The sequence below is a fragment of the Embiotoca jacksoni genome, unplaced genomic scaffold (assembly GCF_022577435.1).
Source record: "Embiotoca jacksoni isolate LCO1_2020_lvr unplaced genomic scaffold, fEmbJac1.0.p SCAF_23, whole genome shotgun sequence".
Classification (NCBI taxonomy): domain Eukaryota; kingdom Metazoa; phylum Chordata; class Actinopteri; family Embiotocidae; genus Embiotoca; species Embiotoca jacksoni.
Genome location: NW_027185374.1, coordinates 3,502,795 through 3,560,000, shown reverse-complemented (window position 1 = coordinate 3,560,000; position 57,206 = coordinate 3,502,795). Strand labels below are relative to the sequence as shown.

At 40.2% G+C, this 57,206-nt stretch overlaps 3 protein-coding genes across 5 annotated transcripts; all 3 read left to right on the top strand.

Moving 5' to 3' along the window:
* Positions 1-4,842: 4,842 nt before the first annotated feature.
* Positions 4,843-13,956, top strand: gata4 (GATA binding protein 4). Of its 2 annotated transcripts, none has more exons than XM_069158281.1 (6): positions 4,843-5,583; positions 10,086-10,252; positions 10,393-10,518; positions 11,459-11,540; positions 11,961-12,097; positions 12,310-13,956. In XM_069158281.1, the coding sequence occupies exons 1-6, from the start codon at positions 5,061-5,063 to the stop codon at positions 12,433-12,435; spliced, it is 1,161 nt and encodes a 386-aa protein (XP_069014382.1). In that variant the 5' UTR covers positions 4,843-5,060; the 3' UTR covers positions 12,436-13,956. The 2 variants fall into 2 exon arrangements, with proteins under 2 accessions (XP_069014382.1, XP_069014383.1); XM_069158282.1 differs by having other exon boundaries at positions 11,939-12,097.
* Positions 13,957-20,218: 6,262 nt separating this feature from the next.
* Positions 20,219-27,370, top strand: fdft1 (farnesyl-diphosphate farnesyltransferase 1). 2 transcript variants are annotated; one of them, XM_069158280.1, is made up of 8 exons: positions 20,219-20,448; positions 21,804-21,901; positions 23,117-23,300; positions 23,444-23,572; positions 24,229-24,420; positions 24,857-25,033; positions 25,532-25,684; positions 26,174-27,370. In XM_069158280.1, exons 1-8 carry the CDS (start codon positions 20,350-20,352, stop codon positions 26,399-26,401), a joined length of 1,260 nt encoding a protein of 419 aa, XP_069014381.1. In that variant the 5' UTR covers positions 20,219-20,349; the 3' UTR covers positions 26,402-27,370. The 2 variants fall into 2 exon arrangements, with proteins under 2 accessions (XP_069014381.1, XP_069014380.1); XM_069158279.1 differs by lacking the exon at positions 20,219-20,448 and having other exon boundaries at positions 21,393-21,901.
* LOC138203757 (uncharacterized) lies at positions 27,208-50,711 on the top strand. The gene is given in 42 exon segments (XM_069158766.1): positions 27,208-27,251; positions 28,367-28,490; positions 28,611-28,696; positions 28,812-28,926; positions 29,046-29,161; positions 29,421-29,506; positions 29,599-29,742; positions 29,822-29,938; positions 30,662-30,790; positions 30,926-30,994; positions 32,843-33,081; positions 34,048-34,208; positions 34,310-34,492; positions 34,631-34,676; positions 34,974-35,086; positions 35,207-35,380; positions 35,460-35,508; positions 35,605-35,770; positions 36,599-36,801; positions 36,986-37,053; positions 39,182-39,261; positions 41,587-41,676; positions 42,894-42,970; positions 43,046-43,176; positions 43,346-43,512; positions 43,671-43,784; positions 44,218-44,323; positions 44,530-44,593; positions 44,810-44,887; positions 45,164-45,252; positions 45,899-45,964; positions 46,171-46,218; positions 46,352-46,393; positions 46,495-46,615; positions 47,116-47,252; positions 47,353-47,442; positions 47,844-47,985; positions 48,166-48,329; positions 48,648-48,764; positions 49,024-49,086; positions 49,587-49,662; positions 50,046-50,711. Coding segments are annotated over 42 exon segments (4,581 nt in total). The 3' UTR covers positions 50,133-50,711.
* Positions 50,712-57,206: the final 6,495 nt, after the last annotated feature.

The window sequence follows — 57,206 nt, the reverse complement described above, 5'->3', positions numbered from 1 at the left end:
CTAATTTGCCCTTCACGTCCAAACAAACAGCTTTCCCTCTCCCTGCCACATCAAACTAAGCCCCATGTATGAGAATATTAAACACTGGCTCTCCATTTGTGTGTGTGTGTGTGTGTGTGTGTGTGTGTGTGTGTGTTCCCTATTTGCTCTTTAGGCCTTTGCCAGCCAGCGGACTTTGGCCATTGCTTATCACAGGGAGAGGTCCTGGGATCCCTTGGTCTTCACTGCTAAAAATACACTCGCTATTGCAAGCACACACACGCACACACTCTGAGTGTCATGGGGCACCTAACCATGACTGGTATTAACAGGCTGTCAGTCAAATACCTGGCCAGTGTGATTGGTCAATGTGAAGAAAGTCAAATACTCGCTTGATCATAAAAAGTCACTCACAGAACTTCATTAGGGTTTTCCTCAATTTTATAGCTGATATTTAAGCCAGCAACGCCCGGCAGTGGAATTTCAAATATTAGCATACAAGCGTCAAAGAAACACTCAAACATTTGCGTAAGTGAGTTGGTTAAGTAGCTCTACAAACAGCAGACACCGTCGGGACAAAAGAGGTTTTGATAATTGAATTGTTATCATGTGTAATTGAGTGTTTAGTGATTTGTTTGCGCTGCTCTTCAAACTGTGAGAATCTGGAGTCCAATTCTGCAACTTGAGCCCGTCACATTTGAGAAGCTGCAACTGAGGAGTTAATAATTTATTCAAAAACACACTCCTGGTTAATGCTGCGTGTGTGTGCGTGTGTGTGTGTGTGTGTGTGTGTTTTATTCTGAGAGAGAGAGAGAGAGAGAGAGAGAGAGAGACGTGCTGCTGAAGCCCAGGTGTCTTGCTGTGAAAACCTGTGTCTCCCCAGCGTGACTCTCTGACCTTACCTGGGCAAACACACTAAATCCACAAGCATAACATTCAGATACCTTAGAATAACACACAAATCCAGAGATTTGCACATTTACATACACACAGGCACGATGCCACGAGAAAGTTGTTCCAATTTATCGAAAATGGAAAAAATGGGGGAGTAAATTAAAGTATTTGATTAATTGGAAAAACATAAATAAATACAATTCCTAAAATTAAACCTTCCTAAAGTAAAACTGGGATGTTATATTTGCATAGGACAAAATTACATTACATTTCATTTAGCTGACGCTTTTATCCAAAGCGACTTACAATAAGTGCATTTCAACCATGAGGGTACAAAACCCAGAACAACAGGAATCAAGAAACTACAATTTCTCCAAGAAAGCCAAACTACAAAGATCTATCAGTAAGTGTCATTTTAAGCGCTACTAAAGTTCTACTGTTCAAGGTAAAGTCTGAAGAGGTGTGTTTTCAGTTTGCGGCGGAAGATGTACAGAGTTTCCTCTGTCCTGATGTCGGTGGGGAGCTCATTCCACCATTTAGGAGCCGGGACAGCAAACAGTCGTGATTTTGTAGAGTGTTTAGGGCAAAATAGAGGAACAAATTGGGTTTCTTTTGTAGTAAATAGTATGAAATGTTCTGAAGTGAGCGACAAGGAAAAAGACTACAGACGCACAAAGAATCAGGTTTTGAACTTTTCAGTGTAAACTGAGAGCAGAGAGAGACCAAGGCTTTGTGTCGAGTGCTACGATTAAAGCTTTAATGTCTGTTTGGCAGTTTGGTTTGCAGACAGCAGTCAAATAAATGATACTGTAATTACAAAAATGTATGGTCTCAAATATAAATGGCCAGAGAAACAAAGACGGTTAATGCCAAAGTCATTCGTTGTCCAAAAGTGATTGCGTCAAGCAGTGAGCGGGTTTAACCACTTCAACTGATAACAGGGCAAATTAATCAAATTAATCTTGTTTTTGTTTTTTTTGTTGTAAAAAAATGAAATCAGTTATGTGCACATACCGATTTTCTTGCTGCAAACTTTTGGAACATGTAAAATTTAAAGGTGAGTTGAGGGCTGTCAGATAATGAAGAAACCTGGATAAATTAAACAGTAAAGACAAAATTTGAAAGTCGTCAGATGAGATCTGAAGTCTTTACGAACCCATTTGAGTTCACATTGATTTGCACTGTTTCATTGCTATCACTGATCAGATAAAACAAGATGATAAAAGAATGAATACTCTCTGCTTACACTGCAACGCCATACGCCAATGAAGAATACCAAGGAGTACAACTGAGTGTGTGTGTGTGTGTGTGTGTGTGTGTGTGTGTGTGTGTGTGTGTGTGTGTCAGCGTTTCACGAGCCTCCTATCATTCCACCTTCTGTGTTTTCCTGCTTCTCCATTTGAAGTGTTCTTCCTGGAGCCAGGAGTCTACGAGTTGCGTGTGTGTGTGTGTGTGTGTTTGTTTACATGCGTGTGTGTGTGTGTGTGTGTGTGTGTGTGTGTGTGTGTGTGTGTAAGGAAGAAGGGCAAAAGTAAGTCACCGACCCCAAATGATTGAATCTTTGCCCCAGTCAAGGCGGGGAACGTTTTCCTGGTGCCTGGACACAGACACACATAAACACATAAACACATAAACACACACACACACACACACACACACACACACACACACACACACACACACACACACACTTTCCTCAGCAACAGTCTGCTGTCGAACACATACCAGCATCTCTATCTTGTCCCTCACACAACACCTCCTCATTCATATACACTGACAGCAAACACACACTACGGGTGCACAGCATCATTGTTAGAAACACACATAGAAACACACATAGAAACACACACACACACACACACACACACAGTTTAAGACGGGCTCTGGCCTCTGTCACTGTCAGAGCTACAGCCTGGCATGTGCAAACACACAAATCAAAACACGCACTGTACTGCACAATAACAGAAAAGAGGATGAGTCCTGGTTGATTTTTGTTGGTATTTCTGTAAACTTTTAACCCTACATTCTGTCACTTTAGAGGGTGGATAGCAGCAGCTTATAGAAATAGCTTTAAAGAAAAATAATATCAATTGCTGGCTGGTTTCACCACCAAATTGCAGAAACTTCCCACTTTGTCATTGTCTCCCTCTCATGCTCAAAACATGAGAGCAAAAAACTCATATTGAACTTCTATACATTAACTGGAGCCATAAACTCATAAATCATCTTTATGCCTTCTCAGGCACACAGAACCACACCTTGATATTATTAGCCAGCAATTGGTGGCTGCCTTATCAGCTTGCAGTTACACATTGATAACAGTTCCCCATTTCCACTGAGGCAATATTGCACTGTTTGTCTTGACTTCTATGAGGGCGAATAGATTCAGAATTAAAATACTAAGGTTATAGATTATTATTCATCTTTCATAGATAGATAGATAGATAGATAGATAGATAGATAGATAGATAGATAGATAGATAGATAGATAGATAGATAGATAGATAGATAGATATTATTTTTCCTGTTATGTCTCATAAACACAACAGTAGGCTATAATTTATATTTTAGTATATTTACTGCAATAAATTCTGTTAAAAAGTGCACATTTGTCAGTTGTCATCAATTTGCATCACACTGAAAATTAAATGAAATAGATTATTGGTAGTTATTATCCTTCACATTGTAAAACTTAACCTTCATTCAGTAGAGTATTAATTGATGTCCCTGCACCCCCCCCCCGTCCCCCCCCCCAACACATACACACACGCACTCTGCGGGCTTTATTGGCCTGTGCAGAACTACATAATTCAATGAGCGGCTGTCTTTAGGAAGTGGCTGCACAATGACATGACCTGGTGTTTACTGTTGCTGGTGTCGATGACAGATATAAATCTGTCCTCATGAGGACAACAGCCGCCGGACATTTCCGACTAAAGCAACACTATTCTTCATTTTGTCATGTTAAAAAAAAACAAAAAAACTCAGTATGGACGTCAAGACGTCATGTGACAACAAATTGAAACTAATAAATCATCAGTTCGACCTTCCAGGTCACTGCACATAGGATTTTTGACATCACTGTTCCCTTAACATGGCCCAATTCAGGACTTTTCTAAGTCGTTAATAACGAACATAATAATTAAAAAAAAAAAAAAAGATTTAGATCGCGTTTGGCACCACTCTGCATCACCGATATTTTCAACCTTTTCAGTGATTTATTTCAATGCAGCTTCAACAAAAGAGGACAAACAGCCTATTATAAAACACGTTTTCAAAAAAAATGATGTTTATCATGCACCTGATTGCACCTATTTATAACTTTGAATATCACCGGTAAAAGAGATATAGGCTGCAGCATTCATAGATCGTTTTAAAAACGAAAAAGTGGGGCAAACATTTGACTTCTCTACCTGATCATTTCAGATTAACCAAAATGTTTTGACGAATGGGCGCAGTGTTCAGTGAATTCTTGTAATGTCAAGTAACCCTTGTATCCTTTATCATCTATTCATAAAATTAAGGATTTTTTAGGATTTTATGAAGACATTTTATAATCTTTCAAATAGAAGACAAATAGAAACGTCTCCGCTTCATTTTGAAGGTCTAAGAATAAATAAATCAGTAAATCTTCTGCAAACATTTTTGTTCATTGATTTAATTCTCAAATGAAAAATAAAACTTAATAAACATTAAAAACAAAGAAACAAAACCGTATTTTATCGACCGGTATATAATCAGTAAGAACATAAAGACATTTAGCCAAATACATGGGATATCTAAAATTGGGTGTTACATTTTTTTTGTAAACTGATCAAATTTAAATCTTCACGTTTTTATTTCCCATAGAGAGAGAGAGAGAGAGAGAGAGAGAGAGAGAGAGAGAGAGAAGGACAGAAAGAGAGAAATAAAGAGAGAGAGAGAGCGAGAGAGAGCTAGAGGATAACAGCTGCATCTTGATCACAAGGAATCACTCCTCCTCCTCCTCTCTTACATTTATTTTTATTTTGTGGATGTTTCGCTTGCTTCTTTGCAGACCTTCACAGCGGGTCTGATTTCAGGGGGCTTGCCGGGTTGTTTTAAAGTGCATGTTTTTACGGTAATATGCAGTAACCCTGTGCGTCGCTGCATCCACACTATTACTTATCTCGTCTATCAACACGGATGTTAAACTCCAAGGAGTGGATATGTACCAGGGCATAATGACAACCAACCACGGACCCCCTTCCTATGAGGCCGGATTTCTGCACAACACCTCGGCGGGCACCTCTCCGGTTTATGTGCCCACCACCCGGGTCGTCACCCCCATGATTCCCGCGCTGCCTTACCTCCAGACGCCCGGTGCATCTCAGCAGAGCAGTCCCGTGTCGAGTCACTCTGCTTGGGCGCAGCCGGGCGCAGACTCGGTGCCCTCATACAACCACTCCCCGGTGTCTTCGCGCTTCACCTTCTCCACCAGCCCACCTCTGTCCTCCGGGGTGGCCACGGCCCGGGAGACGGCAGTTTCTTACACCAGCCCTCTAAACATCTCTACTAACGGTAGGGAGCACTACGGCGCCCGAGGCCTCAGCGGGTCCTATCACAGCCCCTATTCGGCCTACATGAGCCCAAACGTGGGGGCAACATGGCCGGCGCCCCCCTTCGACAGCCCTGTTCTCCACGGTCTCCAAACTGGCGCTCCTCCCGGCACAACACGGCACCCAAACATAGGTGAGCACCAGGAAATAAAATACTCCTATTTCTTTATTTTAACATTCAAAAATGTGTGCAAAAGTCATTCTGTCTTTTCAAATAAAATATGTTTAAATTTCTGAAATTCGAGGTCATCCAGACAGAAATGAGAGGAATGTCAAACTCAGCTTCAACAAGGAGAAAGACGACATTAATTGTATTAAAAAAAAAAAAAAGAAACACGTTTTCGTTCTTCATCTAGGCTACTTATGTTTGGGCTTAATTTTATGAATCAAAAACGACAAAAGGTAATGGCAGTAACATTTCAAACAAACGAGGAGAAATGTTTTAAAATTGTTATTTAATGACGGTCAACAAACTGCAGCGGACCAATCGAGCAATAATATAGTCTATAATATAAACGGCCCGAAATATGATTTTAAAATAGCAAGTAAATTATAGCTAACAATGCAATAGCCTATAACAATATTACATGTGTGATTTATTACACAACTACTGGTATAAATCAAATCCATTACACTCCTCATATTTTGGCCTGTTTTTTATTTTAAAAAATAGCAGATCAGGCTACATAATTGAATTTCTATGAAAGAGAATTAACGTCAAAAGAACAAGGTTGTTATGTTCATCACATCTAATTTTGAACATTATTAACAACAACACACCAATTAAAAAAATTACCCCACTTGGATACAGTCATGTAATGCAACACAATTTAAGCCTTAATATGACTTTATATAATTTATACATAGGCCATATAACTTAATATTGTATCTCCTGAAGCAATTTAATGACATTAATAATGACTAATAACGTATTTTATTTTGTAGCTGCCGTTAAAATATGTATTCCTGTTGTAAAACAAATGAATGTGGAGACTAAATATATTAGAAGTATAAAAAGACATTCTGAGTGCATGACAGTCAGTTAACTGTCTCATCAAAACTCACATGTTTAATGCACCCACCCCAAGTCAGACTTCAGACTGTATGTTTCCTTTACATTGGGAATCAAATAAACATTATTGGTTTGATACAAATTCATATTTAACAGCCGCTGAATTGATAACACAGTTTATGGGGATTATTGTGGTTTATGAGTTGTGTTTGACTGCGGCCTCCTGGATCAGATTAGATCAGATTTAATTTGAAGGGAATCACATCCCTGGAAACTTAACAGGAGAGTCTTTTCTGTGAATCCTCTCTGATTAAATAAAACATTTATGTTAGGAGTAGCTGTGACCTGCCCAGCCTCCAGCCTGAGCAAAAGTCTGACTGATGGGTCCTTCGTGTCCCTGCACTGGACCTGAATTTGGCCTATAGCTGCAGGCTGCAGTGTACTCTGGACCATATGGATGACAGAGGTTTCACAACACATTTGTTTTGCGTAGGTTGTCAGGTTTTCAATGGCTGCGACTTGCACCTTGTGTAGTCTATGCTACTAATCAGCGTTGAGTTTGTTTGACCCGTGTTTCTCACATTATCTACAGTTTGTGCACGGCTGCAGGCTGATGAGGGACGGACTCGTTTCGTTAATCTTTTTATGCAGTTGAATATATGAGCATGTTTCGATTCAGTGTCATGTAACTTTACACAGTTGCTACGGGCCATTTTAAGATATATCACTAAAAGTAGCAGCTGATTACACCGTCATTTTTAAACACCAGGTACTCGTACTGTACCAGTTAATTGCAAGTGACCTGTGTGGTGCTTATTTAAGTTTAAATGGCCATCGCCTGAACTGTTTGATGAAGACAGAAAAAAGATCAATTGTGCAGCAGTGTGAGAGATAACAGCATTGATCCAGTCTGACCTCTTCATCTCATTACAGTCATACTCTTGTTCAGTCACTGCTTTTGTTTGCAAAAGTTTAGTCTGATGAAGTGGCATTCAGCCATAAAAGCATATTATTCTGTCAGCGAATAAGAGATGGGGAACTCCCTCATCTGTTAACTAAAAAATGAAAGAGAAAACTCATCATCACACAGATCATCACATATATTCTTGCTATATTCAACAGATGGTTTGCATGAGGAAACAAAACCAAAAACATTTGCACAAACCGTTTTGATTATCAAATGAAATGCCCAACTTCAGTTTTTGTGTTATTTGACCATGAGATCACAATTACTTTCATCTTAAAATAGCTGATAAACATGTTATCATCTAAAGAACTTAGATATATTGTTACTGATTAGAAAAAAAAGACAAATCATTATTTATGGGACATAATTTGTGCATTTATTTATATCCTATTATAATCGTTCTTTTGCAAAATCAGATTAAGATGGAAATTTATTGGCTAAACCATTCATCCAATTACAGAATCTTTTAAATCATTACTTGTTGGATAATGTCATTGTTATAGTTTCTGAAAAAAATATGTTGTCTGTTTTATATAGTCCAATATGTCCCTGGAAGTCATGATAATAAAAAGCATATTTCACATAAGGAGCAGCATTTCTTAGCTGTGGAATTTAGAATACAAAAACAAATGATAACTTGATAATGACTTTAAAAAGTCATTTAAAAAAAAAAAGAAGGCATTTGCAGTTTGTTTGGCATTTGGGTAAACAGTGGGGGAAATAACCTTTTAGTAAAATACAATTTAAAAAGCAATTAACGTCAAATCTAATTAAAAACTCAACGCAAAACAGAAAAATACATTCTATTCTGAAGAGCAGCTGGTGGTGTAGAATATATTTAGATATTTTACTTATCCAAAAGGGATGCCAAGAAAATATTATCCACAAATCATGTGATTACTTAAAGTATTAAAAGTAAATGCAGAAAAATGACCCAACATCATTATAGATTTTATTATTGTTTCTATTTTATCATTTAATTATTACTGATGTACTCAAGTAGAATTTGACTCTTGCAGATGAAGCTAGTTAACCTGCTTTAATCACTATATTGTTGGGTAAACTGTAAAAATGACTCATATGCTCATTTTCTTTTTGTCAGTAAAAATTAAAGTAAAAGGAAAATGTGGAGAAAACGTTTAAAGTAGAATTGAAATTGAAATACTTAAATATAGTTTTTGAGTAAATGTTCTCAAGACTTACTTTCATCCACTAAAAATTAGGTTGAATAGGTTGAAATGTTAAAAAGTATGCAATATATGAATGTACAAAATTGGATTTGCATTTAGTTATGTTATATAGTGACTGACAATAAACTGTATGCATCACATTTTGATATTTTGATCATACGAAGTCTCCACACAGATGGATGTAAGTAAAAGCCTAATATTCCAACCTGAAATGTAACAGAGTCAAAGTATATTGTCCAAACAAAGTAAATATTCAGCAATTGTTGAAGTACCCAAAATTTGTACTTAAAATAATAAACTCTTCATCTGTGACAACAGAAATAGACTCTGTACAGATAGTAGTCCTCACGTCACATGTGAATGAGCCTTTTATTTCCATTGTCCCCTTTGGCCTCCTAACGCGTTTGTCTGGGTGTTTTTTTTTTTTTTTTAACTGCACCCTGATAAAGACACACACTGACATTTAAACAGTTGGAAAAAAAGCAAACTTTCATTTAGATAGAGGTGGGCGCTGCAGTGTTTCTTTTGTGTATTGTCTCGTATTGCTGCGTTGTGTTGGCTACAATGACTGCTTAGCTCAAGGTTAGCTTGCCCTGCCATCTCTGTTTGGCTCTCAGCCTTGAGGAGGCCTGCATGTGTATGAGTGCCGTTCTAGTTGCAGTGTGCCGCAAGGGAGGACCAGATGCTAGGCCAGGTTCATACTATCTGAAGAAGAGTAATTATGCGTAGCAAAGTGTGTGATTAAAAACACATTATGATGTGGTTTCAGTGTAAATCCATCAAGACATTGAGTCTACACGTCAGATAACTGCTGCAACTTGTGCTGATGGTATGACAGCTGTATGAAGAAAAAAGAAAGCCAAACTATCACCTCCACCCCACAGATTGATGTCTTGAATCGTGAAGGGCTAAGTGGTTCTTGGGAAATACTCCGTTATGTGCCAAAATAGAGAGCGAAGATTGCATTTATCAGATGTCGTGAGATGTGATAGACATGGAGTCGGTATTTTAATATGATGGAGCTCTATTCCATCTCTATTTCCAGGCGGCTTTTATCTCAGGGGAGTTGTGAGATAAGGAGGGATTCCAGGCTGCTGTTGTGAGGGACCTCACGGCAGCAGCCTGCCCCTCCTGCTGGCGTATGAATGCCAATGCACGTCATAATTAATCTATCAGGGTTTGGACTGTGCAGGAAATAATTATGGAAATATTTTTTTGTGGCATAAACCCTGTGGAATATATTTTTTTCTAAGAACCACAGACTTAGTTCCACCAAAGTTTTGAATGTGTTTCAAAGTCTAAGTGTTGAATAACTTATTTCAGCTCATATGGGAGACCCTTATGATGTTTAAAGATGAAACTACTACTATCAGAATAGAGAGTAACAGCGGGACTATCTCGACCAAAAGAACATTTCTGTCAAGTAACTTGATTTATTATTTATTTCATATTTGTTATGAAAATAGATTTGTTTGATGACTTCGCTGAGGGACGAGAGTGTGTGAACTGTGGGGCGATGTCAACCCCCCTCTGGAGGCGGGATGGTACTGGCCACTACCTGTGTAATGCTTGTGGACTGTACCACAAGATGAATGGCATCAACAGACCTCTTATCAAACCCCAAAGACGGCTGGTAGGTGATAGCAGATCACGTGAGCAGCATCTTCTCCTCATCAACTCCTATTAAAGAGATCATTTTTGCCCTGTGTGATGAAAAATGATTTCTCCACCTCTTTCTCTTCACTGATGATTGACTTGTTTTATCTGCCTCAGTCTGCCTCGAGGAGGGTGGGCCTGTGCTGCACCAACTGTCACACCACCACCACAACCCTGTGGCGACGAAATGCAGAGGGAGAGCCGGTCTGCAACGCCTGTGGGCTCTACATGAAACTCCACGGGGTGAGAGAGAGAGAGCGAGAGGAGGGACACTCACTTTAGGAAATAATTTGTATTTGCATCTTCTAAATATGTTCAGAAAATCTAAATGAATTGACATGGAGGACGCAGGTCCACATTTGAGCATAGTACAGATCAAGCACAGTGATAGTTTAACTTTCGTAATGAAAGTCTAATCTAATGCTTCGGTAAGAAATTTGTAATTTATTGAAATCAGCTGAAACCAATAGCTGCATGGATGGTAAGAAATGAAATTCAATTGTATTCATATTGTGTCAAATCATAACACAAGTCATTTCAAGGCACTTCACGTAGTAAAGGCTTTGCATCAGAACCTTACTACATCCACAAAAAAAACAAATGTCCACATAGGACACACGTGATCACATCTATGACACATGTTTACCACATGTTGGCACATATGGTAATAGGGGGGAAATATGTGGAAAAGCTTTCACATGGGAATCTGCATGGGCTTCACACATTACATCATGAAAATGTTCCGAAACCACATTTCCGATGAGCAAAATGCACATGTGCACTATCTCATGTATCTGGTCCCATGTGATCACATGGGTTTTTGCACATGTGAAATTCCATTGGCTTTTCTGTAATGGCAGACTCAGAGGTGGGCGGCCTTCTGCCTTGACCTCTTGGGGTGATGGAGAGCAGAGAGAGAAAATAAGTTTAAAAAATACAGGAGACAATAAGCGATCAATCAATCAACGCTGATACATAAAGGTGATAAAACCAATGACCTCTCCCAGTTTGTGGGAAATAAATGTTTTAGTTTTACAGATATCCAAATATATGTTGTATATTTTTTTGCCATAATCTAGCTTAAATCTTGATTTTGGGAGATTTTGGCTCCAGCCTTTATGGATGTTGCACATATAACATCTGAATTCAGTTGGACTCTTTCTTTGCCTTGCTGTCTCCACAGGTTGCCCGACCTCTGGCAATGAAGAAAGAGGGGATCCAGACCCGCAAACGCAAACCCAAGAACCTCAACAAGTCCCAAACTGGTGAGTCTCAAAAAGGCTTGTCATTATAGTTGTGTGCAGACTAGATGTAGATCTAGATATGACATTAACAGGGGCAAAGCTATAGGTCTCTCTTCCCTGAGACCTGTGACCATCATTATTTATCTGAACAAACAAAACATCAATAAGTGAAAAAACAAAAAAACAAATTCGAATTATCTAATAAGAAAAAGCATCCGGTGCCCATGTTTATATTTTGTGGAGTTTTATAAACTGTGTTTCAAACCCAGAGCAATAATTTGCAGTGCTAATGCATCACGCCTGGTTCCCCACTAACTTTTGCACCAAAGATTAAAAGTATGTTTTTGTAGATTTGTTCGCGTAAATGTCATGCGTTTATGCAGCAAGACCCATTCGCATATGTTTCTATACATGTCCAGTAACCCTCCGTGTCCCCTGCAGGGACTCCAGGCAGCGAGGGGACTCCAGTTACACCCAGCAGCACTCCTCGCGCCTCCACCACCACGGAAGAGTCTCGCCAGATAAAGACAGAGCCGGAAAATCACAGCTTGTACACACACCACAGCACACACGCACAGGTGAGACCAAAAAAAAAAAAAAAAGTTATATAATGACAAAAGCAGCTTTTCAGTTCACAAAAAAAATTAAAAGTAACAAACATTTCGTATTTCTATGTATAATTATCATGTAAAAAGAGGGTGAAAAACCAGAGGGGCCCTCATATATAAAAACAACCAGACATGATGCATGAAAAGATTCCTGCTCATCATCTTCTCTTGCATCTTTTCAGATTTCAGCCCCACCAGCCTACATGGCAGCTCAGGGAGGCGCCATTCCTCTCAAGATGCCCCCTGGGGCACATAACGGGTCTTCTGGCTCCAAAGCTGAGCCCTGGAACAACCTAATCCTGGCTTAGAGGACCTACAGCCCAGCGCAGAGACCTACCTATCGACAGTATGTCAGTTAAACCCTCCTGAGGTTTCTGTAGCAGACTGCTGCCCTCGCTCCAGCTAATCCCACTGTGTCCTACACACTGTCCACTGCGGTCAGTACTGGGACAGAAATGCGAAAGCAATGAAGGACTGAATGGAGTTTGTGTCAGACATTTGAAAACTGAGCAGTGATTAGATTCACACAATAACTCTTGAACAAGGGAAATTTATGCTATTCTCATCGTTTCCACAACATCGTTGCAGAGGCATTAACTGCTTTACAAATGCGGTAACATAATACAATAACAAACAACAGTGATATTTTTATATAGACATGTTTTCTTCATTGTGATGATTTGCGTAATATTATTGTGAATTGATAAGACATACAAAACATGTAAAAACGTTGCACCACCGAGGAGTCCTGAGTGTAATTAAAAGGTCAGTTCACAAACAAATGAAAAGTAACAAATACAGTTTCACACTTATCCCTCGTGGTCTCTAGAAGAATGCAGTTACACTACCACAATGCAGTATAGATAAATGGAGTTTTGTTTATGGTGCTAAAAGCTTTAAAATATTGTCTTAAAATTTCAACAATTTTTCTGTATTTTATCCGGAGAAACCGGCATATTGCTTCTGGTAAAGCACACTGCTATCGAGTTCTTCAGATGTCATATTTTAAGTATTTGAGCTCGCTACAGCAGTTAAAGCACAAACAAAACAACTCTCATTTACAATAGCTCGGTTTCTTTAGGTGTCCCAATAAGCCATGACAGGACACCAGGACCATGAATCCACCTTATGCAAATGAGATGCAGCCCATTTTAGACTTCTTAATTACACCTGTGCTTTTCCTGCCATGGCAAAAATAAACGTCTCCTGCGACAAAGGTCTATTGCCACTGAATACAACCAGCTATGACGTTTCGCAGCGTGTCTTATCCTCCAAAACACAACCTGATCAAAAGCATTCCTCATAAAATTACTACAACATGACATCTATCACTCCTCAGCAACAGTCCAATAATCTTCAGTAAAACAGAGGAGTGAATGTGGGTGGATGGCAGCGCCGGTGCGTAACTCCCTCTGCTGGCACAAGCACAGACATGCATCCATTAGACTTTCTTTTAATACTTTAAGGCCTGACCAAAATATCCCAATAAGTATTTATTACTATAAGCTCAACCCCAAACCACATTATCATCTAATTATGTTCTGTTTCATTAGGGTTGTTTGAAGGACTACTGTGTCAAGACTGTACAGTATGTTATCAAGACTTAATACTTTAATTTTCTTGTGACGAGCTCGGAGGCAACCGGTGTAAATGTTGGATATTGCCACATGTAATTACAATAATATATGATCTTATACGTTAAAATCTCCACTCCAGTATAATTGTGTACTACGCCATTTGTGATATATTGTAGGTAAAGACACAGACTAATAAAGACAAAGCATTTTGACATGATTCAAATGGTATGTAAAGGTGGTGTCATTCATTCTGCTTCAAGAACATGGCAAACATTTGCCAAATATTTAGTCTTATCGTCTTTTCATCATTCTGTCAAATTGTCCATTTAAGTAACAGCTTTTCAATCTTCCTCTGTAAACTGTAATTTCCCAATTTGTAAGTATTGTTCCGTGACCCTCAGAATATCTTTGATAAAAAGCTGGATGGTACATCGATTGAAGCATTCAGTCAGCCTCTCCCTGATGAACTCTGCATACCTGCCCTGTGCCATCTCCCTCCAACACTGTCGAAACACGAGTCTCATTTGATCCTGCTGAGCATCACGTACTTGTGAGCTAAAGGTGTAGTCGAGTGCCCACGTCTGTCCTCTTTTTAAATATTCCTCAAAACTCTCGGCTTTCCCTGAAAGCAGAACCTCTGCAGCCTCAATCATCGTGTTCGTCTCCTGTGTCATGACTCGTTTCTCATCTTCTGCTTGGCTTTCAAAAATAGTGTGCATACTTTTGAAGTAACTCTTCCAGTCCTGCCTGTGCATGGCGGCAATCAAAGGAAAGTTCACTCGTCCAGATCTCGGCAGATTTTTAGCAACAGCAAACACAGTTTCACACAGAGGATTAAATTCAGTGCTCCTTTCAACTGCTTTAACATAGCTCTCATAGCACACACTTTGATTGATACATTCCACTTGTCTGAAGTCAATGTCCTTGAACAGAGTTTCTTTGGATCCTTTAAAGCCCCAGCATCTCGCATAGCCTATATGAGTCCTGATTCCATACACACCCCACCACTCCCGAGCCTTATGAACCAGGTTTAGCATGCATGGTTCAGTGTTTCTCGACAAACATGGGCTGTTTATGGTAAAAATGTACACCTTCCAGTCTTCAGACGGCCCCTCTGACTCAAGCACTTCCTGGGTTTGTTTAACAATGATGTCCTCGCTGTGTTCTCCTTTGTTGTAGTTTGGATAGTATGGCCCATACATGATGACCTCCTCCAGTTTCTCAATAACTGCCCAGGAGTGTTGTTTATCCTCCGCGCCACATTCCTCGGTGATGTCACGGTGAAACTCCAAAAATCTATTGTTCACCGAGTCGCTGAGGAAAAAGTCCTCTGTGGCTTGTTTGAATCTGAGATGCTCTAAAACTTTCTTCACTGAGTACTGCGTGTCTGTCCAGGATGATGTCTGCTCTGAGAGGCCTCTAGTGTCGATTAGATTGGTCTGTCCATTTGCACACGTTTCACATTTGCAGGGGTGACCATGGCTTTTCCTGTGATGCAAAAATTTCAAATCTTAGTAAAATATGCCAAACAAGGTCATTATTTAACATGCTACATCTCGTCTGTTTCATCTGTACAACAACTGAAATATAAAAAGAGCAGTTAATGGTTTTGTGAGGGGTCATGTGTGGAACTATATGCCGACACCAATAACTTGCTGGACTTGTTGTTGCCTTCAGAGCCATGCTTTCTCCCTGCCTCCAGTCCTTCTGCTACGGTGAGCAAGTCTGCTACCGACTTCAGCCACATATTTACCCCGAAGACGTGAGTAGTATCACAAACGTTACATCTAATTTGTGTTTTCGCCTCTAAAAAAAAAATCTTCTCTACAAAGAAAGCTTCTAAATATATTTTAAAAGGCTCTTTTCAGGGTCAACAATAAACCATGATGCTCAAAATTGTGAATTTAAATCATCGCTGACTAGACTAGATTAATCCAAAATGTATTTTTCACCATAGAATTAAATACTTCTTTGCAATTAAAAAAAAATTGTTTCAGAAAATATGTCTTAAAAAAATATTTCCAGATACAGACAGCTGATTGTAGCTCAAATTTTCATAAATCACAAAACAGTTTAGATAAGATCTTGAAATTTAGTAATCAGAAATATTGAATGTGACGTAAATACAAATTACTGATGTTAACTGTGTGTTCTATATGCATATTTCTAGGGGGGGGGGGGGGGGGTGTTTGCAGACGTATTGTGTACGAGACCAAACTGACTTCGTGCCATGTGGAAGTGAAAGTTACCCGAAATACCCTGATCTAAAATAACATCTGTAATCAACTTCACACCACGCAGTATGAAAATAAACTGTATTTCTTAGTCAGTCAGTACTTACTTGAGCCTGTCGGTCTCGTATCGATCCGGCTGAGTTTTCAGTGTGGCCAAACATTTCCTCTTACAGAGAGGAGGCTGCTTTTCATATCCATCGAACAGACTCCGTTTACGACTAAACCTGGATGAAAATGCACAGACTGATTTACATATAGAATCGGAGAGTAGTGTATGGGAAGAACCTGTTCAACTATACTGGAGGACACTAATCACCATGATAGACCTATAAGACTGAGAGAGGTGACATAAGTCTAAAAGTTGAAAAGAGTATTTTTCTAAATGTAAAAAGTGAGATTACTTACGTGGGTAAATCCATTCAGTCTCCCCACGTCTAGTAGCTCACGAAATGTCCAACCAAAATGATTCTCTTGCTCTCTCTGTGTCTGAGAAGTCAACTGTTGCACTCTCTATTTGTTCACTCAGGTAGATAATTGCGAGTTTTGTGACTAATAGCATTCAGCCCCCCCCCCCCTCCTCCTCCTCTTGGCAATGCCGGCAGCCACACAGATACGACCTAACCTGCACTGTTAATGTATCTCCTCTTTTGTGTGAGTGTGTCATCAACTGTCATATGATATCCTCAGTGGTCCTTTTTCCCAGTTTGGCAAGTATACATTAGAAATAGTTTCAAGTTTCACCTCACAAAGGACACAGTTAAAGATAATATAAAGAGTGAAAAACAAAGTAGTTAAAAAAAGAAGAAAAGGGAGGCTTTTTGTTCACGTTTTATTTCAGAGAGTCGGAAAGATTTAAGCTTGAGGTTGGCTAAGTTTAACAGCACTTGGCCCTTGAGCAAAATCCATTACACATTATGCATGTTGGCCTGGGTTCACATCCAACATTTCACAAAAGTCTTTTCATCAAAATGTAAGACATTTTGCTTGCTATTATTTTCACACATATACCATATAGGCCAATGATCTGCTATCTGGAGATACAGCAAATCTATTTGCATTCATAATAAATAGCTATAACAGTATATTACTTTCAACCTAATCATATAATTTTAAAGATGTTTTCCAATTTATTTGCAACATGTAATCACTCTCTTTTATGTTTCCTTGAAATGTTATATGTTACTCAAATTAAGCATGTTTAGCTTGTGTCAAATGAAGGCCTGTTATGAGAAGACTCCTACTATGAGCAGAGTAACATGTTAGACTGGTTCTGGATCTTACTTTGTATGAACTGGCAACAAGTGTGTTTTGTCAGCACTTTTATGTTGTGGTTGTTGCGACAGTGAAATACGACAGTGTTTCATTCCACAATGTCGACTGTGTGAGATGATTTCATTAGAAAGTCATAGTTGAGACAGAGAGGAATTGTGAGGCAATCGAGCAGGGGAATGACTTGTAGCAGAGGGCTGCCTGCTCATCGAACCAGACTCACTGCTGATGGATTCCGCACCCATGTGGTTCGTGTCCCGAATGTTGACTTTTTAATGTCAGGTTGTTGTTTTTTAACTTCAGAGGAAAAGTAGAAAGAGAGTTAGAGAGAGGGAGGGACAGACAGAGGGAGAGTTAGAGAGAGGAAAGCTTCTTGGCTCATCCAGTCAAGGATCTTGGAGGAGGCCCATACGCTTACTGATGGGATTGTTGCAGTGCAGTCTGTTACACAGAGAGCTGCCAGGCAGGAGTTTTCGCTCCCTTCTCCGAGTTCCTCATCTGGGAGCCTTCAAGGCCCTCATTCCTTTCACACAATGCCCTGTGGTAATTGCTGCAGATACAACGGACTCATTCTCCTCTCTAGACATTTGGACTAAGGCAGGAAAGCAGGCACAAAAACTTGTGTTCTCACTTCTCTTGCTTAATCAGAGCTCTTCTCAGGACTGTAAAAACAGGCTTGATTGAGTCTAATGTTAGTTTTGTTGCACTTTACAGGGCGAGACATTTCAACCTGTTCTCGTTCCTATTGATCCATCGAGTTTTGTGAGCAGAGTTCTGACCAGCCAGGTAACAAGAGAACACCAGTTTGCATGTGCAGGGCCTTGAAAATCAGGCTGATCAGCAAAAAAGCTCAATAGCTGGGCTATGCAACTGCCACACCTAACTGCAAAACTAGGTGAAGCACTTATGTTAAAAGAAATAATGATGAATTCATTTTATTTAAGCTCATTCTGTTCTATGATCCTTGTTTTGCTTCTTGAGTTTCCTGTATATACAGTAATTGAGGAACAGGGATGGATATAAAGATGTTAATGACACTGCTGCTCTTACTTGAACCGTTAAATGATCCAATGCTATAATGAATCTGTAATTGGTTCTTTTGGATTTTTTTTTTTTAAGAGAAAGAAAAAAACACCACTGTATATACGTGTGTGTGTGTGTGTGTGTGTGTGTGTGTGTGTGTGTGTTCATGGCAGGCCCAGAAGCAGACGCACATCAGGATGTTAATTGGAAACAAGGAAGTTATTTATTGAAAACAGTTAGTTGTGATGGCCTGAATCCTTGCAGGCTATGTTCAGAGTCTGAGTGAAAGTGACTAGAGTCCAAGAGTCCAGGCAGCTTTGACGACTACCGATGATCTCCGTGGACTGTTGCAGGTACTGAGGGCAGGGTCAACTGTGACCTCCCGAGGTCCGACACAGGAATGCCAAGGCGAGTGCCTTCAGGTGGTCTCCGTGGACCGACGCTGGACTTACAGGTGATTTTAGGCCGGTGACCTTCGTGGATCGGTGCAGGACTCCCAGGGTTCCTCAGCCGGTGATCTTATTTAAAATTATTTCCAGAACAGCCCCAGAATTTAGCTTCAGAGCAATGTTTTTGATCACAAGAGTAAGGGTGATTACAGAACATGCCAGTCATGCCACGGTATGTCGTCCAAAACGTTAAAAAAACATCATGGTGTCATGTCGTCCGAAAGGTTAAAAAAACGTAACATGTACGTTGTCCGAAATGTTACGAAAAACGTAATACATGGTCAAAAAACAACAACATGTTTTGCAGTTTCTCCTGCAAAGAAGAATGGGAGAAACTGCCCAAAAATAGGTGCCAAGCTTATAGCATCACACTCAAAAAGACTTGAGGCTGTAATTTCTGCCAAAGCTGCTTCAACAAAGTATTGAGCGAAGGCTGTGAATACTTATGTACGCGTTATATTTTCGTTCTTTATTTTTAATAGATTTGCAAAAATTTTAAATAAACTTTTTTCACTTTGTCATTATGGGATATTGTGTGTAGAATGTTGAGGAAAAAAATGAATTTAATCCATTTTAGAAAAAGGCTGCAACATAATAAAATGTGGAATAAGTCAAGCGCTGTGAATACTTTCCGGATGCACTGTATACTCTATCTTTTCAATTGTGTGTTTGTGTGCTGTGTTTGTGTCAACCTTTCTATTGTCAACAGTCACAACATAACATTTCATAAAAAGAGCCTTATTGTAAGATGCATTATTATCTGTGCAGGCCTGTGGATACGGTTGCCTGTGATGTGTGGAGTTCCTCTCCTGACATATTGATGGGCTCTTTGGTAATGAAGGAGCTCAGTTTAGCTTTGACTCAGCACACTTTACTCCACACACACACACACACACACACACACACACACACCCACTGCAGCCTCATTTAACCCACAATGAAAAATATTTATAACATAATTTATCATTTATAGTACATCTTTTAGCGACTTCTTTGTCCCTCTTCTGGCAGTTTTCTAACTATTAATGTAATGGTTGTTATTTTTTTCTGTGTACCTTTTTATTCTGTTATTTTTGCTCATAGTAAATGTTAACACTGCTATGACACTTTCCCAAAGTGGGATTAAACATTTTAAGGTTAAATTGAAATTGAATTCTTCATATGCCACAGAGATTTGAATACATAACAACAATAACCTTATAAATAACAAAAGATTTTCTGTTTATAATAACATTATTTAGAATAAATATTTATTTGCATTTCTCTGGATCACAAAACCTACGATGTGTCATTAAACAGTGTGGTAATCACAGCCAACAGGTATCGTTCCTGTCCCGGCTGGGATTATTATATATCATCGAGCGAGTATTGGTTTCCTTCGCGGATAACTAATGGACCAATCAGAATCCACGCTCCGTTGACAGCTCTTTGGGGCGGGGCATCACACCAGGCAAAGGCGCCGCTCATTGGACACCGACCGCTAAGCCCATTGCTCGCCAGCCAATCAGCTGTCAGCAGTCGATCTGACGAGGCTGTAACTGAAAGCTGTATTGTTTTCATGGTGCTGCTGCTGCTGCCGCAATTTAACGACGATCAATTTGGATGGAGAGCGTGTAGTTAGGTTTCCACGTCAGTTTTGTTAAGAGTAACAGCTTGACACCTGAAGCAACATGGACATCCTGAAGTCCCTGGGACATCCGGAGGAGATATTCAACCTGCTTAAATTTAAAATAGGGGGATGCAGAACCGTCATGCCAAAATTGGATTATGTGAGTAAAATCTCTTCCGTATTTATAACCCACTCAGTCATATAGGTCTGCACGCGATGACTGTATATAATCTGAAATAGGTCAACCTGCACGGTGCACTGCTTTCCTTTCCATCAGTAACGAGTGAAACCAAACCAGACCTGTGCGCTCTTTCACTCCTGTGTTGGCACGCACAGGAGTGAGATGACCATTGACGTGGGATTTACGTTACATAATGAGCTGAGAGATGCTGTGCGCATGTTTGACGGCTAATTCAACTGTTTAAAGACCAATGTGACCCAGAGAGAGAGAGAGATGTATATAGCCCGCCTGGTCTGCAACACTAGCTCTCCTATTTTGCAAGCAAATGAGCCATTTTAATGAAATGGCGCATTACGGAAATTAATTCAACATTATCCATGCATTGTGTTTGTGACTCTCACAAGTAGATGCAATCATAATTTAATTGAATCTTTATTGGCTTGACATACATTTTCAGAATAGTATTGGATGCAACGTCACAGGTGGTGATAACCCCCACGAGACATAATCACAATACTAATGTGATTTTACCATACTATGATGAGATAAATTGCAAGTTATTGCTTTTGGACATATGATTTATTTAATAAAAAAAAAAACATATTCTGTTTTTGTCTATTTGAATTAAGTAAGTGGTGAATTTACGAAGGAAGGTTTGATTTATGTAAAGTTTTTATTTTAATTTTAACTTGGGAGAGGAGGGGGGATAATTTGGTTTATATTTTACATTTTAGATGGCTTTAATTTTTTTTTTTTTTTTTTTTTTTTTTTTTTTTACAAGTTTAGTACAAACTGCATTTCATTGCGAAATCAGGCTATGAAACTGGCACTGGTGTTGTTTTGGGTAGTGGTGGGAGGAAGTGTGCGTGATGACATCAGCAGATCTACAAACGCTGTGCTCTTACGCTTCTTACGTACTCCACGAGGTTAGATTGTTTACAGATCAGCGCAGGTCTTGTTTATACTCTTCGTAACGTCCTCCAAAACCTTTTTTCACCTCGCTCGACCCCCTCAGCTCGGCTGGACTTCGTGTTTCACACTTCCGCACCAAGTGTGGTGTTGACATGGACGGTGTCCTTTTATAGCTGCAAGGTCGGTCTTGCTTACGGGTTTTTTTTCGCATGGCCGGGGCTTGCTGCAAGTGCGCAGTCTCTCTATTCGTGCTCAAGCGCTCTCTCTCGGTGGCGCCGCGGGGCTGTGGGTCGGCTCCTCGGTCCCTCCTGCCAGGCTGGAGGCTCGGGGAGCGGGGCCTGCAGGAGGCCGCCCGACCCTCAAGCGCCGTCAGACCCGCAGGCTTCCACCAACAGACGGTCTTCCTCTGTCCCTCCTGCCAGGAATCCATGAGCGAGAGCATGCGGACCTGCTACCTGTACCTGAACCAAACCAGCCGGAGCTTTGCAGCCGTGATTCAGGCGCTGGACGGAGAGTTGAGGTGAGTAAAGCTGAAGCTCAGCTGGCTCCAGGTGGTGTGTGGTGAGGTGTGGTGTGGTGTGGTGGGTGGGTCTGTCTGCAGCACGCATGGTTTTCTTTGTCTCGTGCAGAACCTGGGGCGTTGGCTGCTACTTTACTTTATGAAACATACTCATGTGCAAAAAAAACAACTTTTGAAACAAATCAACAGCTTAGATTACTTGCATTGGATAAATGTTCTGTTCTTGGGTTTTTAGTTTGTCTGGAGATCTCCAGAAAAGAGCCCACAGCCCTCATGTGGAGCTGCAGTAGTGTCACAGCTCAGCTGCTACCTTGCATGCCTTCAAAAACAAATGCCAACTGTTTGTGTTAGGCACCCAAAATGAATTCAGAAAGGCCTTTATTAACGTGATTTTTGCACAAATAGATTACATCAGGTTTTTTTTTTTTCAACAGGCCCTGCAGTTTATAGCTGACTTCTCTTGCAATTAGATAGATAGATAGATAGATAGATAGATAGATAGATAGATAGATAGATACTTTATTAATCCCAAGAATGCAGGTATACATGTTGGAGCTGAAACAAAACATCTTTTTTTAAATCAATGCATTATTGATTTATAAATGTCACAGAATAGGCTAAAAGTTAGTGCCAAAGCATTTTTAAATTGCTTCTTTTGAATCCCCCCAAAACCTCACCTTACATATAAAATATATTAAAAAAGTAATATGATATTTTGTATATCTATTATTGATTCATGATTATCTCATGGTTTCACTTCTAATGCCTCTTTTTAAACACTGATTGGACTTCCACTTAAAATGTATTTTTTTTCTTTCAATGAGCGGGTACAACATAAAAACAGATTGTAAAATAAATCCTGTTGATGTAGCCACGCAGGAGGAGTGTTTATGTGTCTGTAACGTGAAGACCGGTTGTAGGAATTCAAAGCAAACCGTAAAGGGGAGACTGCTGCTGCTGCCTAATTTAAACTTGCTATTCTGGGCAGAGATTTTCAGTAATGAAATGACAGCTGTTTGTAATATTTAGTGAGTGTTCGTGCGCTTTATTTATGTTCTGCCAAAGGGAATTCTCTACGTATAGACTAACCCGATCTACTTGTCATGTCTGCTTTTTGCCTCATTTTGTAAATCCGCGACCAGGCAACTTTTTAGTCGCCTTTCTAAAAGTGACACAAGAGATTGTCATCTCTTCCTCACTGTCTTTTTGATTCAGACATGCAGTTTGTATATTCTACCTGGTGCTGCGCGCGCTGGACACTGTGGAGGACGACATGAGCATCCCACTGGACAAAAAGGTGCCCATGCTGAATGATTTCCACACCTATCTGTACCAGGAAGACTGGTGCTTCACCGAGAGCCAGGAGAAGGACCGTCAGGTGCTGGAGCATTTCCCCACGGTCAGTAGCACTCCACGGTGGTACATAGAGGTGGGGATACAAGAAGCTCTCCAGGCTTATTTTATATCTATGAAAGCTTTGTCGCTCAGATTAAGACTGTAATAAATCAGAAACTATAATCTCCGTGCATCCGGTGAATCCAGATATCACTGGAATTCAGAAACCTCGCTCAGGAATACAGAGAAGTCATCTCGGATATCTGCCACCGTATGGGAGTCGGGATGGCTGAATTCCTGGAGAAGAAAGTGGGCTCTTTGAAGGAGTGGGACCAGGTAAATGTTATCCTTGTGCTATAGCTGCGATTGAGAGAAAAACAACAGAATAAATTACTTAAATCTTTATCAACTGAAACTCTGGCCTTTCTTTTGACAGTCTATTATATTAGAAATTAAAATATCAGAGTAGTAGTAGAGATTTAAAAGAAACCCCCAGTATGGGGCAACGTATCACAAAACACAGTACTACTATTTCATATTTTGTGTTTTTGGCTTTGAAGGAAATGCTTATCATCTGCGTGCAACACTGTCTTTGACAGTCCTTCAAATAAAAACAGCACCGTTGTTATGCAAGTTTTAAAAGCCACAGTTATTATTACTAATTGGCAAAGTAGTTTATCTCTCTGGCAACAGAGAGTCATTTTACTCAGCCGTCTTATCTTTCATCATAATGCGTTTCCAGTCCGGTGTCTGAAAGTTTATCAAGTCTTGCCACACACTGTGCAAAAAATCCTTTAAGCCTGTCACAGATTAGGCATGACTTGAGTCTTGTGTAAATGTTACATCACTGAAATTCAACTGAGAAATCTGCAGCTTCTTTTGGATATTACAGGATCTGTGCGTGTTTGATCGTAAGCCAGAATTTGTCGTTCATTTTCTGTTCCAACTCTAACAGCTGCTGCCACGTTGTCTGTTTTTCCCTCTCGGTGCAGTACTGTCACTACGTCGCCGGTCTGGTCGGCATCGGTCTGTCGCAGCTCTTTTCTGCATCCCAGCTGGAAGATCCTGAAGTGGGGCGGGACACCGAGCTGTCAAACTCCATGGGCCTGTTCCTCCAGAAGACTAACATCATCCGAGACTATCTGGAGGACACGCAGGAGGGACGAGCCTTCTGGCCACAAGAGGTAGGAACGCTATCGTTGGTTTGCCTCACCCGAGGCAGTACAAACATTTGACTATACTGATACTCGTCACGCTCCTCATTTTCAGTGTGTCCTCTTTTTTTCATTGTGTGTTCGTTGAAACAGCTGTGGTGTATTGAAAAGTTATCTCACTCAGATTTATATATTAACTAACATTTTATAAGCAAAATATGTTGATTTTTTTTTTTAACACCCTTCTTTTTGCTACTCTGATTTCATTCTTATGAACCATTTCCCATGCTGCTTCTTTTCTATAGAGCCACAGTTTTTGTTGTTACTCTCGATAAGTGAGACCGCAGAGTAAAAGAGAAACCAGCATGATTCCTTTGGACACGTGTCCTTCATGTGAAGTGGAGGACGGCTGAATATTGTGGAGAAAACACACACGTGATGTTGTGTCTCCTGTGTCGCTGTGCAGGCCTGGAGTCAGTTCGCAGGTCATCTTGAGGATTTGGCCCACCCTGAGAAGCTGGAGTCGGCTCTGTCCTGTCTGAACCTGCTGGTTACTGATGCTCTGGGACACGTCCCAGATGTCATCACATACCTGTCTCGCCTGCGCAACCAGAGCGTCTTCAATTTCTGCGCCATTCCACAGGTAAAGCCGTTTCATTAGTTACACTGACACTGTGGTGAATTCATTTGATTTATGTGACGTGACAGTTGAACAGTTCAGATTTTAGTAAGCCGCCTACATAAATATCTGAAGTTTAGTATCAAATTTGATTTGATCAATTTCAAAAATAAGCCAACTTAATTTTCCGCTAGGTTTTCAACATCTGAAAGAATGATATAATATTTGATATGGATGTATGTGTTGAATATTTTAATTAGTTGAGTAGTCTGTAAAATGTGGAAATGGTGAAAATTTGTCATTATACTTTCTTTAAAGGTGAAACCCCCCCCCCCCAAAATATTCCATGCACAGTTATATAGAAAAAAACAGTAATTACATTTTTTTGTGTGCAGTTTTTGCTTGAGAAAAAACATCATCTGATTAATATTTTTTTTAAATCGATTTATTAATAGACAAATTGTTTCAGTGCATTGCTTAAACATCTTCAATTTTGCAAGATGTTGTTCCTTTGTTTACCAGGTGATGGCAATAGCTACGCTATCGTCGTGCTACAACAATCCCATGGTGTTTCAGAGGGTAGTGAAGATCAGAAAGGGACAAGCTGTCACCCTCATGATGGAAGCCACCAACATGAGAGCTGTGCAGACCATCATCACCCAGTATAGCCAGGAGGTGGGTGTGTGTTTTCTGTGTGTGTGTGTGTTAGTGCCGAAGGACGACCAGACTCGCAATTCATCCGGTCAGACTTTCTGCAGACTTCAGACTTTACCCAGCAATTCCTTACAGTATGGATGTGATGTCTTTTTTCCAAATGCTGACTAAGAAAAACTAAAACAACTTATCATAATTGTATAAAACAAATACTTTATTAAAAATGTACTTAAATCATGTAGTCCAGAAATAGTATTCAACCACATCACGATACAGAAAAAAATGTCTTAAGTAAAAGCTATAGACCAAATCAAAACGCTGTGGATGATTGTAGTTTTTAGGCCTGTCTATCAGCGGCTTATGCAGGTTTGCAGTCTCGCAGTCTGAACACATTACAGTACATTTGACTGCAGTCTGCAAGGGCTCATTGGACGTTTGGCTTCAGCCAGTCTCTCCTGCTACCGCCGCACTGATGCACTGAGCGGTCTTGCTCTCTCTTTCTCTCTGCAGATTTTACAGAAGGTCTCCCTCACCGATCCGTCACGGGACAAGACCCTGCAGATCCTGGCTGTAATCCGAGAGAAGTCCACCCCGTCACAGTCCAGCCTCCCGTCCAGGACCCACCACCTGTCTCCCATGTACCTGTCTGCTGCCATGCTGCTTGCCGCTCTCAGTTGGCAGTACCTCAGCACCACCGCAGCACAGGTGCAGGGCACAGGCGACATGCCGGGACAGTGAACCCGTTTCCCCTCACATTTCCTGGGGGCGTATAGACTAAAGAAGCTGCTGCTCTGGAGGTCTAGTTTTCCTCTGACTTTGGGAATCTGAACTCCTTTTTCCCATTTTTGCCGTTTCATTGTGGATGCTGCAGGACCATGGACATACCTAGACGATGAAGGGGTTCTGGTAGCAGACAGGTCTCATTAGGTTATTTGACAGTGATTTGTGGTAGTTCATCCTGTGTCTGGATAAACTGTTTACACACTGTATTGTGTGGTTTTATTCACCAGCAGAAATGTCCACTTACACAGTTCAGGATGTTTGTTTTTGTCACTCGTTGTTTATGTCGGTTATGTTTTTCTTCCTTTTTGTTTGAGTTGTTTGAAACATTTTTGACCCATTGTTTGGATTGAAGTTGTTTAACATATTTTAATACTTCATGGCAATAATTAAGTTTAATTTTCTTGTTTGGGTTGACTGAAATGTTCAAACTTACAAAACCCATTTTAGGATTTTGGGGAATTCAGTCACCAAAATTCATGAAGCTTTTGTTTAATTTTGTTTTCTTACTTCTCACATCAAATTAAAGCACGTTTCATATTCCACTTATGTTACAATTGGAAAAATACTTAAAAGTTACAGATTAACTCGCAGTAGAGCTTTCAGCACTTTTCTGTGTTTATCACTTTCAAATCTGTCTTTTAAAAAAAAGAGGAACAAAAGAACTATGTGCAATATCAAAGTAGTTTTATTAGACATGGACTGTTAAAATTAATACGGGAGAACAAAAATGTAATTTCAGATCCGTTTGGTATTGACAAGAGATGCATATTGAGACTGCTAGCAAAGTGTCCTTAACACAGCTTTGGTGAGTAGAAAGGCTAGCACAGGGATCTTGTACAGAACCAAAGGAGAGCTACAAACATTGCTATGTAATGTGACATTTTGATTTGTACATATTTGAACAAATAAAGAGGTGTGAAAGAATCTAATGTGTGAAACGTGAGTATCCGGATCAACACGGGCCACAATATTTTAGTGGAGTTCACCTTTGAGGGTGATTTTCTAGACTCGAGGCTGTAAAACTATATATTTTTTTTATATCTCAGCAGAAGTTGAAGGTTCATAAAATGTGCTGTGTTTTGGTTTTTGGTTAGTCAGTCATGTGCACATAGGAAGTTCACACCTTTTAAACAAAATAAATAATAAGTAAGAGGATTTGGATGAAGTACATTTTCTTCTTACGCTCATCAAATCATAATTTTAAAAGCTCATGTCAACATTTGGAGAGACATTTCTGTGAGTCACATGAGACGTACGGTATACTGACGATACATTTATTACACAAACATGTGATTCCATAACTTGTGCCTTGTAAAAAGGGCAGTAAGACGTTTTCATTCAGTGAGAGGAAAGAAGTGCCCCAAAGAAGTAGGTCTGAAACAGCAACACAGGTAAGAGTCCAGACTTAGATTTGGAACAATGTTTGTCTTCTGTTGGGTTATTATGAGTTTGATATCTGTATTTTATGGTACTTGTTCTTTATAAGGTTTAAGTTATTTGTTAATAAGAAGAGAGCTTAACAACATAATGCAAGTTATTAAACCAACAAATATTCTTTAGATTCAGCTCTAACTCTGATTCTTCTGACAGTTTTATAAATACAGCACACTTTACTCGATATAATGACTTGATTGCAACAGATTTAGTTGAGGTGTACTTATGTAGGCACATTTATAAGTATATTTATAGCAGCAATGTGCTTATTTTAAACTATACTTTAATTCAAATGTTTCTGACAACATGGACATGTGGGCTAAAATAATTTCAGTAGATGCTCAGTGTGATTACAGCAAAATTATGGAGGAACGTCTTGACCTTAATCCCACTGTCATGGCCTTGTGATGCTGTAATGTTTCATCAAACAGAACTCTCTCCCTTTTAAGTTGCGATGCTCTGTGTTCACTGATGTGTGTTTCGCAGGATGCGTCTGCAGTTCCTCCTCTGTGTCGTGGCGACGGTCACCGTCACTTGCGCTCACCCCCACCTCTCTCTTCTCTCTTCAGAGGGGGTCGACTTTATTAACAAGGCCAACACCACCTGGACGGTGAGAGCCTTCAAAAAAAGGCTGCAATTGAGCTGTTAGCAGAAACCAGCTGCCACAAATGTTGTTCATGAATGCAGTGATTTACTGACTCTGACTCTAACTCCCCTACTTTTGCTCCAGGCCCAGCATAACTTTCATAATGTTGATATAAATTACGTGAAAGGACTGTGTGGGACCATACTGAACGGACCCAAGCTGCCAGAGGTGTAAGTTTACACCATGTATGAGGGTGTGTGCACCACTCATCACGTGTCCAAACAGGTGACAGTCAGCAGGTGCGTCTTATCTACAGTGTTTCAGTGACCGTCCTCTCTTGTTTAGGGTTCATAACGTTGACGGCATAAAGCTTCCAGACAGCTTTGACCCACGCAAGCAGTGGCCCAACTGTCCCACCATCCAACAAATCCGGGACCAGGGCTCCTGTGGATCCTGCTGGGTGAGACAGACTAAGAGAATATCATTGATCTTTAAAGGTAGCTTGAGGTGAATCAAAAGATGTGCATTTTAAAAGCAGCTATATTCTCGAAGCAGTATTCCCGTTTTGATTTCCCACAGGCCTTCGGGGCAGCCGAGGCCATATCCGACAGGTTATGCATCCACAGTGGCGCCAAGATCTCCGTGGAGATCTCCGCTGAAGATCTACTCTCCTGCTGTGATGAATGTGGCATGGGGTGAGTTTCAGTGTGACAAAGCGATATTCCATTTATCTAAAGGGGCCCTACAACAACTTTCTGAAGTTCAATTAAGTCTTCAAAAGTGGATTTCTTCATTTGAAAAATATCCAACGTCTGCTTGAAATGAACCCTGATTAAGTCATTGTCTCAGCCTGGGATTCAGACTTTGCATTTTTAACAGAAAGTCTGCATTACTTTTTAAAACTGGGGATGTGGGGTCATATAGTCTACAGTAAGTGTGTCCATGTGGTTGTAGCTGTTTTGGTGGTTATCCCTCTGTTGCTTGGGAATTCTGGGCAAAAAAAGGACTCGTGACAGGAGGCTTGTACAACTCCAACGTTGGTGAGTTCATCACACTCATTATTACAGTTATTACAATATTTGTCTGACTTAAGTCTTGACTACGATGGATGGATGGTGACTGTGCATTACAGGATGCCGGCCCTACACCATCCCTCCCTGTGAACATCATGTCAATGGAACCCGTCCTCCTTGTCAGGGTGAAGGGCAGACTCCTAAGTGTGAGGAGCTGTGCGTTGATGGATACTCGCCATCTTATCAGAAGGATAAACACTTTGGTAATGAAAACTGAAATAGCTTTTCTGTCATGCCTCGTCTTGTGTCCGTCCTTAATGTCTCCTGTGTCTCCCTTTTCAGGCAGACGCACGTACAGCGTCCCGTCCCAGCAGGAGCAGATCATGACCGAGCTGTACAAGAACGGGCCTGTGGAGGCAGCCTTCTCTGTCTATGCAGATTTTCTGCTGTATAAGACTGGTGAGGCTTATATTCTGCATGCTGTGCACACACACACACCTCTCCACTGCATATACAAGTGTGCTGTTTAATGTTTGTTCTTCAAAAGCCCATTAACTACAAACTACCTTTGTGCATTTGTGCTGACCTATTTCCTCAGCATTTCCTTAATTTCTTCAATTGTTTCTAATCTCTTGAAACACTTTCACAGTTAGCACTTTGCTTTATTTTTGGCCAAAGTTACATTGCTGTCATACCATCCATGTTTGCTTATTGTTTGTCTTCAAAATGACCCGTGACCCTTTAAAATACAGCAATGTGTGACCCTTCGTCATAGGTTAGGGCCTTAATATGGACATGAGATGCAAGCAGTTTAACCAAAGAGAGTTTTTTCCCCTTTCTAAATGTTCAATTTGAAGAATCTAGGCAGGCCTGAAGAGATAATGCCAATATTTTTACAAGAAAAAGAAATCTGGGAAAACAACATTCATTTCTGTAACAGAACTTTTTTTTTAGTTTTCTATCACAGCTTTATTTTGGGGCTCAAAGTTGGGTCCAACAATGTGCGAATTAAATAGTTTTTGGTAGTTGACTCTTAAATCTCAGATGTGGAGTCAAGTGAACGCACCACCAATCTATTAGCTAAATCTTTGCTTTAAAATTGCTGCTGTAAGTGGTGTTTTAAAATATGAAAAAACCCCACTGGTGTTGTTTAAGTAATTGAGTCCTGTGTCACTGTATTAGGTGTGTATCAGCATGTGACTGGGGAGATGCTGGGCGCTCATGCCATTAAGATCCTGGGCTGGGGGGAGGAGAACGGGACGCCCTACTGGCTGGCTGCAAACTCCTGGAACAGTGACTGGGGAGACAAAGGTACAACGTAACCTTGGTGACATATTCTGTGTCATATGTCCAGAACAGATAGCTGTCACGTGTTGTTAATGATAATTTGGTAAAATGATGAGTCGAAATTTAATCACGTCCTCATCTACTTTGTTCTTATTTCAGGTTTCTTCAAGATCAAGCGTGGAAATGACGAGTGTGATATCGAGTCGGAGATAGTTGCAGGAACCCCACTCAACTAAATCAAACAAGTCCTGGTTGCAGACAGTCATGAAATAAATCAATCAAGAAACATTAAAATTAAAATCTTACTTTGAGACTTGATCCTTGCATTTCAAGGCAGATGTTGAAAGATTTCATTAAACAGATTCAAAAAATGTTTTGTCTTTTGGTCATTGTGCAAAATAAATGATTATGTTGGTCTATAAGTTTGTATGAATTTGAGAATGTATGTGAAACTTCATACACTTTCTGTCATGGTATGCACAAGAAATTCATCATAATGAGGTCAATCATAAAAATATCAACCATGTTCAGTAGTGAGCTTTTTAAGTTTATATTAAAAAGAGCTCTCAGTCACTTTCCAAGCACCAGTAACAGTATTTTTACCTGATAATGTTTTAAGTCAGCTTCCATAATGCCAGATGTTTTAGTGTGAAACTGAATTTTTTGGAGGGGGGTTATGAGATGGATTTGGATACTTTAAAAGTGGGCGGGATTACGGAGCAAGACTAAGCTGTGAAGACAGTGCTGTTGTGATATGGAGTCACAGTTTACCAATTAACTGGGTGCCTACAGCCAAATGTGGTTTTATTTAATGAAGGAAGTTAGCAGCACCCAAATCACACTTTATGATCAGATAAATTTACTCAACTGCCCCCTGAGTTCAGAGGTAAAATATATTTTTAGGTTTCATAGGAGAAAAGATAAGGAATATTTTATTACTTTTTGACACATATTTATAAGTAATCAAGAGAAAAACGCAACTTAGAAAGTGTATTTTTCATGAATTGGATTTTAAGGTCTGTTCAGTACAACTTGAGGTGTTCAAGTCCTTTTGAAGACAACATTAGGTGGGATGTGTTGGCTCTACATCAGGCTACATATCATATACTGTAAATGCATCAACCAATAATAATACAAAATAATAGGCCTATATGTTATGACTCTTTAAACTGCAATATTCTGCAGTAAATGAGCAGAATATTTCATCTTACATGCTGCTTATTTTTTCCTGATTTTATGAGTCAAAACTGTAGTAGTTCATCCAAGCAGCCTGCCATAAAAACAAATTTAAAAAGGAACACTAAAAAATACAATTATGGGGGAGGCTGTTGCATAAATATTACTTTGTGCAAGCAGCTGATGCATTTTATTCAATCTTTTAAGAAGGTTAAAGAAGGACCACGGCAATATGCAACATAGGCTATTTCTATTTAAAGCCTTGAGATAGCCTACACTATAATGGGCCAATGTTATATATCATTTTTGGTATTACCCAATCTTTGTAAAAAATTGGAAAGAAATTAGATAGTACCTGACAATTTGTAACACAAATCATCAGATAATGTAATCCTACATTGCCAGGTACTTCAACTGAATGATAATGGGAACAACCGCTTGCCACACCGCCCCCTGCAGTCACACTGTGAACATGCAAGTGCATGTGCAGTGAACATGTTCAAACACCACTGCATATGCAGTAAAAAAAAAAAAAAAAAAGAGAAGAAAAAGCTTAAAACATTATAAGCACCTCTGTAGTCTTTGAAAAGTCACCTCATTCATTTGATTTGAAACACTGAACAGCTCTTCACGCCTGCAGTTTCAGTCAGCAGCCACGACGCAGAAAGGTGGTGACAAACAAAACGGGGGGGGGGGAAGAGCGCGCATGCGTGTTTGGTTAAACCTCCATATTTGCAGTCAGTAAAGGAGCTCCCTGTGCAAAGTGCACGGCGCAAGATCCAGGAAGCGGCAGCTTCTGGAGGAGACACCGGTACCTAAAAAGCCCGCAGGTGGATAACGGACTCTGACCGCCATCATCAGAGCTGATGGGACGCGTCGGGGTCGAGGAGCTGCAATAAAACATCTTAGCTGGTGGTGATGAAGGCAGGTTGTCGGGCATTGCCTACGTCACGTCTCTCTGTCCAGTTGTGTCCCATTTGTTAGCTCTCTGCTGTGAGCTCGCCGCACAGGTCATTACCATGTTTTTAACCCATGTGGAGCTGTGGAGAACATACTGGGAGTGTGTTTCCAGACCTTACACTGTGCTCATCTGTTCCCTCACGGCTGCTCTGTACTATCTGCGGGGCCGCAAGTGTCAGGTCAGTCACTGCAGTCAAGGTTATCGGTAACGACTGCACTATATCCGCTTCAACATTTTTAATCTTTTATTTATTTATTTATTTATTTAGTAGTAGAATTAGTTTTGTTTTTAAAAATCGACTTTTGCGGTGTTTGACCTTTTCTCATCTCGTATATTTTGTAATTTCATTTCGAAAAATTATATTTGACTTTTAACAACAACAAAAAAAGTTTACTCACAACTTAACTGGATTGCTTGTATGTCAAATGTTATTGTACTTCATTCAACAAAATTGAGTTCTCTAATACGGATTTATTTCATAAAACCTGTTTAAGACTGCAACTCATTGTAATTTAGTGACACTTAACCCAATTTAGCATTCATAACCCTAACCCATATGAACAATCACAATGTTTGTTACACAGAAATGTTATTATAAGGAGATTTAAAGGCATTTGATTACTGTATTTGTCAAGAACTGACTTATATTAAACGTGGATGTAGCACTGTGCAAAAAAATTTGGACACTAAAACAAAAGTCAAGGCTGCATTCAAAAGTAAAGCCACAAATAGCTTTTATTAACCAGTTATTGAAACGTGCCCAAAACTTGTGCACAATACCGGATATGGTGTACAAACAGGTAATACTAAGTGACTGCATGCTTAATAACCCCAAAATACTCATGTTGTATTTTATTTCACGAGGTGATTTTTCAATGACACCTGCCATAATAAAACATAGTATGAAATTATTGTATTTTCATAGAGCTAGGTTTTTTTTTAAATTTTTGTTTTATTTTTTAATAGAGCATAGTACTGTTCACCAAACCTCACAACCACACTGCTTTTGCATTCCTCACACACTGCCTGCTCTCTCCCGTCTTGATTTGCATGTGTTCTTGTCTGTGACGGATATTCATTTAAAAGATGCTGTGCTTTCCAACGTCCTCATTTGGTCTCTTTATTTTTTTCCCCCCTTCCTCAGCCACCAGCCCTGGTTTGTAGTAAGGCTTTTAGCGCATTCCTCCACAAACACTGTCCTGTGGTGGCTGAGCGCTTCAGTCCCACCCCCTGGTGCTGGGGGGGCCGGTTTCAAACCCTGGTCTGTGCCGTCCTCAAGTCCAGACCCCCCGTCACTTATCGCAAGTAGGGAGAAAACCCCTGTTCTTTCTCTTGTTGGCAGACATCTTATATATAGAAGTATAAAGTCAGTGCTTTCAGTCCTGTCCTCTCCCTTCATCTCCCAGTGAGCTGATCCGTACCGTTGATGGTGGTCAGATCTCTCTGGACTGGGTGGACAATCAGGCCAGCGTGACCTACCCAGAATCCCTCACCCGCCCCACAGTACTGATCCTCCCAGGCCTGACGGGGAACAGCCAGCAATCCTATGTGCTTCATGCAATTAGCCAGGCCACACGCCACGGCTACAGGTCAGCTGGGCTCCTCACCCGTCTCCCAAAATCAGGAATGTACAAACACAATTCTCTAATATTTAAGTACATCTGAAATGAATGTATATCGTATCTGGTTGTTGCTGAAGCTTTTTTCATCGACACTTTCTCTTCTAGAAGTGTGGTCTTCAACAACAGAGGGCTTGGAGGGGAAGAGTTGTTGGTAAATGCAATGATTATTTAATGGTCATGTCACATTTAATTCTGAGGTTTGTGAATTTAAGATGGACTTCTTTTGTTGGAACATATTTGCTTTTTAAAAGCCACGCTGACAGCAGAGTGAATTAGAAATGACCGAGAGACCAACTGAGGCATTGTTGGTTTGGTCTTGTTTTTTTTTTTTTTTACAAGAAGATAAATATGCAGTGAAAGCAGCTGCAGTTTAGTAGTTCACAATAGCAGTAGCACAAAATCTGGTACGGCATTTAACACTCCTCCTCTGTCCCTCTGCTCACTTGAGACGCCGGTCACCTACTGCGCTGCTAATACCTCGGATCTGGAGCGTGTGGTGCATCACGTCAAAGGGCTCTACCCACAGGCACCTGTGCTTGGTGCTGGTGTATCTTTGGGAGGGTGAGTTGGTGTAATCGTTTCCTCTGGCTGGTATTTCTCTTTAGAGTTGTCTCGTCTCTCCCTCTCCTCCCTTTCTGACACCTTTTGTGGTATTTTTTCCTTTTGGTTCTCCGTCCGCAGCATGGTTCTGTTAAACTACCTTGCCCGAAAGCGCACAGAGTCGGGGATGGTGGCAGGTATCACCATCTCCGTCCCCTGGGATGCAGTGAAGTCCTCTGACTCGATGGAAGAACCTCTCAACTGGCTGCTCTTCAACAAATACCTCACCAGTGGCCTGTGTCGGGCTGTCACCAAGTCAGAAAGCTTCTTGAATGTACTTTAACACATTAGGTTTGAGGACCAATTTCTAAAACACTAAATCCGTTTTTCACAGGCACAGGAAGATTCTTGAGAAAGTGGTGGACGTTGACTATGTCCTGAAGGTACGGCACTTTGTGAGTTTCTCATTTCCTGACATGTATCGTATGTATCGTTGCCTTTCCTCTCCAAGGTCATCGGATTTCGCCCCCTTCTTTTAGGCACAGACGATCCGCGAGTTTGACGAGCGCTTCACGTCTCTGATGTTTGGTTATGAATCTTGCTTGGATTATTACCACGATGCCAGCCCTGACAAAAAACTCCCCAACACAGCAGTGCCCATCTTGTGTCTGAATGCCGCTGATGACCCCTTCTCACCCCAAAATGGTGAGTAGATGAACATTATGTAAAGTTTATATTTTTGTGAGGCAGCTTTTCATTAGAGGCAGTGTATACACCAGATCACCAGAGACCTGGTAATAACGTGTTCTTCCTCTTATTGCTATATGGTGGTTGGCAAACAGCTTTTATGTGCATTACCGCCATCTTCTGGTGGTAGTATTGTATGACTACCAGAAGGCAGAAAAAATATTTTTAAGACACAGCAATAGTTGCACAAATTATTTGATAATCTATGATCTAATGACTATTTAAAAATGGGGAAATGTATACCCAGTCCTAAATATTATAAATAATCCCCGCACTACGCGGGAGGTTGATTTTGTGTAACTTGTCGTAGTACACAGACTTAAAAAAAAAGAAAAAAGAAATTCCCATCCTGTGTGCCCTGTTTTGACAAACTGGGGTGTGGATAATGGCTTGTTTTGCTTGCAACATCCACAATGGGTCTTATTTATGTATCTCCATAAATGAGATTGGATTTTCATGGACATCTGAGGGCATTAACACCTGACCTTTAACGAGGTCATGTGTGATCTGATAGAAAAAGCTGCACTGAAAAGACAGATGTGGTAATAGCCTAAATCTTTGGGTAACTTTCGGTTACATTTATACGTTATTCATCTTTTATATTTAGCTAATCTTGGGTGTCGATGTAGGAATTTAAAAAAAATATATTCTTAAAATCTTTGTCTAATATATCAGTCTTCATGGAACAAAAGTCCTTTTCTTATTGATGCATTGGCTTTCTGTGTGACGGTTTGTCTGTTTTCAATAAAATTGGACTGTTTTTCAATGTACTTTTTGCAATCTCAGCTATCCCAGTGACCATAGTCCAGGGCCTGCCCAACGTCGCCCTGTTGCTGACGGCCCATGGTGGACACATTGCCTTCTTGCAGGGTTTGTTTCCACGAGGTGAGAACTACATGGAGCGCCTGTTCAGCCAGTTTGTCCAAGCAGTCTTCGAACACCCGTGGGACATCAAGAAAGCCTGCGGCATCAAAGAGCAGCAGGCGAGCGCATAATAGAGAGCTTGCTAGCTGAAAAAAAAAAAAAAATACAAAGCTGCTGATATTATAGCAGAAGAAAAAAAACAGTTGCTCTACATGCCGTTACCCCATCACAGAAATGTTGTGTCTTCCTCATGTTTGTAAAGAGATGACCTCACTGCAGCTCTGCTAATCTACCTCCTCATCCTCTCAGGTTCACTTTCAAAAAGCAGCCAGAGATCGAAAAAAGAATGAAATCAAGCCCCAAAAAACACATTTCAAGTATTTAAGAAACTTGAAGCATTAGAAAAGCTTATGATTAACTTATAAACACAAACACAACGGTTTTGTTTTTTAAAAACTATTTGTCAATAGAATGTTGACTGCTTTTAATCGTGTTGTTTTTGCCCACATTATTAAAAAGCGCCGTCCCAGCTGCACGACTTTCATCCCTTGGAGCACTGTAGTGTATGTTGAAAACAAAATGGCAACTAATTTCCTGCAAGCAAATCAAAATGTGCGCTTTCAGATTAAATACTGAACTTTTTACTGTTTGAAAATTGTATTTAAAAAGGAGTCATGAATTTCATATAAAAATAAGAACAGTAGTATTGTTATTGTCCTCTTGATAATTCTTTACTTCAGTTTTAAAACATTGTTTGACAGAAGGTGTGCAACATCCTTCAAAGGATTACACTTCCCCAAGTTAAAGCTCTGCATTGCTTTTGCAGTACGCTTGGTTGCAATAGAAAGTATGAAGTACATTAGAGGTAAATGAGCCGACGCTGTTAAAACAGTAAAGCTCTGTGTGGACCTCGATTGATTTGCTGTCAATAATTCAAATATTTATTGGTTTTGAATTTCTGTGTGTTATAATCTACCTTTAGTCTGTGATTTGCCCACATTGTTTATTGAAAATGTGACTGATGAAGGAATGTTTACCATGTCAAGATTGTAATCACATGATGATTCATAGTGTTTGCTGGAATTTGTCTTGAATTTGATCACAGATTGTAAATGTTTTACACGGACCAGCTCAGTATGTGTGTTTGTGCACTGACTGTCTTTTCAAGTCAGTGTAGAATACACAGGTTTATGTTTTTATTGCCGGTCGTGCACTAATAACAAATGCACTACACTTTATTGTGCTAATACCACGATAGTAATAAATTTATGATTCATGTCATTTTCACCTAAAGCTACTGTTACTGTTGCTGTACTCGACTGTGGAACATGAAGATACTAAGACTATAGCTGCTAATGGTGCTAATAGTTGGCTTTCAATTTATGACGATTTTTCAGTTTCTGAAGAAAATGTGACTTTTCACAAATTTAATTTGTGAATTTATCAGCTGTTTTCATCTGTTTAACACATTCACCTGCCTTTATTACTTTATATGTATGACCTGTAAATACAATCGCAATGTTTTTGCAATATCAAAAAGGATGCAATATTTGGGCATTATGCATTATATTTTTGGTTGTGTATTGTTTAATTGCACTCGAATTAAAGAATCACTATGATACAATTTTTAATTTCAGGTGGTGATTTTATATCTTGAATTAACAAAGTCGTTGGAAGCGCAAAGTAAAAGATCAACTCATCCTCATGATCAATAGCAGCACATAATGCAGCCTTGGTTTGTTTTGTTTAACACATATCATCAGGCTGCTAATGGAAAAGCGTCACAACATTTGCACTGCCTGCCACCGAGTTCCCTCCGATTGTACCGCTGAAACCCGAGACCTTTTATCTCTGAGTGGCGGGGTCATTAATGTCGTTGATTAACCAGAAAGATATCAATAATTAACCGTGAACAATAAAGACCCACGCCCTCTGTCATAACGCTAACCCTCTAACCTCATTGAGATTCATTTGCAGCCTGGAAAACATCCAGCGGCATTTTACTCTGTGGAAAAATGGGAACCTAAAGAAGCAGGCATTTTCCGACTGGCAGATAAAATCTGAGTTGTCCTGAGTGCCCTCAGCTTCAATAATTCCCCACAACTCTCAGAGGAAAGGCACTTACAATGGGAATACTGTAAAAAGACTGGATAGTTTACATAATACGAAGGTAGAAGAATGTGAAAGGAAGCATGTGAGAATATATATACAATTCATGTGGTGTTTGTTTGCTTCTCATATTGGCTTCACTTTATTACTTCCCCTATCTGTCAACTTTTACAATGACTTTCTCATTGACTGATTTATTTTCCTCAGGTGTCTCTTACATACATCAGCAGGAAATAATATATCACTGCTAAATGTCACCAAACTCACAAATCAGTATCTTTCAAGGCAAACAACACGCAAATGAAAAACTTGAGCATGATGATATTCTACTAGAGAAAAATACAGGATTCCATCCCACTGAGCCTGATTACACCTCAACTTCTGCTTTCTCTCCAGTCCATCCTGTTCGTGCCTGTGTTCCTCTACCTGGCGTGAAAGGAGGAGCCTCAGGTTATGGTTAATGATTCAACACCGGGGCTGCTGAGATTGACAGATACAGAGAGAGAGAGCTGAGGAGCGCTGGAGAGAAGTAAAAATACTGAAGCTGAAGTGCAGACATGGCAGTGTAAGCTGAGAAAGTGTGCAGAGGGAGAAAAAGAAATGCTAGAGAGGTTGCAGGCTGCATGTTCAGGTGTGTCCAGTCTGTTGACTGTCTGGGAGAGTCAAGCAGGTCACAGACATTTTATGCAAAGCAAATACTTTTCTGCAGCTGGGAGTGGATATTGCAAGCAGTCCAGGGGGATTATTTGGCTCTTTTGATCCATGCGGCCTTTATAGGCTGGACAGACACTCATCTTGTCTTCTGATCACACACTGCCTGCAGGTGAGTGTGAGCTTGTGTGTGTTACGTTGTGTCTTTAAGCTGTATATTATGCAAAAAGAAAAGGCTTCTTGTGCATTTTATTTGATCAAAATGCATATTTTATAATGGAGCTCACTGTTTCCAATCCATATTGGCAGCTGTTGTCTTCTTTTATTTATTTATTTATTGCAATCATTAATATTACAGCACTATTATAAAGAAAAGATGAGGATTTGCAGCAAAATACCCACAATACTGTCCAGGGAAAGAGTTCATATTAATCAGACCAAACAGGTTTCTATTGCAGTGTCTCTTATGAGCATTCAGCTGTAGTTACACATGTCTATTAATTATTAATGAAGCAGTATGAAGTGTACAGTATGCTGGCTGTATCAGTATAGCTGGCATCATGTTCCTGTTATATAGCTGGAAACTGCTGTTTCTTCAAATTTCCCAGCCTTGCTCTGAAACATTTGCTGGATGGATCAATGCTTATGTGAATATTGTTGTTTAAAATAAACTTTAAGACTCTAAGAGGTTTTTGGTTTTGTTTTTTTGTCAGTGCAGCACCTACGTGGATCGCTGTTTCACTGGCAGTCACCCCAGGCTAAAGCATGGAGTTAAATTGAGAGTGGTTTTCCTTGATTAAATGGTGACCAGCAGGTGCAAAAGGTTGTCATCCTAATCTGTCCTAGTTGTCTTTCCTTAATAGCTGCCAGTTCCTAGAAAGCTTACAAATTATGTGTGCACAGATCTGCCTGTATGTGCTTTGGTGACATGTTAATTGAACAGCCGGAGGCAAATCCTCCTCCCTAGAAAGTTGCAACATGTAGGGACATATTTTTTTGTTCCCTTAAACTTGTAATAACCATTACAGCTTTGTCTTTACTGCTGCACAGGCCTATTAACACTTGGCACTGCAGTTGCATGATTTTCTGAACTGCATCATCACATTTGAAGGTGAATCACTGTTGTAATGGAAACTATCTAATTTAGGCAGCTGGAAATGCTGTAAAGGTTTTAAGAGCCTCCGCTTCTTATCCAACTTTCACCGTCTGTTTAAACTTGCATCAAATAAACTATCTTCTTGTCATTTTATACTTCTACGGCACTGTTTGTTGGTCTATTGCTCGGTGACTTATGATTAACATCCCGTCTAATCTCAGAACTGTCCAATGTTCAGGGTGAGGCAGCAGTAACTCAATGTCACGTGATGTTCACAGTGATCAGAAGCAAACAGGTCAGGTGTCCTGAAGCAGATATGTGCGTTTATTAAATTGACTATGCAGGTAACCAATGGCCTTGTGTTTGGATTGATTGTATGTTTTGCCTGTCCATAGAGGCAAATCAGTTTTTCCAATAACAGCAAAATGAAAATAGTGAAGAAGCTTATTTGCAGAGCTTTTGCACACAGGTCACCTGAGAGAAGGGATATTGGATTTGGTGTATGGTTAACCTCATGCAGCAGTACTAATGGACCTTTTAATGTGTTAGCATGCACACAACATAAACACCAACTTAAACAGCACAGCAGAGGTTGTTAATGTTTCACATTGGTGCAGCATTAGGGAAAGAATAAAATAAATACTTAAAGGCACATTCATTCTATTTTTTATACTTCTTTAACAAGTTTTCTGCCATTATCAGTCACAGCAACAGTAATACATCTTTTGGAAAAGCTGGGAGGGTGTAACAGCATTCAGAGGGCACCCTGTTGACTGTCCATCATTAGTCTGCATTATTCAGCGAGACTCTTGCTGTGTGCAGACAGTGGAGTGGATTTCAGTAGCTCGTGAAAAGCATCAGCACAAATACAGTTTGTCTGGCATATCTCGGGCTCCGTATGTGTGTGTGTGTGTGACCGACACACACAACGTTATGTTTGGTATTTCTGTGTATTTTATATCTGTGTTCTGATGCATAATTTAAATGTATTCTCTTATTCTGATTATGTCATGTCCTCCCTGATATTTAATTTTTTTCATATTTTCCCCTTTAGCTATGGAGAAGCAACTAGAAGACCTGAAGCAGCAGCTGGAAAAGCAACTTGTGATCAACCAGGAGCTGCAGAGACAAAATAAAGACCTGGGTGAGTACAACAATAACTTTTCCACCGTAAAGGGTCACTCCACACTAGACATTGTTTGACCTGGATTGGGTGAAAGGTGTGAATTAGTTGAACCCACACATCCATGGTCGAACCACATAACTGATGTAGCACTGTAGTGATTACTGCACTAAAGGCCTACCTGTATTTGAGCACTACAATCGATGTTGGGATACTTCTGAAGGTGCATAGCCTGGTATTATCCCCATTCGGGATTGTTTCCAGTTGTTGCATCCACATGGGTCTCGACTTTTGGTCAAAGGCTGCTCCTATAGTTTCAAAATATAGCAATCAGCATTGACCACCATATGATGTAGCTACTGTATGTTGAGTGCCAAAACTCACCCAGTTGTGAACAACAAAGATCCTTTCCCATTGCGGGCAGAATGTGACGCCATGTCAGTAAATGACTATTGCAGACTTTGTGAATGGCTACCGGTATCATTGTTGTTGCTGCTGTTGCTACAGCTGTTCGTATTGCTTAATCTCGCTCTACCACCACCGCCATTCCTAGATCATCTTTACACTTATCCACGCCCATTGGTTGCTGATTGGTCCACCTTTCAAAGTGGCTGAACGAACCATCATGCGAACAGGTATCACAGTGAAAACTGAAGCTGTGAGCAGTAGGCGGGCAAAGCCAGGTTACAAGTTGCATGGAGATACATGGCCAGATTGTGTAATAGCTAAAATAATTTTATAAAAAATAAATTACGATGTGGATTGAAAGATAGCCACGCATTGAGTCAATTTTATTAACGTGTTGAACGTTTATTATAAGTGGGCAAAGTAGCAAGAGGTAAGTTAAATACTTACAATATACTGTATAAACTAAACATTATAAAGTATAATGTTAGATATCGTGATAAAAAGTTCCAACTTAATAAACAAAACACTTGAAATAATTTGCCAAGAGTAAAAAGTAAAAGTGGTTGAGATAAATGTCAATGAAGGGCTTATAGCTGACAAAAAAGTTGGAAACCACAGTTTAGTGCAATTATGGTGGATGCATCTTTGTTGCGCAATGAGTGGAAAAATGTAATGCATGTTGCATAAAACATTATTTAACTGGACATTTCAAACTATTTTACATCCGTATCTGCCTAAAAAAAAAAATAAAAAAAAATCATACATTTCTAGCCTACATACTAAATCATGTTTTGTAGGTTGACTACGTTTTTCTGCTTTGACCTCAACAGAGCAACGACTGCAGGAGAAAGAAAAACTTTTGCAAGAACTCCACAGTCAATATCATGATCTCGGTAAGAGGCAGAAAGTCACACATGATTCATGTGATCTTTGACGGCACTCTTTAACCCTATATTTGTTTCGGCCTGTTTGCCCGTTTCAGAGTTTCCCTCCCAGAGCGGTAATGAGATTGAACCCGAGGTCAGGAAGAGCCGTGCGGCTGTCATAGCCTCCGAACCAATCCCGGAGACCCTGGAGATTATGCGCACCAGGGTCAAGAAAACTGTCAAGTGCGTAAATCAGTGCTGCTGACGAGAGAATACCACTATTTTTGCTTTGCCAAATCTGCCTCTAATTGCCTCCTCTGCTCATGTGAAACACTTAAATAATACATGAAGGGTTTGTGGGGCTGCCCTCGGGTTCACCTTACATCAACATGACTTCTTTCACCTTCCATCTCCAGTGAGACAAGTCTGATAGTCAAAGCCATCCAGAAGAATGACTTCCTGAGCCGCCTCGATGATGAGCAAATAGCCATGATGGTGGATCTCTTAATGACATCTGACTTCAAACCTGGGGATGATGTCCTTAAAGAGGGCACTGAAGGAGACAGCATGTACATAGTGGCAGGTGGGGACACGACGGAGTGTGTGTTTGGATGCGTGTCTATACAGGATTGGATTTAAAACAGCCGGATGTCTCTTTGTTTAGGTACCCTTCTCATATAATGTGTATAAAATATAGACAAATAGAAAGCATTTTTAAAGGGTGTTTCCTTCTCTTTTTAGCGGGTGAGCTCCTTGTCACCCAGGCAGGCCGGGACCTCCGGACTCTAACAATTGGGGATGTTTTCGGAGAGTTGGCCATTCTGTACAACTGCAAACGGACAGCAACAGTCAAAGGTAGGGCCATGTAATGATGCCTCCTGGGAGGTATGTGGAGACACAGTGATTTTGTTCTTTATACTGTAGACGTGTGTGATGTACGTGGTGACTTGAAGGGTTTTGTCTTTGCTTCTTTCTGTCCATCAGCCTAACTAAATAAGAAAAAAACAAAAACACACAAAAATACCAACTTCTTCTGCTCAGCAAAAAAGTTATTTGATAGAAGCACATGATGCACACACAGCAAAACAAAGGGAATGCCTCTTACAGAACCAGAGTGGCCAAACTGTACAGTAAACATTTTGCTATTTTCTAAGTAAACACGTTTTCAGTAAAATTATCTTATTGTGCTCTGTATGGTACAGGGTTGATCACCCTTTTTTTTTTTTTTTTAAAGTCCAGTACTATTTTGTGAGTTATTTCAGTCCATTATCATCCACACATGCTGCAGCAAAGACAGTGGTGCATCTGTGGTGCATGGAGCGACAGACCTATAGAACCATCATCACCAACAAGTCCAAGAAGAAACGGGAGGAGCTGATGGGCTTCCTCAAGACGTAAGTTTAGAGATCATATTTAAAGGAATAGCTCAGCATTTTGAAAACCAGCGTCCTGAAGTGTTGATCTATTTGCAGATCTCGGTGATTCTGTTTTTTTTAATTTTTTTTATTGTAACACATTCATGAACAGAGTTGCCACTTTTTACTGCATTTATAGACAAGATGACCCTTTATGTCTAACTGTGCTAAATTTGCTCTGACAGGTCTCGTACTCTGAAGGACCTGAATGACGTCCAACTGTCCAAAATTATTGACTCCATGGAGGAGGTTTGTACCTAGAAGTCTCATTGGGAAATTTGAATCCTAATAACTTAAAAAAAAAAAAAAGACATTAGACATTAAAATTCCACTGTATAAGATGCATATTATAACACACAGAAGTTTTTTAGCTCCTGAAATTTTACAGCTTTTTTGAGTAATATATATATATATATAAATATGTGTAATTGACCCTTTATGTTTTTTATATTTTACCTTTTCCAGGTCAAGTACCAGGACAAAGATGTTATAGTTCGAGAAGGAGCAGAGGGAGACACATTCTACATCATCCTCAAAGGAGAGGTAATAGGATGTCATTATGTGACTGCAAATCCTAAATTAAATGTGATTCCAGCTGTTTGGATTTGCACCTATTCTCTCCTTCCTGCTCTCTGTGCTTTCATACTGCTGATATTTTACAGTTCTCATCTTATTCCCGTCTTATTTTTTCAATGTAAACGTGCATGAACTCTCATATAAATGCACCATTTTAGGCTGATGCAAATTATATTTAGTCATGCTCGCACAATGACAATAAGTTCTTAAATCCTGAATCAGAGGTGTGTTTTCCCCCCTCAGGTCTTAGTGACTAAGAAAGTGAATGGGCATCAGAAGCAGATTCGCAGGATGGGAAAAGGGGAGCATTTCGGGGAACAGGCCCTCATACGGTAACCATGGAAACACAACACATGCCTGAGGACATTTGGGAGAGCCTCTGTACGCCGTCCTTGGCTGCAGTCATCTTTGACGTTTTGGCCGTAAAATTGACTGACTTCAGACAAAAATTTTAAACGTCTTTACAAAATCCAGCAGACATCCAATATTTTCAGTGACTGTAGCAAACTTATTGCTGCGGATGTACTGCTTGGATACAAGAATATAGTGTCATCTACTGTCCAATAGCAGACATATAGTTTTGATTGCATAAGGGTAATATTGGCAAAAAAAACAACAATCATCAGATGTCATCCAGCTTGTGTTGTCTGCCTTTGAATTGTCAGATATAAGGCAGCTTTTTTGTTTTATTGACCGAGACTGACACATTGATACAACATGTTCTCACTTCTTGAAAATAACTTTTCTCTATCTATTTAGCAGTATTAGGTAATGTTGTGTATCCTTTCATGGACTGTATTCCTGAGGCAGTACAACTACAGTAAATACTGTATAGAACATGCAAACTAATTAATTTCAGGTGCCGAAACGAAGCTTTACTTCAAATTCTTGCAGCCAGAAAATATCCACACAAATAAATATATAGCAGTTACATACAGGGGTTGACAATGACATGTTACACTATTTATCCTCTTGCAGGGAGGTCTTGAGAACTGCCACCTGCTCCGCTGACGGCCCGGTTACCTGCTTCTCCATTGACAAGGAGTGAGTCTGACTCTACACTGAATTCTGATCGTAAATGAAGGCGATGTTCCCGCTCAGTCACGCTCTGCAGTGACAGCTTCCTGAAGAGAACAATGCTGCAGTGGAATTGTTCTCTGTCATTGTTGACTTTCTCTGTGTTTGCCCTCTGTGGTGTTTTGCCTCTTGGTGACAGATGCACAGGTTGATCATTGTTGCCTTTTGTTTAGGGTATTTGAAGAGACAATTCCTGTAGAGCACCTGGAGCTCTTTGATGAGTATGTATCGCAAAACACTGTTGAATTCATAAATAAAAATCTTCCTCCATCTTACCGATAATGTAATGTGGAACTTAAATAGAATGCCAAGGTTCGTTTCCTGCTCACATCCCGAGTTGTTTTTCACTTGCAGCTCCAAAGTGATGCAGGAGGCACAAACTCCAGAAAAGTCAAGGTGATTGGCTGTCGAAGATGATGCGTGGAGGATAAAAGATGTAACACAATCATACATGATCTCCTTAAAATGAAATTTGTAAGAAGTTCTTTTTTTCTCAGTCCCAGCTCCACTCTGAGGTTTAAGGATCTGGTTCCTGTGCTATATCAGGAGGGCCGCTTTCAAGGAGATACTGTCACACTTGGAGTTGGAGGATTTGGCCGCGTGGAGCTGGTGAGTTGTGTGTTTTGTCTGCGTTTGCTGTTTCAATATTAGCTGGAATTTCAAAATGCATTAGTTCTTTTGTTCCAGAGCTGATTGGTTTATTTTCCCGTAAGCATTTATTTGAGAGACATAAAACTATAACTACTTACGGCAGCACAAAACCTACAAAATACAGGCACTGCATAAAAGTTACTGAAAAACACCACTTCTTGTGTAAATCAAATTGTCTTTTTTAAAAAAAACAAAAAAAACAAAACTGTAGGACCCTCAACCTAACAGCTGACACAATAATAATAATAATAAAAAAAAATCCAGTCTCCTTTTGTGATGCCATCTTTTCTGTCCCCGATAAAACTACAATGTGCAGTACAAACAATTTAAGACTTGTCAGTCCACTGGTTGAACTTGTTGACCTTTTTAATTTAATTCCCAGCCCACAGTAAATTTCTCTTGATAAAAATCCACAAAATTTAGCACAAATATTTTCCCTGTAATGATTGTTTTTTTGCTTTTCCAAGATGACCACATTGAATCATGGGAAATATTACGCAATGAAGCGAGTCAGCAAGAAGCACATTGTTAGCAAGAGACAGGAGGAGCACATGCTGTTTGAGAAGAAGATCCTTAAAGCTATTCAGTGTGACTTCATTGTCAGGTATCTGCGATCAAAGGGACACTGACTGCAATCTTTTGATAACATTGTATAACAGTTGCATGCACAGAGAACTTGAACATGTTTTCTACCGTCACTGTAGACTTCATGCAGCTTTCAAAGACACCAGATACATCTACATGGTCATGGAATTCTGCAGTGGTGGGGAGATCTGGACCAAACTCAAAGAAGTGTAAGAAGTCAAGTCCCAATGAAATGACTTTAGTGTTTCGTCCTCATTCAGACATCTATTTTTTGGTTCATGCAGAATATTGCTGGGTTGTTACGCAAAGTTAAGTAAATCAACGAGATCAGAACATTGCTGCGAGAGCTGTGACAGTCTGATTGATTGGATACATATTTTATTACATCTTCAGATCACCAATTAAAAAAAAAAATACATAAAACTGCACAGCTACCACTATATTACACAGAAATATAGCTGCTCTACATTATCACATCGTTTTCAGGAGATATAAAGAGCAGCAATAAAAAGACTGAGGGAAATAAAAACATTTCAAACTTAAAGTTGTTACATAAACTGTGTTTTTTGGAGCACAGTAGTTCAGCCTCGTACGTCTCTGTGATTGTCAGAGGGCGTTTTGACGAAAGCATCTCTGTGTTCTGCACTGCCTGTGTGGTGGAGGCCTACGCCTACCTCCATAAGAAGAGCATCATGTACAGAGACCTGAAGCCAGAGAACCTAATGCTGGATGTGAAGGGCTACGTCAAACTGGTGAGTTTTACCTGTGTAGAAGTGCCCGTTTATTTCCACAGCTTTAGCTCCAAGTACAGATTATATGTTCAGGAAATACAGCAGCATAACAAGAGATTGTTTGTGTGCTTTTCCATTAATGGGGTCTTCAGACAGTGTGTTTTACTTTTGATTTGTGTGCGGTTGTCTGCGTTTGTGCAGGTTGACTTTGGTTTTGCAAGGGAGTTGGTGCGTGGCGAGAAGACCTACTCATTTGTTGGCACTCCCGAGTACATGGCCCCAGAAATCATCAAAAACCAGGGACACGACTTTGCAGTTGACTTTTGGTCCCTCGGCATCCTGATATTTGAACTACTAGTGGGAAGGTAATACTAATACATTACTAACACTAATATGGGGTCTGTGTCACATCTCAATAGCATATAGTAATAAAATGATCAAGGCTTTTCATTCTTACGTGTTCAGGGGTTTTGTGACAACAGTCACATAAATAGCTCTATTGTTAACCAGCAGATGGCAGCACAGAAGTATAACTGACATCTGCAAAGTTCAGTGTCTGCAGTCTCAGGTTCAGGTTACCCAACAGCAAGTGACTGACTGGGTGATTTTTTTTTTTTTAGCCCTTTTTGTCCTGTTAAACAGTCTTAAAATGTAATAACACTATTCTCTTTTCAATTTGTCAGCCCCCCCTTTTCAAGCTCAGAGCCCCAGAAGATTTATGCCAAAATTTTGGATGGGGTGCTCAAGTATCCACCATACTTGAATGAGGCAGCCAAGTCTATCATCAGCAAACTGTGCAGGTAAGGTACCACTTATTGAGGGCATGATTAAGCTTTTACGTATTGACAATGCTGCAACATACACTCTCCTAAGTAGAACTAGATCATATTAAAACAAAGTCGATTTGGGAATTTCATAGTGTTGCCTCAGTATGGATGATGAATTACGAAACATGTCTGCAGATCAGTACACCTGCATTTTAATGGATTTTGAATGCATGAAGTCCCGAAAAGAGGAAGCTCATGAATTGCCCTTTGACTGAATCATGTTTGATTGCAGACCTCGGCCGGGTCAGAGGTTAGGAAACACCAAGAATGGAATCAAAGATGTCCGGCATCACAGGTAACCACGGCAATACGTCATCCATGTGAGGCCGAGTCCAAAATCATGCTCTTGATCAGTCACTCCCTTCTGCCTATACTGTGTAATGCAAACTCAATAGTAACTCAGTAAGCAGTAATCTGAGGTTTCAGACATTAAACTAAACTAATCATTATGTTGCATCTGTGAATTGTCAGTGAACTGCACATGCCATGTAAGCATAGAAAATTGTTTTGTGTTAATGTGTAATTTTCCATGGCACTATCGAGTGAATATGCTTACATACAGTAAATACATGTCGCATGTATTTAGGGATGATTTCAAACAGCGTAAGAATTTTAAGTAAGCCTATTTGTGATACTACAATCTTTCAGTAAAAAGGCATTTTATTTTTCATTGTGGTATAAACCTGTTTGTGGCCGCATTTTCATGTCTTTAGTCTTAATGTTCCTACATCAAGCTTTTCCCCTTTTGACAACAATAATAATACAATTTTGATTTGCCCTGTAATCTCCCTCCAGGTGGTTCAGCAGTATGAACTGGCACAAGCTTCGTATGGGTCAGCTTGACGCTCCCACAGTACGTCTCATACGCAAGGCAAGTCAAACCATCAGCTGAGTGTTTTTACCAATACAGTGGAGGGCGGCATCATTTTGTAGTTTCTAATAAATAAAAAAAATGACAGCGGGTTCAAAGGATTTCATTGGTAAATATTAAGATTAAGAGCCTTTTTCTCTAGTATTTTTTTTTAATATTAATATTAATAAATGTGCAACAATCAAGGTTAAATTCATATTTATAAAGGAATTTACAGCTTCAAAACTTAGCTATTGTGCTTGATTGGGACTGTGTGGGTGTTATTTACAGAAATCTATCGTATCAAATCAGCTCTGATTGTGTTTAAAAATATGTTGAGGGACAGGCTAGCATACTAGCTTCCTCCATAAATCTCAATTTAACAAAACTTTGTCCTCCTTCAGGGTCCTTGCTACATCAACTTTGATCGTTTCCCTCATGACCAGACGAAGGCAGACGAAGAGTTCTCCGGTTGGGACCGTGATTTTTGAATCTGATGTAGTCATGTTAAGAAAAAAAAAGATTAAAAAGGCCAAAGAGTTGCTCATATCAACTAAATATGGAGCCAAATTAGAATATTTCTAGAAATCCTTATTCAACCTCAACTGGGGCCAAAACACTCCCGTTAACGCAACATGACAGTGGAAGGAGCTTATTATTGAAAGAACATCAATTTAATTTGATTATTAAATTAGATTGAAACTCCTCTGTTGCTATATGGAAACAACCATCTACTGTATGTGGGTCAGGGACAAAAATATGTAGAGCTGTTAGAACAAGATGTAAGGACATTTTGTTTCCAAATTCAGTGCCTGATGAAGAAGTGTTAACATCGTACATATAACACCCTTCACATGATAAACCATCCAAGAGCGTAGCTGAGAATAAAGGCTTGTGTCATATGGTACAATTCATAAAAGAGGCCAGCTCTTACCAAACCTGAAAAATTAAATCAATATTAATGTCATATCTGTAGTGTACTTCCATTTTTGTTATTTTGGATTGATGTAGTTCTAGATAATGTGCTCATAGCAAAGCTGCTTTAATACTGACAAAGTTGTTTACTCTAAACTGTCTCTTTCTTGGAGTTAACTGTCTCTTTCGTTATTCCTTAAAGTTTGGATAAAAAAAAAAAAAGAACCTAATGAAAAATGTTCTATATGATTTGAGGTGAGTGAACAAAAGTTCTTCAATCAGCTCAAAACGTTTCCTACTTAAACTCACGATCGTATTACAAACAAATCCTGGATGTGAAATGGTACATTTTTGAGGCTGTGGCCAAATCAACCACATAGCTTGCAAAAAGAAATGAAAGTATTTGAAGCTTAGGTTTGAGATATTGAAAAAAACAGGATGGAAATACAGTGGTGTGAAAAAGTGTTTGCCCCCTTCCTGATTTCTTATTTTTTTGCATGTCTGTCACACTTAAATGTTTCAGATCATCAAACAAATTTAATCAGGAAGGGGGCAAACACTTTTTCACACCACTGTATTGTGCTTATAAAAATATGTTTGCAGGGAAGAAAATGGCCTGTGACCGAGTGAGGGGGTTTACAGGTTTAATCTCACCGACAATGGCTGCAGTGGATTGTTTGGCTCTGGAGGGGTACAGCTGTCTGACATGTCAGTGGGTTTTAAAAGGCAGGAGAAAGGAGTCATCCTGTTCGTCCTGTTAATGCATGTTATGTGCCTGCTGAGACCAGTTTTCCACATCAGAAAGCAAACGCCACATGAAAGTAAGTGCATCTTCCAGTGGGAAAGAGATAACACAACCAGATGTTTCCTTCCTGCAGAAAAACAAAAACACCTTGAAGCCCAGAATTTAATACATTGACAGCAATGACAGCAGTGGCCCAGAGGATGCACAGTATAGTGCAAATGTGGTCACAGCAGTGATCTCTGATTTCCTGGTCTCCTGCATGTAGGATCAAGATTTGTTTGTCGGCACTACGTGTTTTATGTTGTCAACAAATTCCAGGAACACAACAAAGAGAAAAACCCAAAATGTTAATCCGTGTCTCAATACAAGACTTCCTATTGACTTCCATTCTCTGTCTTTAGTAAGGGGGCTATATTCAAACATTGATTATTACACATTTGGGGGTGGGGGGTGGGAGGGCATTAAAGTCTTTACCATAATACGAGGTTGGGATGTAAATGCTGGAACTCTCAAAGTGTAGGATGGTGGGGGAGGTTGAAGCAAACAGAACTTGGAAAGACTAATAGAAAGGCCAGGCAGGTGAACACTACGCCCAAGGGGAAAAGCAGAGTCCTGAGTCAAGGCAGGGTGTACAGCTGCCAAGATATTGAAAACAAAATGGACCTCTCGGAAACTTGCGACTTAAGCTCTGGGCGGCAAAAGCATCTGACCTGAGTGGCAGATTGGGAGTAGATATATTGAATGGGCTGATTGCAGAGTGGCTGCAGGTGCGGCCGATTGGGAAACTGGGAGCAGGTGAGGTGGGCGTGGCCTGCTGGAGGCTGGGTGTATAGAGAGACTGTGATATAAAAATAAAATAATTAGGATCAATTTGTTGTTGGACTTTTCATGCAAATTTTTGACAAGGAGAAAAATATGATATATATCACAAATATTATGTCACTTTCCATTTGAAAATATTGATACATTAATACAGGTCACCTCCAACCATTTTCTTACAGCAGAAAGCTCTATGAGCTGCATAGAGTGCTCTGCAGATTTTTTATTTCCTAGAAAAAAAAGTCATGAAATGTCTTAAAATAGGTTGTATATAATTTCACACTTTTGCCTTCATTCAATGGGCATTGATCTGTAATTATGCTGGTAGTTCCCACCTCTATCTCTGCCCACCTTTTGCTGCTCGTCTGCAGCTTGATGATATTGAAAGTCCCACGCAATAAATTGACGGGATTTGTTCCTTAGGTTTGTACGGAGCCCTGGAGTGGCCATAGAGAGAAAAAAAAAAAATGTAATCGTGCGCATGATTTACTAAATCGAGGCCACAAGATGCTAAATCGTAGCCACGATTTACTATATCGTTCCCACGTTTTAATTAATTCGTGTGCACGAAATACTAAATCGCGGCAACGATTTACTATATCTTTCACACATTTTAATTTATTTGTGCGCACGAGAAAAGTTTATATATACGGAGAGTTGGAAATATGCAAACTTTGAGGATGCCATCGACTTTACAGATGGTCAACTGACACCTGAAGCAGGTGGAGTGCACTTCATACTGAGGAGAAAGCCTGTTGTGCTGTCTCTATATATAAACTTATCTCGTGTGTACGAATTAAATAAAACATGTGAACGAATCAAATAAAACGTGGGAACTAAATGCTATTTCATTCACACAATTTAGTATTTCGTGCCCAAGATTAACATTATTTTTTCTCTCTATGGCCACTCTCGGGATCTGTAGGTTTGTGACATATGAAACCTTGGATGTCAACGTTTTTGAGACTGTCCAAAACTCCCTGCATGGAATCAGCTTATTTTTCTTGTAATATGTCTTCTAGCATATGAAGACCACCACATGGACATGTTAACAATGTTCTTCAAAAAAATGTTTTTAAGACCATTATTATTTGGGTTTATATTGTGCTCAGGGCATTTGACTCAGGAGGAGGCAGGGTTACAAAGAAGGACCATGGCACACTTTTTTACCATGGACATTCTTTGGAGTTGATCCGGCCTTGTTTTAACCATAGATCAATTTTAATAATCTTTTTTTTTTTTTAGAGTTCATTGCAAAGGAAACAATATCCAGTGTAATCAGAACATATTATTTGAAGATCTCCAAGATCATTGCGTCCTACCACTTCTAAACCATGTAATGTGTTGTACTGTATGTCTCACATATTGCATCGTGGAGTCTTGCATCATATATCATGTTATCTGTCACCACTTATAGTTTTGTCCACTGATATACAATATGTCTTCAGTGTAAATGCCTCTCATTGTTGATCCTGCTTATTAACCCCACTTGACAGTGAACTTAATCTCGGCACTTAATTAAAGTTTTAGAGAGACTGAAACAAAATGTTTACACAGAACAACAGTTCCAATAAAGGCTGGATTGTTACTTATCCTGACTTCCACCTGTGAATCTCACTGTCTTCAGGTGTTTCTCGCTCTCTTTGTGAGACGTATCAGCTGAGCCCACTGAGAGGATTGAAGATGAGTTTAAAACACCAGGGAAAAGCAATGATCTATGTCACGGCAGAGTTTTATCTTGCTCTGTTTTTTTGGTTGTTTTGCCATTAGATGTTCTTTCTGGTTGAGTTTTCTCAGTCCTGAGTTAATTAGACTCAGTGGTAACACCTGTGTTGATTAATTAGTGTGTGCACCTGTGTTCAGTCTACTTAAGCTACTGTGGCTGCTTGCTTCTCTGTTTGGTCACTTATGTTTGAGAAGTCTGAGTGGGCATTTGTTTCCGTGTGAGGTGGTTCTGATAAATGATTAGCTACCCCGCTGATCTGCAGTGATTTTATCCCCCATTTTGCCTTTTGTCTCAGTTTTGTGAGACCGGATACAACACTGAGCAAACCCCTCAGTGATTCTGTGTCTTGTGTCTTTTACCCCATTACCACTCACATTTCCTACATTTTTCTCAGAGGTCTCATTTTGCTCAGATGCAGAATTTACTGTATATATCGAGCTCTGCATCACATAGCTCATTGATTGGCATTTCATAACCTGAGACTGCAGGAAAGCTGATCTAAAAATTTATGCGGAGCCTCTCATATCTGTGCTTATGCAACCACTTCAATCAGTCTGAATCTGAACGAACAAGTAGGAATTGAAGAAAAATGGGTTTCCTCTTAAAGGGATGGTACAGTGTAAATGTATGGGAGCAATGAAGAGCCACTGATGGATACTACATTAAAAACACTTCCAAAAATGATTTTCTCAATAAATATTGTCAAGTAGTAACAATACATGCAATTTTTGCAAAACCAAAAAAGGCCAGGGCTGCCATTTACTGCCTTAAATGTATTTTGTTTGACACATTAAAACAGGACTTAAGTAAGCTTAACAAACATGGAACTATTTCCCCACAACTGTGTACAGCTGCTATTAATAAATCATGAAAATATTATGAAGATATTACCCAAAATTTCACCAATGCCTCAGCTGCCCTCTCTACGAGTAGCCAACGTTTTGCAGTTCACCTCCCCCTTTCCAAATATATTACAATGTTAGCTCAGCGACTTACAAAGCTTTGTTTTATCTACAAGGACAGAAAAAACTAAGTTCAGTTATCATATAAGGAACAAACAGAAAGAGGATGAACAACTACACGGTGTGTTGCTTTACGTTACCTGGACGGTAAACTATTAAATAATCATCACATTTCCTCAGGTTGAACTGGCACAGTTGGACGTTACTCAGACCTCCTTAGCCGCTGCAAGGGGGGAAATAAAAGCGGGAGTTTCAGTGAATCACACGTCGTGGTATAGGCTTCCCTGAGTTCCAACTCTCCTCCATGGAAGTTGGTTCCCTGGTCCGACAACAGCTCGAAGGAGGTCCCTCGGCGAACTATGAATCTCCTTAGTGCTATCAGGAATGAGTCTGTGTCCAAGCGCTGCAAGATGTCCAGGTGAACACACCTTGTGGTGAGACATTTGAATAGGATGACCCACCTCTTTTCTGTGACTCGGTCCTGTTTAACCAAGAACGGTCCGAAATAGTCCACTCCAGTGGAGTAAAAAGCTGGGGTCATAAATCGAAGACGTGCTGGGGAGGAAGGGCAGCTATTTTCTGAATGGTTGGAGTGGCTCTCCACCTTTGAAATTCAGGGCAGGAGCGCTGGTGTTTATGGACGGCTTCACGGCCACTCAAGATGCAGTTCGTAATCCTGCGAATACTCTCTCAGCTCCAGGGTGCATTAATTTGGCATCATACTGACACATCATCAGTTGGGTGTTGGGGTGTTTCGGGTCCAGTACGATTGGGTGGATGACTCCATCCTCTAATTGCCCAGTACGCCGCAACTGCCCTCCAATTTGAATCAGTCCCAGAGACTTATCGATTTGAGGGGACAGTGTGACAAGCCGAATGGTGGATAGAACGGGTTTCCCATTCTAGCTGCTTCAGGTCCTCTTCAAAGCTATCCAACTGTGCCTGCTGAAGGATCATAGTTTACGGCAATGTGTAATCGTCAGCGGTCAGTGCACCTGTGAGAGAGGCCGCCCCATGAAGGGCCTGACATGTGGCCTCTACCATGTCCTCATATGAAGTCAAGTCTGCCACTGACGGAACTCCAAGAATTGGTGCAGAGGAAGTATGGCCAAGGAATGAGGCTTTATTGAGTTCATCAGCTTCCTCTATCTCACAGGTTGTTGGTTTCACTGGCCAAAGCGTGGACACTGGTGGTATCTGTTGTCTGCAGACAACTGATGCAGTGTCAGGCCTCGGGTGATATTGACCGTTGGGTTTGATGAAGAGTCAACGTATCTCCATGATTTTTGCCCGTGTGCTCCTCTAGCTCTGCTATTCATATCCCAATGAAATGTTTTTATTTGTAGGACTCAGATTGGATCCAACCAAGTACAGTTGTCGAATTGGTTCATAACACCGTCTCTTGAGCCTTGAGGGTTAGTGCGCTCTGAATCAGAGCAGCAAGTTGTGCCCCTATCACAGCTACACTGATCTCGAGGTGTGGTATCGACAGCTGCTGTTTTGGTGCCACTCTGGACCTAGTCAGAATGAAGGCCAGATGGACTTTGCCAGAGGACTCCTCCAGTTGCAGATAGGCAACGGAACCATAGGCAGCCTCAGAGGCGTCAGAAAAGACATGGAGCTCGTTGGAGGAAGACTCAGGGTTTGCCTCAGGTGGGAAATAGCTGCAAGATAGCTTAATGGATTGGTGGTGTGGAAGCTCACCTTCCCATGATTTCCATTCCTGTAAAAGGTTGGATGGAAGGTTTGGATCATCCCATCAAGGGTCCTTAGTCCAAAGCTTTTGTACCACCACCTTAGCTCTTGTTGTAAAGGGCAAAATGTAACCAAGTGAGTTGTAATGATTTGCTAATATCTTGTAGATATTGCGCATAGTTGGCTCATGAGTGTCCAGGAGCCAGGGCTTGTAGCACAGAAGGTGCGTGGGATGCCTTTGAGGGGATGGTACCTAGTTTGAAGCTGAGAAATTTTCACTTTGTTGTAAACACTAGACTGGTTAACAGAGAATCTCAGTGGTGGAACCAACATCGGTGGAGTGGGAAACAGTCATTGTGGTGTCTACTGAATTTTAACTCTCTCTTACCCTCTGGTTCATGTGGTGAAAAACAGCAAGATGTTTAGACTTGCACAGAGGGCAGGATTTCTTCAGGTCACAGGTTGCATCTAGGTGGTCGCGGCCGCACCGCCGGCCTCTCCTGTTGGTCTTTATCCAATCTGTGATCTGCTCCTTGGTTAGTTTGGGGAACTCCTGACACTGATGATGTTCTACCTTCTCACAGTATGCACAGTGGCCCTTGCCTTTAACACCTTTTTTAGTTGGTGAACAGGGGGTTAGGACTGGCGTGGTGAGTGGGACTGGGTTTGCAGTCCCCTGGATCCATGTCGTTGCCTCAGATCT

Bases quoted from the DNA above. Each gene is read 5' to 3' on its own strand.
- fdft1 (XM_069158279.1), top strand. From the start codon at position 21,591: ATGGCCGGGGCTTGCTGCAAGTGCGCAGTCTCTCTATTCGTGCTCAAG. The intron at 23,301-23,443 runs GTCAGTAGCACT...CGGTGAATCCAG, and splicing joins TGCTGGAGCATTTCCCCACG to ATATCACTGGAATTCAGAAA. The intron at 25,685-26,173 runs GTGGGTGTGTGT...TTCTCTCTGCAG, and splicing joins TCACCCAGTATAGCCAGGAG to ATTTTACAGAAGGTCTCCCT.
- gata4 (XM_069158281.1), top strand. From the start codon at position 5,061: ATGTACCAGGGCATAATGACAACCAACCACGGACCCCCTTCCTATGAG. The intron at 5,584-10,085 runs GTGAGCACCAGG...TTATGAAAATAG, and splicing joins AACACGGCACCCAAACATAG to ATTTGTTTGATGACTTCGCT. The intron at 12,098-12,309 runs GTGAGACCAAAA...GCATCTTTTCAG, and splicing joins ACCACAGCACACACGCACAG to ATTTCAGCCCCACCAGCCTA.